A 66,226-nucleotide genomic window follows, 5' to 3' on the forward strand; every position below is an offset into this window, starting at 1 on the left:
ATGAAGGGTTGGGGTAATGATTTGGGAGGGCAAAGTACCCGAGAGAGGTGAAATGAAAGATGGCATGACAACAGGATAGAGCGCTCAAGGTTGGGTAGGAAAAAACAGTGGGAGAAAAAAGTGGAAATAGAAGTGATCGGCTCGGGTCCGGAGCAGCAGCCAAAGTGCGCACGTGAATGGACACAGGGAAAACTCAAGTTTCATAGGCTTGGTTATGTAGCAATTATTGGGATACATATTTCCTGGTAGTAACAGGGAAAAGATAGGAGACAATAGGAGGGTGTTCAGAGTCAAAGTCAGAGGTCCCGTGGAAGGATAAGGTTGACGTAGATAGGGTAGAGTCGGCATGGAGCTTCGACGAAATGTTGTCCAAGTTCGAGACAGGTTTAGCGGCCGAGTGAAATCCAGAAACTATTCGCAGGGTAGAGAATTGGAGGAGGAAGGTTATTTCCATGGGAATGAAGATCCAGGAGATGTGCAGAATTGGTTGCGGAGCCGAAAGTTGATGGCAAAGTTGGAGGTCACCATAGATGAGAGCAGAGGAGAAAAGTAACCCACTAGCCAGAAACCAACAAAGTTGAAAAACCAGTGCTCACCTTATACAATACTGCCCCCTTATACTTCGCCTGTAGATGAACATTCACTGCCCTCTCCACACCTCCCTCCAGAATGTCCACTCGCTCGTGAACAAGGCCCTTGCCATCCACAACCTTATTGCGGATGGTTGCATTGACTTCATGGCTTTGACTGAAACTCGGCTCACCGGTGGTGAGACTTTGCCCCTTACTGCAGAAGGCAGTAGAAGCCAATTCATTAAATATATTCAAGAAGGAGTTGGATATATTTCTTAAGGCTAAAGGGATCAAGGGGTATGGGGAGAAAGCAGGGACCGGGTACTGAAATTGGATGATCAGCCATGGTCGCATTGAATGGTGGAGCAGGCTCGAGGGGCCGAATGGCCTACTCCTGCTCCTATCTTCTATGTTACTGAAACCTCCCTGCCGAATTTTCCTTCCACCACGTGCCCCACCCAAACTGCCATGGTAGTGGTGTGGTTCTTACCACCAAATTACAACTTGGTCTCTCCCCCTATTTGACCGATACCTTCTTTTCCTTCAACTGCCTCACCTTGCTCCACGCCTCGTCTCTTTTAGAATCTGTCTTCTCTACCAACCCCACCCAAGCCCTATGCCGAGTTTCTCATTGAGATAGACTTCCTGCTTTCCTCCCTCAGCCTCTGCATGGAACACGTTCTCATCCTTGGTGATTTCAATCTCCATCTCAGCTATCCTCGCCCTCTTTCCTCTCAATTCACTGCCCGCCTGTCCTCCCCAAACCTCTCTCTCCATAGAAATTCTCTCCCCATAACCACGGCCAGATGCTTGATCTTTCCATCTCATGAAGCCTCCCACTTCCATGGTCTTGATCGCTGATTAGGTCATTTCCGACCCCTTCCTTGCACCTCCTAACTCCCTTCCAACCCCACTGCCTTCTGCATCCATTCCTGAAAAAAACTCTCCTCCAGGTTACTGACAACTGCACTTTGAAACTGCCAACTGTCTGGACATTAGTTCTGCACTCACCATGATACTTCTGCAGCTAACAATCTGCTCAAACAGAAACTCACCTCCACATTTGATGGTCTTGTCCCCAACAAAACTATTACTCGCTCCTGCCCTCATCATTCCCCCTGACATGACCCTCACCTTTGCTCCTTCAAGTGCAAGGGACCACAAATTGAGCATATCTGGCCCACAACTAGTTTAGCCTTCCATCACCAGATATGGCAGGAACAGATCGAGTGCTATCGGACCTCACTCTGCTCTGCCAAAGCCACCCACTACTCCAGGATCACCCTGGATGGCAAATATAACCCGGCTTCTTTTCTCCACTATCAACCATCTCCTGAAACCCCTCTCCCATGCCCGCTCCTTCCTCCCATGCAACAACGAGTACGAAGAGCTCATGGATTTCTTTGTCACTAAGATTGCAACCATCTGTTCAGCTGCCTCTGCTGATTCCGCACCTTCCCCTAGCACACCGGGCCAAACCTGCCCCCAGGCTCTTCCCTTACTGAGTCCTGATCCTGTGTCTTTGTCTAGTTTCTCTCCTATCTCCCTGCTGCACTCTCTGATCTCAGCTTGTCCATGAGACCCATCCCCTGCTCTCTTGACCTCCCTCCCACCAAACTGTGGACCACCCAACTTCCCTTCCTGCCGCCATGCTAATTGACATAAATTATTCCCTCTCTGCATGGACTGACCATCTATCAAAACTGCTCTTGAGAGACCTGTAGCTGGACAGCAGAGAGGGGGCAGCAGAGAGAGAGAGCAGCAAAGGGGTGGGCAGCTGAGAGGGCGCTGCACAGAGAGGGAGCAGCAAAGGGGGCGCTGCACAGAGAGGGGGCAGCAGAGGGGGCACTGCACAGAGAGGGGGCAGCATTGGAGGTGCTGCATAGAGAGGGGGCAGCAGAGGGGGCACTGCACAGAGAAGGGGCAGCAGAGGGGGCGCTGCACAGAGAGGGGGAAGCAGTGGAGGTGCTGCACAGAGAGGGGGCAGCAGAGGGGGCACTGCACAGAGAAGGGGCAGCAGAGAGGGCGCTGCACAGAGAGGGCAGCAGAGGGCGCTGCACAGAGAGGGGGCAGTAGAGAGGGCAGTGCACAGAGAGGGGGCAGTAGAGGGGGCGCTGAACAGAGCAAGGGCAGCAGAGCGGGTGCTGCACAGAGAGGGGGCAGCAGAGGGGGCGCTGCATAGAGAGGGGCCAGCAGAGGGGGCGCTGCACAGAGAGGGAGCAGCAGAGGGGGCGCTGCACAGAGAGGGGGCAGCAGAGGGGGCGCTGCACAGAGAGGGGGCAGCAGAGGGGGCGCTGCACAGAGAGGGGGCAGCAGAGGGGGCGCTGAACAGAGAGAGGGCAGCAGAGTGGGCGCTGCATAGAGAGGGGGCAGCAGAGGGGGCGCTGCACAGAGAGGGGGCAGCAGAGGGGCTGCTGCACAGAGAGAGGGCAGCAGAGGAGGTGCTGCACAGAGAGGGGGCAGCTCACAGGGGGGCTACGCTCGACACAGGGCGTACAGGCCGAGGCTGAGTTTCCTTGACATGTCCAAACAGCAGTGTTTCAGGAGGCTCAGGTTGTTGTGCCAGGTGGTGGCAGACATCTGCAGCCTCCTAGAAGAAGACCTGCTCCCTTCTGGACCTGGTTGGCCACCAGTGGCTGTAAAAGTGAACACAACCCTCAACCTTTTTGCCTCCGGATCCTTCCAGGACACGACCGGAGACATATCCAGGATCTCCCAGTCGGCGGCCCAACAATGTATAAGACAGGTGAGTGATGGCCTGTTTGCCAAGGCTGGCAATTGTGTCAACATCACCTGAGGTGAGGCTAGTCAGAATGAGCGGACACTCAGGCTTGCATCTCTGGCTGGCTTCCCACAGGTGCAGGGCATCATCGACTGCACGCACGTTGCAATCTGTGCACCCCAGATCAACCAGGAGTATTCGTCAACCACAAGGGCTTCCAATCCATCAATGTGCAGCTGCTGTGCAACCACAAGGTTCCCGGGGAGCTGCCATGGTGCTTTCATCCTGCAGTAGTCCAAGCTCTCTGATGTCTTTGGAGCTGCAAGCAGACTTAAGGTATGGCTGCTAGGAGACAAAGGTTACCCACTTCAAACTTGGCCGATGACACCCGTGAAAACCAACCAATGAAGCCCAAGAGCAGTACAACAAAAGCCATATGTCAACCAGATGTGTCACAATCGGCATGCTCAAGATGCGCTTCAGGTGCCTGAACAGACCTGGAGGCGCCCTTCATTACGCACCAGCCAGGGTGTCCAGAATGATCGTGGTGTCCTGCGCTCTGCACATCATTGCGCAGGATAGGCTCCACAGGAGGAACAAGGCGCTGAGCGCACACCATCTACAGGTGGATCCGAGGAGGAAGAGGAGCAGGAGCAAGAGGAATATGGCAACCCCAATGTAGCACCAGCCACTCACATTGCTGTCCGGGTGCCAGGGATTCCCTTATGGCTGTAAGGTTCAGTTAGATGCCAGCACTGGACCGATGTAGCAATCACACCCAACAGCCACTCTCCTCGCTCCTCTCCTCAGTCCCACTAAAACAAAGCAGTTCAAAAACAACCCATCACCTATTACACATCCATTGATCTGTCATCCTATTTAAGGTATCCAGAGACGTTGTGATCAAGGGCTGCATGATCTCATTTGATTGCCGTGATTGATGTGCCATGAGGAATTGTACTCACCCTTCCTGACCTGGTTAGGTCATTATAGCGCTTCCTGCACTGAATCCAGGAACGTGGCACAATGCTCCTGCTGCTCACTTCCTGGGTCACCTCCAGCCAGGCCTCCTTTGTGCCAGCAGCAGGTTTCTTCTTCCCATTGCTGGCGAAGAGGATCTCTCTCCGGCTCCTGACAGCATTCAGCAGTACATCGAGCGATGCATTATTAAAGTTGGACGCAGCCTTTGAGCGTCCTGAGTCCATTTGTACAATGGCTGTCTCTAGGCAAAAACTCCCAACTCCTCCAAATTCCATCTTTGAAATGGACCTTTAAATACTGGAGTTGAGATTATGTCAGGCAGGTCCGCACCACGCCCGGTGCCCCGCATTCGATGTCAAACCCGGAAGTAAAATGATAATGAGGTAGCCATGTTAAAATTCCACAGACAGAGATGCTGAAATTCCTTCCGGGTTTCCCACCCGACATTGCACATCCCGCTCCAAACACACCGCGGAGTTATTATTGGGGCCATTGTCTCAGGCTGATCCAAAACGTTCCAAACCTCAGCATTCTATTGGACCCCGACTTCAGCTTCCAACCCCATATCTTTTCCATCGCGAAGACTGCCTACTTCCACTTCCGTAACATCACCCACCATGTGCTGCTGAAACCCTCATCCATGCCTCTGTCCCCTCCAGACTCGGCTGTTCTCCTGCCTGGCCTCCAATGTTGCACTCTCCATAACCTTCAGCTCATCCAAATCTCTACTGCCCATATCGTGTCCCACATCCCAAGTCTCACTCACTCATCACCCCTGTCCTTACTGAACTACATTGGCTCCAGGTCCCCCAATCCATTCATGGCCCAGCCTTTCCCTATCTCTGTAACCTACTTCAGCCCTAAAACCTGAGCTTTCTCCTTGTCCTCCCTACAATTGTGTTGTGTGTTCAGAACTCTCAAAGGAATACACATCCTCACCTCGTGTGAGGAACATCAAAGTCAACAACAAGCAAGAATAATGATGGTGACAGGACCATTAGCCTATTTACGATATCATTAAACTCCAATCTGGTATCAGAACAGTCTCTTGGCTGCCATTTGTGTACAAACTATTCTAACCTGTGCCACAGTGTGTTTCTGGGTTGGGAGCTAAAGCTGTCTTTCTAATTCAGTTCCACAGGTGTTCAGTGAAATGAAAGCGTCATTGGCCGATTTCAAGATGGAACTTTCCCAGATAAAGAGTAACAGTAAGTGTTAAATGCCAGTCCGGATCTCCAGTTCAAAGGGCTCTCTAGTTTTTCAGATGGTCTGCTCATTCTTCGAGGATTGATCTCCAGTGCATTTCACACTGGAGTGTTTTGCTTGGTTCAAATTTTGAACCAATCAAGTATAAGTGGATTTGATTGGTTCACACTTCCCATGGCCCATTATAAAAGCACTACAGATTTTTATGCTGTGAACACATTGGGGGAATTCCCAGAGAAGAAAATTAAATAGATAATAAATGAGTGTCCATGTACTGTACAATTAAAATCAATAGAATCTTACAGCACGGAAGGAGGTCATTCAGCCCATCATGTGTGCTGGCTCTCCGGGATTACAACAGTGACTACACTTCAAAAGTACTTCATTGGCTGTAAAGCACTTTGAGACGTCTGGTGGTCGTGAAAGACGCTGTATAAATAATAGTCTTTCTTTCTTTTTTTCCGCCACTATTTCTGGTTGGCCATTCCAGGTCTTAAAAACCATTTGCATAAAACAATTCCTAACCTCTCCCTTCATTGTGTTGCTGATCACCTTCAAATCTTCAGTTAATGCCCTCCAGTTACCAACTCGCCAACCAGTGGAAACAGTTTTGTCTGTTTTCTCCTGTGAAAATCTCTCGTGTTCGAAAGCAAAATTGATCTTGTTCTACAAACAGTGCCACACGATCTCAAGTGTTGTTCCTCTTTCAGTTACAGGAACGTCTGAGGAGACAAGAAGCTCAGTCGCTGAACTTAGGACTGACATTTCACAGCTGAAGGAGAGTAAGTTTAATAACCATCAGTGAGACCTTTGATCTCCAATTATTCATACTGGAAACTATCAGAATGGTGACACTGGGATCGGGTGGATTGATAATACTGCACAGATACTGATCACTGGCTCTGGTTACTACAGACATTTATATTGGTGCACAGAGTGGGATTAAACGGAGTGGATTGAACAGAGTGCTTTATTTGGGAGTTTGGAAAGAGTGGAAATTTGGAGAAGAGGGGGAAGGAGTTGCTGCTTGTTGCCTACGCTACTTGTAGTGCTTTGTGTTACAGGCAGATATTTAATTTCAGTACCCTTAACCTAATCTAGATCAAGTAAGTAGTCAAGAAACTACACTGTAAACTAAGTTACCTAAATACAAATTTAATTAAATAAAACAAGGTCATATTGGGATTGCAGTGCAGGTGGTGTGCCGCAACTGCAGCATGTGGGAGTTAGTGGAGAGCTTTGTGATCCCGGACAACCACGTTTGCAGTAAGTGCCTGCATCTTGAGGAACTTCAGCTCAGAGTTTTTGAGCTGGAGTCTGAGGTACAGACATTGCGGGGCATCAGGGATGGGGAGAGTTACCTGGGCACTTTGATCCAAGAGGCAGTCACACCCCTTAGGTTAGATAGTGGTACAGGTCTGGTTAGTGGTCAGGGACAGGAGGGTGTGATTGCAACTCAGGCAGGTAAGGGAACTCCAGGTACAGTGCTGGAGGAGCCTCAGCCTTTGCCCTTGTCCAACAACTATGAGGTTCTTGCTCCCTGTGTGGATGAGGGAAAAGCCTGCAGGATGGATGAGCAAGCTGACCTGGGTGGGTAAGGCCTCCTGTGCCGACGCCTGTTGGACCTTCTCCGTCTGGCCATGACAGGCACTCTCTCACGGCGTCTCTGAGCCCTCTGAATGCAATGCAGTAAGCCAACTTTTGCACCCATTACAGTCCCCATTAGATGTATCGAATTAATGCTATGGCACTGAAGTTCCGGTTCGGGGCGCACAAAGGGCGTTGCACCATGAAATGACGTCAGGATCAGCGCGCGCAGCTAAGTGGGCACAACAGTTTTGCACCGCCGCTAATTCTTGACTGAAGTTCGCGAGAGGTGCAGATCGCGCCGCGCCCGGGCGCCAGCCGCCTCGCGCCCCGCTTCTCGGCCTCTTAAGGCGCTAGCGGCTGGCGCTAACCACTGAGTTTCTAGGCCCAAGACTTTTACAGATTTATGTAGGAAATCTAAACAATATGATATAAAAGTAACTAACAATAGATGTTTGGAACAATCTTCCACAAATGGCAGTTTATGCTGGGTCAACTGTTAATTTTAAATCTAACCAAAGGTATTAAGGGATTGGGGTAAAGGCAGGTACATGGAGTTAGGTCAGAGATCAGCCACAATCACATTGAGTGGCGGAAAAGGCTCGAGGGGTTAAAAGGCCTCCTCCATTCCTATGTTCCCTTCCCCATCACTAACTCCATCCGATCCATATCGCTAACTTCATCACTTCCCCATCACTAACACCATCCATTCCCCATTTCTAAAACCATCCCATTCCCTTCACTAACTCCACCCGTTCCCCATCACTAAATCCATTCCTTCCCCATCACTAACTCCATCCCTTCCCCATCACTAAATCCATCCCTTCCCCATCACTAAATTCATCACTTCCCCATCACTAACTCCATTGCTTCCACATCATTAAATCCATCCCTTCCCCATCCCGAACACAATCATTTCCCCATCATTAACTCCATCCCTTCCCCATAACTGACTGCATCCCTGCCCCATCACTAACTACATCACTTCCCGATCACTAACTTCATCATTCCCCATCATTAACTCCATTACAGTCCAATCACTAATTCCATCCCTTCCCCATCACTAAATCCATCACTTCCCCATCACTAACTCCATCCCTTCCCCATCATTAAGTCCATCCATGTCCCATCACTAACTCCATCCCTTCCCCATCACTAACTCCATCCCTTCCCCATCACTAATTCCATCCCTTCCCCATCACGAACTCCATCCCTTCCCCATCACTAACTCCATCCCTTCCCCATCACTAACTCCATCCCTTCCCCATCAAAAACTCCATTTCTTCCCATCACTATCTCCATTCCTTCCCCATCACTAACTCCATCCCTTCCCCATCACTAACTCCATCCCTTCCCCATCACTAACTCCATTCCTTCCCCATCACTAACTCCATCCCTTCCCCATCACTAACTCCATCCATTCCCCATCACTAAATCCATCCCTTCCCCATCACTAACTCCATCCCTTCCCCATCACAAACTCCATTTCTTCCCATCACTAACTCCATTCCTTCCCCATCACTAACTCCATCCCTTCCCCATCACTAACTCCATCCCATCCCCATCACTAACTGCATCCCTTCCCCATCACAATCTCCATCACTTCCCCATCACTAACTCCATCCCTTCCCCATCACTGACACCATCCCTTCCCCATCACTAAATCCATTCCTTCCCCATCACTAACTCCATCCCTTCCCCATCACTGACTCCATCCCTTCCCCATCACTAACTCCATCCCTTCCCCATCACTAAATCCATCACTTCCCCATCACTAACTCCATCCCTTCCCCATCACTTAGTCCATCCATGTCCCATCACTAACTCCATCACTTCCCCATCACTAACTTCATCCCTTCCCCATCACTAACTCCATTCCTTCCCCATCACAAACTCCATCCCTTCCCCATCACTAGCTCCATCCCTTCCCCATCACTAACTCCATCCCTTCCCCATCACTAACTCCATCCCTTCCCCATCACTAACTCCATCCCTTCCCCATCACTAAATCCATCACTTCCCCATCACTAACTCCATCCCTTCCCCATCACTTAGTCCATCCATGTCCCATCACTAACTCCATCCCTTCCCCATCACTAACTCTATCCCTTCCCCATCACTAACTCCATCCCTTCCCCATCACAAACTCCATCTCTTCCCCATCACTAGCTCCATCCCTTCCCCATCACTAACTCCATCCCTTCCCCATCACTAACTCCATCCCTTCCCCATCACTAACTCCATCCCTTCCCCATCACTAACACCATCCCTTCCCCATTACTAACTCCATCCCTTCCCCATCACTAACTCCATCCCTTCCGCATCACTAACTCCATCCCTTCCCCATCACTAAATCCATCCCTTCCCCATCACTAACTCCATCCCTTCCCCATCACAAACTCCATTTCTTCCCATCACTATCTCCATTCCTTCCCCATCACTAACTCCATCCCTTCCCCATCACTAACTCCATCCCATCCCCATCACTAACTGCATCCCTTCCCCATCACAATCTCCATCACTTGCCCATCACTACATCCATTCCTTCCCCATCACTAACTCCATCCCTTCCCCATCACTGACTCCATCCCTTCCCCATCACTAACTCCATCCCTTCCCCATCACAAAAACCAACCCTTCCCCATCACTAACTCCATCCCTTCCCCATCACAAACTCCATTTCTTCCCATCACTAACTGCATCCCTTCCCCATCACAATCTCCATCCCTTCCCCATCACTAACTCCATCCCTTCCACATCACTGACTCCATCCCTTCCCCATTACTAAATCCATTCCTTCCCCATCACTAACTCCATCCCTTCCCCATCACTGACTCCATCCCTTCCCCATCACTAACTCCATCCCTTCCCCATCACTGACTCCATTCCTTCCCCATGACTAACTCCATCCCTCCCCCATCACTGACTCCATCCCTTCCCCATCACTAAATTCATCCCTTCCCCATCACTAACTCCATCCCTCCCGTATCACTAACTCCATCACTTCCCCATCACTAACTCCATCGTTTGCCCATCACTAACTCCATCCTTTCCCCATCACTATCTCCATCATTTCCCCATCAGTAACTCTATCCCTTCACCATCACTTCCCCATCACTAATTCCATCCATTCCCCATCACTAACTCCATCCCTTCCCCATCACGAACTCCATCCCTTCCCCATCCCGAACACAATCATTTCCCCATCATTAACTCCATCCCTTCCCCATTACTGATTGCATCCCTGCCCCTTCACTAACTACATCACTTCCCGATCACTAACTCCATCACTTCCCCATCATTAACTCCATTACGGTCCAATCACTAATTCCATCCCTTCCCCATCACTAAATCCATCACTTCCCCATCACTAACTCCATCCCTTCCCCATCACTTAGTCCATCCATGTCCCATCACTAACTCCATCCCTTCCCCATCATTAACGCCATTCCTTCCCATCACTAACTCCATCACTTCCCCATCACTATCTCCATCCCTTACCCATCAGTAAATCCATCCCTTCCCCATCACTAACTCCATCCCTTCCCCATCACTAACTCCATCCCTTCCCCATCACTAACTCCATCCCTTCCCCATCACTAACTCCATCCCTTCCCCATCACTATCTCCATCCCTTCCCCATCACTAACTCCATCCCTTCCGCAACACTAACTCCATCCCTTCCCCATCACAAACTCCATTTCTTCCCATCACTAACTCCATTCCTTCCCCATCACGAACTCCATCCCTTCCCCATCACTAACTCCATCCCTTCCCCACCACTAACTCCATCCCTTCCCCATTACTAACTCCATCCCTTCCCCATCACTAACTCATCCCTTCCCCATCACGAACTTCATCCCTTCCCCATCACTAAATCCATCCCTTCCCCATCACTAACTCCATCCCTTCCGCAACACTAACTCCATCCCTTCCCCATCACAAACTCCATTTCTTCCCATCACTAACTCCATTCCTTCCCCATCACGAACTCCATCCCTTCCCCATCACTAACTCCATCCCTTCCCCACCACTAACTCCATCCCTTCCCCATTACTAACTCCATCCCTTCCCCATCACTAACTCATCCCTTCCCCATCACGAACTTCATCCCTTCCCCATCACTAAATCCATCCCTTCCCCATCACTAACTCCATTCCTTCCCCATCACTAACTCATCCCTTCCCCATCACAAACGCCATCCCTTCCCCATCATTAACTCCATCCTTTCCCCATAACTAACTCCATCCCTTCCCCATCACTGACCACATCCCTTCCCCATCACTAAATCCGTCCCTTCCCCAACACTGAGTCTATCACTTCCCCATCACTAACTCCAAACCATCCCATCACTAATTCCTGCTCTTCCCCATAACTAACTCTTTCACTTCCCCATCACTAACTCCATCCCTTCCCCATCACTAACTCCATTCCTTCCCATCACTAACTCCATCCCTTCCCCATCACGAAATCCATCCCTTCCCCATCATTAACTCCATCCCTTCCCCATCACTAACTCCTTCGCTTCCCCATCACTAACTCCATCCCATCCCCATCACTAATTCCATCCCTTTCCCATCACTAATTCCATCCCTTCCCCATCACTTACTCCATCCCTGTCCCATCACCAAATCCATCCTTTCCCATCACTTACTCCATCCCTGTCCCATCACTCACTCCATCCCTTCCCCATCACTAACTCCATCCCTTCCCCATCATTAACTCCATCCCTTCCCCATCATTAACTCCATCCTTCCCTGGTCATTAATTCCATCCCTTCCCCATCATTAACTCCATCCCTTCCCCATCACTATCTCCATCACTTCTCCATCAGTAACTCCATCCCTTCCCCATCACGAAATCCATCCCTTCCCGTGCACTAAATCCATCCCTTCCCCATCATTGCCAAAATCCTTGTGAGGCATCAAGCTTTGTAAAGTATCTGGCACCTGACATTTCACTGGTGATTCCTTCTCGCTTGGGAATCTGGTAGTGTTCACGTTTTATGTTTGCATTTAAGTCCTTTGGATCCATGCATATTCTTAAGATCATTGTTCTTTTTCTTTACACATACCATGGAGTTAACCCAGTCTGTTGGCTCTTCAACTTTCCTGATGACTCCTAGTGTGGTCATTCTGTCCAGTTCATTCTTGAGCCGGTCACGCAGGGGTGCTGGAACTCTACGTGGAGCATGTACCACTGGCTGAGCATCCTCCTTTAGCTGGATCTTGTAAGTGAATGGTAGAACTCCAAATTCTTTGAACACATCTTGGAAATTATTCACTACAGAATCCATCGAGTCATCTGGTCTGCTTATGGCACAGTTTATACGGTAGACTCTCTTGACCAGTTCTAAGTCCTCACAAGCTTTGTCACCCAGTAGTGAATCAAGTCTTTCAGCCACAACAGAAAACATGAGGTGATGCACTTTGTCTTTGACTGTCACTTTAAGTCTGCATACACCTAAGCTATCTATTTTCTGTCCATTATAGTCCTTCAGTAGTACTGACTTTTTCTGTATTTTGGGCTTTACTTTCATATTGTTAATGTCACTCATACTGATTAAGTTTGCTTTTGCCCCAGTGTCTAGTTTCAAGGTAACTAATGCTCCATTTACCTGCAGTGGGATCATCCATTTGTCCTCTTTTACTGCATTAACTTTATGTTCAGCATTGTCCATTTCTGAGGGCTGCACATTTTCTGTATCCTTTTTGATATTGTCACATGACACCATTCCTACAAAAAATGTCTCACTTAAATCAGTGTCCTCAATTACATTAACTCATTGCCCTTTCTTAGTTTGTACTTTTGAAAAGCATTGTTTGGCAAAGTGATTCTTTCCATTACACTTTGTGCACATTTTTCCAAACGCTGGGCATTGTCTTAACTGGTGTTTGTAACCACAGCATTAACAATTAAAAATTTCACCCTCCGATTGCTTTTCATTTCTGTTCTGCCCACGTTTCTTCCCCTTGTAGGACACAGCACTGACAGCAGCATTATCACTCATTACAATCGCATCATTATTGATTTCACTGAAAGTCTTCACGTGCTTTCGAGCTATCTCGCTGGCTTGGCATATTTTCACTGCATTTTCCAAATTTAGTTCAGTTTCTCTCAACAGACGTTCCCTGACTTTTTTATCATGAATACCAAACACAATCTGGTCACGAATCATGGATGATTTCAGCTCAGAGAAATTACATGTCTGTGCTTTCAGTTTCAGATCAGTTATAAAGCTATCAAAAGTCTAATTTTGCTGCTGTGTCCTTGAACAGAACATGTATCTTTCATAGGTCTCATTCTTTTTGGGAGAGCAATGTGCATCAAATTTTTTTAGCACATCTTCCAATTTTTCTCTGTTCTCCTCTGGATTAAATACAAATGTATTAAATACCTCTATCACCTGTGGGCCTGCAACCGTAAGCAGCAATGCTATCTTCCTTGCGTCTGGCTTCGTACCGAATCTGATGGCTGCAATGTAGAGTTCGAATTGTTGTTTAAGAGTCTGCCACTTCTAGTCGGTATTTCCTGTGAATTTCAAATGCTCTGGTGGCTTCAAATTCTCCATGTCGCTTTTCACAATTTTCAGCAGATCTTCACCATCCTGGTACCATCTTATGTTCATTAATAAATAGACATTCTTATTATGAACACAGCTAGCTTTTGCTAGACACTTTTATTGAGCACATGTGGACTAGGTACAGTATCTGTAGAGGCATCCATCTTGACTGCTGCCTTGTGGTTAGCCTAGTGCCTCATGGGTAATGTAGTCTTAATATATATACAACTATATACAGCTCTACACAGCTCTACGGCTCCACCTAGTGTCCACTATAGAATGACATGTTATTGATCATTTCAACATCCTCACCTCGTGTAAGAGGAAACATCAAAGTCAACAGCAAGAAAGAATAATGATGGTGATAGGACCATTAGCCTATTTACAGTGTCATTAAACTCCAATCTGGTATCAGAACAGCCTCTTAGCTGCCATTTGTGTACAAACTATTCTAACCTGTGCCACGGTGTGCTTCTGGGTTGAGAGCTAAAGCTGTCTTTCTATTTCAGTTCCACAGATGTTCAGTAAAATGGAAGCGTCATTGGCCGATATCAAGATGGAACTTTCCCAGATAAAGAGTAACAGTAAGTGTTAAATGCCAGTCAGGATCTCCAGTTCAAAGGGCTCTCTAGTTTTTCAGACGGTCTGCTCATTCTTCGAGGATTGATCTCCAGTGCATTTGACACTGGAGTGTGTTTTGATTGGTTGAGCCAATCAAGTATAAGTGGATTTGATTGGTTCACATTTCCCATGGACCCATTATAAAAGCACTACAGATCTTTATGCTGTGAACACATTGGGGCAATTCCCAGAGAAAATTAAATAGATAATTAATGAGTTTCCATGTACTGTATAATTAAAATCAATAGAATCTTACAGCACGGAAGGAGGTCATTCAGCCCATCACGTGTGCCCGCTCTCTGAGAGAGTTGTCCACTTTGTCTCTTTCACCTGCCCTTTCTCTGTACCCTTCTAAATTTTCGATTTGAAATATCTAACCAAGTCCCTTCTGATCTGGATTCAGCTTCCACCATTATTTCTGGTCGGCCATTCCAGGTCTTAACAACCGTTTGCATAAAACAATTCCTAACCTCTCCCTTCATTGTGTTGCTGATCATCTTCAAATCTTCAGTTGATGCCCTCCAGTTACCAACTCACCAACCAGTGGAAACAGTTTTGTCTGTTTTCTCCTGTGAAAATCTCTCGTGTTCGAAAGCAAAATTGATCTTCTTCTACAAACAGTGCCACACGATCTCAAGTGTTGTTCCTCTTTCAGTTACAGGAACGTCTGAGGAGACAAGAAGCTCAGTCGCTGAACTTAGGACTGACATTTCACAGCTGAAGGAGAGTAAGTTTAATAACCATCAGAGGGACCTTTGATCTCCAATTATTCATACTGGAAACTATCAGAATGGTGACACTGGGATCAGGTGGATTGATAATACTGCACAGATACTGATCACCGGCTCTGGTTACTAACTACATTTGTGTCTGGTGTGATCAACAAACAATTCTGAACAGTGATAAGGAGATGTGGCTTCTAATCTTTAAAAAACACCAGACTCTTACAGATTTACATATCGGTACAGTTGCTGTACTTTTTGTTTAGAAGGTACTGGAGGGGCTGACACTGGTGCAGGGAGTGTGTTGGTATGGCTGTACATTCTGCTATTGTAGCGCTACTGCTACACATTTCAGCACCAGGGGATTTGGATGACAGAGGACAGACAGGGTCTAGCTGTGTAAGGGGCCCTAGAGGCTACACTACTTTGTCGCAACTTAATCCTCTGACACTTGTGACTCATCTGACTGTGGGCCTTTACATTCTGTTAAGGAGGCCCTGGCTTCATTGGAGCCAGAACTACATGGAGAAGAGCATCACGATGACCTGCACTCAGAGGACTCCTCAGTGACTGCTGCAAGGAGCATCAGAGCGCATCTCGTCACTGAAGTCCTCTCTTCTGTAATACTCTGTCTACCTTTGAAACCAGAGCCTGACCTCCTTCTCCCCCACTTTCAGATTAAGGCAATTCCCTCAATACACAAACCATCCTACAGCATGACAACATGTTAGACCTCTTTGCCCCTAAAGCAGCAAGCCAATACTCATCACATGAGTGAATGTCTGCAACAAATGAGTGGAAGCTGAGGGCCAGTATTGGAAAAGGCCATTGGTTGCTCCTGCTCTATTGAAGGGTCATGGGACTGAGGTGGCCCTCCTGTCGTGGCGGCTTGTTCCTGGAATGGAGACGCTGCTGGCTGTATCTCTGGATCTCGGTCCTGGGGAGCCTTGTCTCACCTCCCATGTCTGGCCTGGTGCTCTGAGGGGGGAGGCCAAGGCCTGGCATGTGCTGCTGTCCTGAGAGACAATAGGATCAGACAGGGGGATTCCAGCTGTCCCATTCCACAGGGACCTGGATCTGTCACCCCATTGATCAGCGGAATGAATGGTGTAATGGTAGCTCTGAGTCCCTGAAAACCCTGAGAGACAGCAGCCTGTATCACAGCCCCCATGGTCTGGAAGCTGCTATGCAGAGTGATGTCTATTCTCTCTCCTACTGCCACCAGAGCTGTAGGCTGTGCCTCTGCAGAGGAGGAGGCACAGACTAGCCCCTGACTGCTTCTTAGCTGGGGATATACTGCAGGATCCAGTGATGCTGCCACTCGCTCCACTGGTGCCTGTAAGGAAGATAAAGCTTCCTTGATGTTGTCGTAAAGCAGAGACTAGGAACTGTGGAGGAGCGAAGGGCTTTGGGTGTCCATGTATGTAAATCACTGAAAGCTAGTGCACAGGTACAACAAGTAATCATCAAGGCTAATGGGACATTGGCCTTTGTCTCAAGGGGTTGGAATATAAAGAGGAAGAAGTTATGCATCAGTTGTGCAGAGCATTGGCCAGATCCCATCGGGAGGACTGCGTTCATCCTGGGCAGTGCACCTCAGTAAGGCTATATTGTCCTTGGAAGGGGTGCAGCACAGATTCACCAGGATGAGACTGGGGCTTAAAAGGTTAAATTATGTGGACAGGTTGCATAAACTTGGTTTGCACTCTCTTGAGTTTAGAAGGTTGAGGGGTGATCTAATTGAGGTGTTTAAGATGATAAAGGGATTCGATAAGGTAGATACAGATAAACTAGGGTCCACTGGGGAACACCACTTGTCACATCCTGCCAATCAGAGTATGTACCCATTATCCCCACACTCTGTCCCCTACCTCCGACCGATTTCCAACCAAGTCAAAAGGCTAACTCCAATTCCGTGCACTCTCATTTTTGCATCATCTCTTGTGATGAACCTTATCGAATTCCTTCTGGAACTCCATATAAATAACATCCATAGACACTCCTTTATCTACCTTATTAGTGACCTCATTAAAAAATGTAACTGGTCAGTCAGACATGACTTGCCCTTAACAAAACCATGCTGGCTCTCTCATATCAGCTCATAATTGGTCAAGTGCTCAGTCACTCTATTCTTAGTGACAGATTCTCATCGCTTCCCCACAATGGATGTTCTTCATTCTCTGACTTGTGAATCAGAAGCTGTGACTGATCAATGACAGGAGGCCATTCAAGTAACCAGTGGGTCTGCAGACAGGACAGTCTCACCAACCTGAAGCTGACAGCTCTCCTCCAACGGCTGCATCTCCCACTGCCTCCCTGCTGTGTCTGCCCAGGAGATACAGAGCTTCCTCCTCATGGCTGCTGAGGGCTCTGAGGAATGCTGGCCATTCCTCCCTCTGTGATGCTTCAATGCAAAGAATAAATATGAGCACAACCAGAGGCAAAGATTTCAACATGCTGCAGACTAATTCACAAGGGTCCCGACGTTAACGGGGAGGCGGGGAAAGTGTGGGGGAGCGTGGTGGCGCGGGGGGGATACTGAGTAGTGTAGAGGAACAGAGGGACCTTGGAGTGCATGTCCACAGATCCCTGAAGGTAGCAGGACAGATAGGTAAGGTGGTTAAGAAGGCATACGGGATACTTTCCTTTATTAGCCGAGGCATAGAATATAAGAGCAGGGAGGTTATGCTTGAACTGTATAAAATGCGAGTTAGGCTGCAGCTAGAATACTGCGTACAGTTCTGGTCACCACATTACAGGAAGGATATGATTGTGCTAGAGAGGGTACAGAGAAGATTTACAAGGCTGTTACCAGGAGTGGAGAATTTTAGCTAGGAGGAAAATTGGATAGGCTGGGGTTGTTTGCTTTGGAGCAGAGGAGGCTGAGGGGAGCCTTAATTGAGGTGTATAAAGTTATGAGTGGCCTAGATAGAGTTATTTTTTTATTCATTCATGGGATATGGGCATCGCTGGCAAGGCCAGCATTTATTGCCCATCACTAGTTGCCCCTGAGAAGGTGATGGTGAGCTGCCTTCTTGAACCACTGCAGTCCATATGGTGAAGGTACTCCCACAGTGCTGTTATGGAGGGAGTTCCAGGGTTTTAATCCAGTGATGATGAAGGAACGGCAATATAATTCCAAGTCAGGATGGTGTGTGACTTGGAGGGGAAATTGGAGTTGGTGGTGTTCCCATGCGCCTGCTGCCCTTGAAAACTTCTAGGTGGAAGAGGTCGCGGGTTTGCGAGGTGCTGCTGATGAAGCCTTGGCAAGTTGCTGCAGTGCCATCTTGTAGCAGCCACGGTATGCCGGTGGTGGAGGGAGTGAATGTTTAAGGTGGTGGATGGGGTGCCAATCATGCAGGCTGCTTTGTCTTGGATGGTGTTGAGCTTCTTGAGTGTTGTTGGAGCTGCACTCATCCAGGCAAGTGGAGAGTATTCCATCACACTCCTGACGTGACCCTTGTAGATGGTGGAAAGGCTTTGGGGAGTCAGGAAGTGAGATACTCACTGCAGCATACCCACCCTCTGACCTGCTCTTGATACTACAGTATTTATGTGGCTGGTCCAATTAATTTCTGGTCAATGGTGAACCACAGGATATTGATGGTGGGGAATTCGGCGCTGGTAATGCCGTTGAATATCAAGGGGCTGTGGTTAGACACTTGCTTGTTGGAGATAGTCATTGCCTGGCACTTGTGTGGCAAGAATGTTACCTGCCACTTATCAGCCCAAGCCTGAATGTTGTCCACAGGTCTTGCTGCATGTGGGCATGGACTGCCTCATTATCTGATGAGTTGCGAATGGCACTGAACACTGTGCAGTCATCAGCGAACATCCCCACTTCTGACCTTATGATGGAGGGAAGGCCATTGATGAAGCAGCTGAAGATGGTTAGGCCTAGGACATGCCCTAAGGAACTCCTGCAGCGATGTCCTGGGGCTGTGATGATTAACCTCCAACCACCACAATCATCATCTTTTGTGCTAGGTATGACTCCAGCCAGTGGAGTGTTTTCCCCCCATTCCCCATTGATTCAGTTTTACTAGGGCTCCTTGATGCCACACTCAGTGTCTTGATGTTGACATCAATGTTTGGACCAAGGTAGTAATGCGGTCTGGAGCGGAGTGGTCCTAGCAGAACCTAAACTGGGCATCAGTGAGCAGGTTATTGGTGATTAAATGCTGCTTGATAGCACTGTCGACGACACCTTCCATCACTTTGCTGATGATTGAGAGTAGACTGATGTGGGGTAATTGGCCGGATTGGATTTGTCCTGTTTGTGTGGACAGGACAAACCTGGGCAGTTTTCCACATTGTCAGATAGATGCCAGTGTTATAGAGTGGATAGGAAGGACCTATTTCCCTTAGCAGAGAGGTCAATAACCAGGGGTCATAGATTTAACGTAATTGGTAGAATGTTTGGAGGGGAATTGAGGTGAACTTTTTTCACCCAGAGGGTGGTGGGGTCTGGAACTCACTGCCTGAAAGGGTGGTAGAGGCAGAAACCCTCATCACATTTAAAAAGTACTTGCATAAGCACTTGAAGTGCTGTAACCTACAGGGCTATGGACCAAGAGCTGGAAAGTGCGATTACGCTGGATAGCTCTTTTTCGGCCAGCACATGGGCCGAATGGCCTCCTTCTGTGCCGTAAATTTTTATGATTCTATGAAAACCCAGCAAGGCCCCACTTAAATGAAAGTTTACAGACTCCCACCTGACAGCCGGCCAAATTGGCAGCTTGGCTGGCAGAGCAGGAGCGGGAATCTGCGGATGGCCTGAAGGGGTGTTCAGGAGCAGGAGCAAAGCTAGAGTCAGCACAGAAGAGGTTGCTGGCTATCCGGGCGATGGCACATGTGGCCCCTTTAAGCTCTGGAAATTCCCACAGGTCCCCAGTAGCTCATGAAGGTATTGCCGCGATCGGGAGGGGAGGAACTGGATGCGATTGAGAAGTGGGGGTCTGGCTGTGATCGGAGGGAGGTGGGACCACGGTGCAATGAAGGCCTAAATTTCCTAGTGAGGCCTGGAGGAGCAGTCCAGCCCCACAAGGAAACCTGAAAAATTAAATTAAAACTTCACTTCTGAGCCTCTTCTTGCCCAGGTATGTTTTGTTCAGGAACCGGCTCCAGGTTTTGCCCAGGATCCGGCTCCAGGCTTGGCTCAGGATCTGGCTCCAGGTTCTGCCCAGGTTCCGGCTCCAGCTTTTTTCCAGGATCCGGCTCCAGGTTTGGCCCAGGATCCGGCTCCAGGTTATGCTCAGGCTCCGGTCCAGGTTCTGGCCAAGGATCTGGCTCCAGGTTTGGCCAAGCATCCGGCTCCAGGTTTTGCTCAGGATATGGCTCCAGATTTTGACTGGGATCTGGCTCCAGGTTTTTACCCAGAATCCGGCTCCAGGTTTTGCCCTGATTTTTGTTCTTCAGTTCATAGAAACATAGAAGATAGGAGCAGGAGTAGGCCATTCGGCCCTTCGAGCCTGCTCCGCCATTCAATGAGATCATGGCTGATCATCCAAATTCATTACCCTGTCCCTGCCTTCTCCCCATATCCCTTGATCCCTTTAGCCTCAAGAAATATATCCAACTCTTTCTTGAATATATTTAATGAACTGGCCTCCACCGCCCTGTGTGGCAGAGAATTCCACAGTTTCACCACTCTCTGGGTGAAGAAATTCCTCCTCATTTCAGTCCTAAATGGCTTACCCCTTATCCTTAGACTATGACCCCTGGTCCTGGACTCCCCAGTCATCCGAAACATCCTTCCTGCATCTAGTCTGTCCAGACCTGATAGAATTTTATAGGTTTCGATGAGATCCCCTCTCAATCTTCTAAACTCCAGTGAGTATAAGCCCAATCGACACAATCTCTCCTCATACGTCATTCCTGCCATCCCAGGTATCAGCCTGGTGAATCTTCGCTGCACTCCCTCCATGGCAAGAACGTCCTTCCTCAGGTAAGGTGACCAAAACTGCACACAATACTCAAGGTGCGGTCTCACCAAGGCCCTGTACAACTGTAGCAAGACATCCTTGTTCCTGTACTCAAACCCTCTTGCTACGAAGGCCAACATACCATTTGCCTTCTTAACCGCCTGCTGCACCTGCATGCTTACCTTCAGCGACTGGTGCACCATAACACCCAGGTCTCTTTGCACTTCCCCTTCTCCCAATCTATTGCCATTGAAATAATAATCTGCCTTCCTGTTTTTGCCACCAAAGTGGATAACCTCACATTTATCCACATTATAGTGCATTTGCCATGTTTCTGCCCAATCACCCAACCTGTCCAAATCGTACTGGAGTTTCACGACATGCTCCTCACAGCTTACCCTCCCACCCAGCTTTGTGTCGTCTGCAAATTTGGAGATACAGGTAGACTATCCTTTATCCGAACTTCCGAAAACCGGAAACCTCTAAATACCGAAAGTTTTTTCGTTCAGCGTAAGTCGTGCGCACGACATGACCAGAGTGGCGCATGACTTACGCTGAGCAGGGCAGAGGGTCACAGAGTTCCCTCCTGGGCAGGAGATTGCAGGCCGAGCCAGGCAGTGTGAAGGAGGTACCGGGAGAGTGAACCCAACAATACAGCGGCCGGTCCGATAGCTGCAGTGGCCCTTCCGATATTCTTTTCTCCCCCGACCTGACCCACGGCCTGTCCGATATTCTTTTCTCCCCCCCCCACACCCGATTCGACCCGACCCCCGACCCGTCCAATATTCTTTTCTCCCGACCCGACCCGAACCGCGGCCCGTCCGATATTCTTTTCTCCCCCCTGACCCCACCCGGGCCCCCCCCGACCCCGACCCCCCCCGACCCAACCCCCCCCGACCCCGACCCCCCCGACCCCCCCCAACCCCCCCCCCCGGACACCCCCGACCCCGACCCCCCCGACCCCGACCCCCCCGGACCCCCCGACCCCGACCTGAACCGCGGCCCATCCGATATTCTTTTCTCCCCCCCCCACCCGACCTGATTTGCGTGCCAGCTTAGTAGGAGTCAGCCGATATCCGGCTTTCCAGAGAAGCAGGAAGGGGAATGAGACACAGAACAGTTGCAAGAGGTAGCCTTAACTTTTAAAATTTATATTAAATACAAATTTCCCAGTCTTATAATAATACCTTCTGAAATCCGAAAAATTCCGAAATCCGAAACTCAGCTGGTCCCAAGGCTTTCGGATAAGGGATAGTGTACCTGTATTACATCCAATTCCCTCGTCCAGATCATTAATATATATTGTGAACAGCTGGGGTCCTAGGACCGATCCTTGCGGTACCCCACACTGCCTGCCACTCGGAAAATGACCCGTTTATTCCAACTCTTGGCTTTCTGTCCGCCAACCAGTTCTCTATCCAAGTCAATACCTTGCCCCCAATCCCATGTGCCTTAATTTTGCATGCTAATCTCTTATGTGGGACCTTATCGAAAGCCTTCTGAAAGTCCAAATACACCACATCCACTGGTTCTCCCTTATCTATTTTACCAGTTACATCCTCAAAAACCCATACAGCATCATTTTTCAATTCAATTTTTATTTGCCATATGTAACCAGTACAAGTACAATTACAATGGAATGCTTACTCCCCGTAGGGACGCGTCAGCGATTCATACAGCACCACGTTCAGAAAGTCAATACAATGGCTTCCCGTGGCAGTGAGAGGACGATGTCCCTCAGCCGCTCCGTCCTCCTCGTCACTGCGGCCTCCTCCTCACTGTTGCCGGCTCCAAGTGGTGGCCTGCTATCCCACTCACAATCTGACCTCTGGCCGCCATGCCCGGCTCCCCTCCTCCCAGTCGGACTGCGAGCTTCCCGCCATGGAGCTGCCGGCCGACGTGCTGCAGCGGGTCATCGTGGCTGCTGCTGCTGCTCATTGCGCTGCGCTGCCTTCGCCCGACTCGACGAACACATCGTCGGGATGTGAATGCTCTGGTCGCCGCGGCCTCCTCCTCACCGTCGCCGGCTCCACGGTCCGATGGCCCGGGCCTGCTTCTCCCTCTCACGGTTCGGCCTCTGGCCGCCATGCTCGGCTCCCCTCCTCCCAGTCAGAATTCCTTCCCGCCGAGGAGCTGCCGGCCGACGTGCTCCAGCGGGTCGACGTGGCCGCTGCTGCTGCTCACCGCGCTGCGCTGCCTCTGCCCGACTACCTCGCTCCGGTTGCGGGAATGAGTGGCGAGAGCTGGCCGCCCGAAGCAGGGAGAGCGCGCTCAGCACCGGACTGTCTCGGCCACCATCTTGACTTTGATGATCCTTCTAACATATTATCCCCCTCACAGCTGTAATTGTTTCTTTAAACAATATTGTGACACCCCTACGATGATAGCAAAATACTGCAGATGCTGGAAATCCGAAATAACAACAGAAAATGCTGGAAACGCTCAGCAGGCCATGCAACATCCGTGGAGAGAAAATTGAGTCAACTTTTCGGGTGAACCCTTTGTCAAGACTAAAGAAGCACAGGAAATGAAATAGATTAAGAGGCCAGGCTGTGACACCCCTCCTTTTTTATCCCTCTATCTCATTTGAAAATCCTGTAACCAGGAATGTTGAGCTGCCATTCCTGCCCTTCTTTCAGTCATTTATCAGTAATAGCTATGATATCATACTTCCACATGTCTATCTGTCCCCTCAGCTCATCTGCCTTATTCACTAGACTCCTTGCATTGAAGTATATACCATTAAGCACTGACAAACTCTTTTGTTGTCTATTTACTACCATTTGTTTCCTCTGCCTTCCAAATTCACTTACTAATTCATAGAATGGTTACAGCACAGAAGGAGGCCACTTGGCCTGTTGAGCCCGTGCCAGCTCTCTGCAAGAGCACTTCAGCTCGTCCCACTCCCCCGCCCTTTACCCGTAACCCTGCAAAAATTTTTCCTTCAGGTACTTATCCAACTCACTTTTAAAAGCCACGATTGAGCCTGCCTCCACCACCCTTTCAGGCAGTGCATTCCAGATCCTAACCACTCACTGTGTAAAAATGTTTTTCCTCATGTTGCCTTTGGTTCTTCTGCCAATCACCATAAATCTGTGTCCTCTGGTTCTTGACCCTTCTGCCAATGGGAACAGTTTCTCTCTCTCTACTCTGTTCAGACCCCTCATGATTTTGAACACCTCTATCAAATCTCCTCTCAACCTTCTCTGCTCTAAGGAGAACAACCCCAGCTTCTGTAGTCTATCCATGTAACTGAAGTTCCTCATCCCTGGAATCATTCTCATAAATCTTTTCTGCACCCTCTCACATCCTTCCCAAAGTGCGGTGTCCAGAATTGGACACAATACTCCAGTTGAGGTCGAACCAGTGTTTTATAAAGGTTCATCATAACTTCCTTGCTTTTGTATTCTATGCCTCTATTTATGAAGCCCAGAATCCCGTATGCTTTTTTAACTGCTTTCTCAACCTGCCCTGCCACCTTCAATGAGTTGTGCACACATACCCCCAGGTCTCTCTGTTCGTGCACCCCCTTTAGGATTGTACCCTTTAGTTTATATTGCCTCTCCTCGTTCTTCCTACCAAAATGTATCACTTTGCACTTTCTGCATTATATTTCATCTGCCACATGTCCGCCCATTCCACCAGCCTGTCTATGTCCTCTTGAAGTCTATCACTATCCTCCTCACTGATCACTGTACTTCCAAGTTATGTGTCATCTGCAAATTTTGAAATTGTTCACTTTAACCCGTCATTAACATATAATAGGAGAAGCAGTGGTCCTAATACCGACCCTTGGGGAACACCACTGTATAACTTCCTCCAGTCCGAAAAGCAACCGTTCACAACTACTCTCTGTTTCCTGTCATTTAGCCAATTTTGTATCCGTGCTGCCACTGTCCCTTTTATTCCAGGGGCTTGAACATTGCTGGCAAGCCTATTATGAGGCACTTTATCAAATGCCTTTTGGAAGTCCATGTACACCACGTCAACTGCATTGCCCTCATCAACCCTCTCTGTTACCTCACCAAATAAATTAACCCAGAAAAGTCAATCAAGTTAGTGCCTTCCATTTTTAGTTTGCATTCTCTCCCTTCTGAATCTATGCTCAGGTACCCATCCCCCTGCCAAGCTAGTTTAAACCCTCTCCAAAAGCAATAGCAAACCCCCCACGAAGATATTGCTTCTGGTCCTGTTGAGGTGCAACCCAGCCAGCTTGTACAGGTCCCACCTCCCGCAGAACCAGTCCCAATGACCCAGGAATCTAAAGCCCTCCCTTGTGCACCATCTCTCCAGACATGCATTGATCTGTTCTATCCTCCTATTTCTTTACTTCACAGATCTGCCTTGTTTGCTGAATCCTGACCATTGGCGCCCATTCAAGCAAAAACTTTATTATTTTTCATCAAGTAAAACAACTTGGGATGAAGCCCAGGAATCCTGTAAATCAAGGAATGCCAATCTTGTTGTCATTAACAGTGATGAGGAGCAGGTAGGAGCTATCTGTTTATTATATTCACTGGCTGTCATATTTCAGTCTCATTTACGGCAGATCGTTTGTTACAGTTGTTAATCCTACATTGTAAATAATGGGCTGAAATTGCTGGGGGTTCGCACTAGTAATGATGCATTCATGGCGTACACCATTATTTCAATGTAAAGAATCCAGCAAATAATAGCACAACTGAGATTGACCATCAGGTGCAACCTTCATAATTTGCTGGATCATTTGTGAAACTTTGTTAAAGGTTTGTTCACGCCACTCAGGCCACGGCGATCGCCAATTTGTTGGATTCACGCCTGGATCTCTCTTCTGGTCCAATACATCAAATACATTCCCATTTATCCCATAATCTAAATCAACCAATGCCACTGGGATAAATCTCATAACCTTACATTTCTCTGTATTAAACTGCATCTGCCATTTGTCTGCCCACTGATCGAGCTTGTCAAGATATTTTTGAATTTGTGCGCATTGATTATCATCATTTTCCTCCTCTTAATTTGGTACTGTCTGCAAAGTTGGACACTTTGGACACAATTCCTCCCTCAAAATCATTTAGAAAAATTCCAAACAACAGTGGCCCCAACACTGAACCTGCTGGCATCCACCGGTAACTGGCTGCCAACCAGATACCTGTCCATCCACTACTACTCATTGTTGTCTACCCACCATTTGCCATTCCATTTTAGTACATTCCCATCCATCCCATGGCCTTGGACCTAATGTAGTAGCCTATTCCGTGTCAAAGGCCTTTGTCATATCCAAGTAGATAACATCCATGGCCTCTCCTATCTACTAGGTCTGCCATCTGCTAAAAGAATGTCAATAAATTAGTCAAGCATAACATCCCACTCCTAAAACCATGCTGACTATCTTGGATTGTGTCTTGCCCCTCAAGATACTCCCTTATGTTATCACTCATAATACATTCAGACACTTTCCCAACAATGGAAGTAGGACTTACATGTCTATAATAGAGGTGGTGCTTCACCCCATTGCTTGGAGATTTTAGCCACGTTTGCTATTTACCAGTCCTCTGGGATTTAGCCTGAATCCAGCAAACTCTGAAAAATATTTATAGTAGACTCAGAAATGTGTGAGCCAATTCCAGTGTGCTAGACATATAGGCTTGATATTAGCTCGGAGGTTGGGAGGAACCGGGGTGGGGGGGTGCTGTTTTGCTTTCGGGAAACCAGGAAGAACGGGTTTCCCCCAGACTTTGCCGAATTTAACGGCAGAGCCTTATTAACATTTTTTGTCTCAGTTTCCTGGCCGCAGCCCGCTAGGTTGAGAGGCTGCATGTCGGGCGGGATGGCCTGCGGCACCAGGCCACAGCCGGGGAGTGGAGAGGAGGGAGGGAGGGATCGTGGGTCGGTGGCCGTGGATCGATCGGGAAGTCGGAGACATTGGGGGGGCTGGAGACACATTGTGGGGGTGGGGGTGGGACGCGGAATCATAGTTGGGGGTGGGCATCAGTGGGGGCGCAGACACATTGGGCAGTATTATGTCCGTGTGTAATTGAGACACGGACTGCAGGAGTTGGTTATAACGGGTCTTTACTGAGTGGAGACAAACAGGAACTAACTATGCAAAGTTACTACACAGGCTTATATACAGGGGTGGTCACTACTGGTACTGCAGTATACAGGGGCTGCAGAATATAGTTCCTTCTGCAAAGTACATACACTACAATTCCTCCCCTTTTAGCTAAACAGTACATAACATTCGATTAATAATTAAACAACATATTTACAATTACAGTTGTCATATACATTAGCTGAAGTTAAGCAATTATAAGTTCAGTCTTTGAGGAGGCTTCCTGATTCTGTCTGGATAACGCCTCTTTGGGGTATCAGGTTCTCCTGGCAGAGTTGATTCGGAATCAACGTCGTTGTTGGGTTCGTCTGCTTCCAATATTCCCGATTCTGAGGTCGATGCAATTGGTACTTCGGTTTCATCACCAGGTGTATCGGATCGTGGTGTGGAATTGACGTTTTCCAGTGACTCTAGAATCTGGTCAGCATGGCATCTTACAATGCTCTCTCCAACGTCCACGGTATACATTAGAGGTCCTTGCTGTGTGCAGATCGTTCCTGGCTGCCATTTCTCTGTGCGGTAGTCCCGGGCCAAAACTGGTTGACCTATCTTAAAACTCCTGGTCGGCCTTTCATTCATATTCTGAAACTGCCTGTTCTCCACATCTCTTCTGATGTTTGGCTTAACCAAATCCAAGCGGCATCGTAGTCTTCGATTGAAGAACATCATGGCTGGAGTTTGGTTGGTAACCGCATGTGTCGCATTCTGGTAGGCAAACAAGAAGTTATCCACCTTGTGTTGTAGGGGTATGTCTTCATTACACATTGCCTTGATAGCCTTCTTGAATGTTTGAACGAACCTCTCAGCCAATCCATTGGTGGCTGGATGATATGGGACGGATGTGTAATGCTTAACACCATTGTTCTTTAAGAACCTCCGGAATTCTTCAGACACAAACTGTGGTCCGTTGTCGGAGCAAATCTGTTCAGGCAGCCCATTTCTGGCAAATATGGTTTGTAAGACTGTGATAGTTTTTTCTGTGGTGGTTGAGGACATTTTTATTACCTCTGGCCACTTTGAATGTGCATCCACCACAATTAAAAACATCGAGTCCATAAATGGATCAGCAAAATCAATGTGCACCCTTTGCCATGGAGATGAGGGCCACTCCCATGGATGTAGAGGGGCTTGTGGTGGGGCGTTTTGGACCTTCTGACATCCTGTACAGCTCTTGATCATCTCTTCGATTTCTCTATCGATTCCCGGCCACCACACAAACGCTCTGGCTAAGTTCGTCATTTTTACCCCTCCCAGATGACCCTCATGAAGCTCATTGAGCACTCTATCCTTCAATTTGGGTGGAATTACTACTCTGGATCCACACATCAAGGTTCCTCTACACACTGACAGCTGTTCTCTTCTCGGCGAGAATGCTGGCAACAGTGGTTCGCCATGTGCTGGCCATCCCTTCACCATTAAATCATAGACCCAGGAGAGTGTTGGGTCATTTCGTGTTTCCTTTTCTATGTTTGCATTCGTCACAGGTAGACATTCGACTATGGTCGAGTGGAATATCTCCACTGGATCCACTGCAGGTGCTTCTTCCACCGTCGGCAACGGTAGGCGCGACAATCCATCAGCATTCCCATGCTGTTTAGTTCCTTTGTACTCGATGTCATATTGGTGTGCCCCTAGGAAAAGGGACCACCTCTGTAGCCGTTGTGCTGTCATTATCGGGACGCCCTTCTGAGAGTTGAAAATGTAGAGAAGAGGTTGATGATCAGTTAGTAGAGTAAATTTCTGACCGTGCAGGTAGTGATTGAACTTCTTCACCCTCCCACACCAGGCTGAGGGCCTCTTTGTCAATCTGGGCGTAGTTACGCTCGGCTGAAATTAACGAGCGTGACGCAAAAGCTATCGGCCTCTCTGAACCATCAAGGAATTTATGTGTCAGTACCGCTCCAATGCCGTAGGGAGACGCATCACACGCCAGTCTTATCGGTAGTGATGGGTTGTAGTGAGCCAATACTTCTCTTGAAGTGATTAGGTCTTTACTCTTCTGAAAGGCCCACCTACATTCATCGCTCCATTTCCATGCTACTCCAGTTTGTAGTAGGGCGTTCAGTGGGTGCAGAATTGTGGACAAATTCGGCAAAAACTTATGGTAGTAATTCACCAATCCGAGGAATGACCTCAGTTGCGACACATTTTCAGGTGCTGGAGCCTTAACTACCGCTTCAATTTTGTCAGGGGACTTATGTAACCCCCCTTCATCAATCACGTGGCCACAATATGATATTTGTTTCTTAAAAAACTCGAACTTGGGCGATTGGCTCGTAGCCCATGTTCTCTTAGTCTAGTGAGCACCTGCTCTAGGTTGGCAAGGTGTTCACTGTCATCTTCACCTGTCACTAGGATGTCGTCCAAGTAACACTGAGTCCTCGGAATCCCTTGCAGGACTTGTTCCATCGCTCTTTGCCATATCGCCGGAGCTGATGCTACTCCGAATACCAGTCGATTATACTGGTAAAGACCTTTGTGAGTGTTTATCGTGAGATACTTCCTAGAGGATTCTTGAACCTCCATCTGCAAATATGCTTGTGCTAGGTCAATTTTTGTAAAACGCTTCCCTCCAGATAGTGAGGCGAAAATATCTTCTATCCTCGGGAGAGGATATTGTACTGTGTGACGGATTGGGTTCACCGTCACCTTGAAGTCCCTACAGATGCGAACCTTCCTTGGCTCCTCAGACTTATTGTTTAACGTTTTCTTCATGACAGGAATGATGGGTGTCGCCCACTCGCTCCAGTCTACCTTAGATAACACGCCTGCATTCTCCAGATTCTCCAGCTCTGCCTCGACGGCTGGGCGAATTGCATATGGTACCGGTCTTGCTTTGAAAATCTTGGGAATTGCATTCTCTTCTATTTTTATCGAGGCGGTTACGCGTTTAAGAGTTCCCAGTTCCTGTTGAAATACCTCTTTGGCGTTAGCAAAGATTTTTGACAATCGGCCAGGTGTGCCGTCGTCATCCTTTTTACCAGCCACCGTCAGTGCCTGAATGGAATGCCAGTCTAAAGTTATCTTTCTGATCCATTCACTTCCCAATAACGGTGGTCCACCATCTTGCAGTATGTACAGATACAATTTCTGTATTTCCTTGCCGTTGTATTCGACAGGCACCCTTATTTTCCCTCTGGGGTATACTTTTTGCCCCGTATACGTCTTCAAGACAATGGATGTCTCTTTCAAGGGTATGTGTGAGAATAGCCGCTCGTAGTCTCGTCGATTCATGACGGTCAGGGCTGATCCTGTATCCAATTCCATTTTGACTTGGGACCCTGCTATCGTGAGGGTGACCCAAATGGTTCGGTGATCCTCTTTTGCGATTACGTTGTGAAGTTTGAGACAGCTTAGTCTCTTGTTCCCGGATTCACTATCGCTCATCTGGTCTTCGCAATTACTGTCCATCATCTTTTGTACATTCCTGTACTGTTCCTTAGTAGCCTTTTTGTTGTCGTTAGTCTTCTTCCCAGACCTGCAAACTCGTGCAATGTGTCCCATCTTTCCGCATTGCCTGCATATTTTGTCCTTGGACCAGCAGTCCTTCTGGTCATGGGTTGTTCTGCCGCAGCGATAACATTTTTCAAATCCCCGTGTCATTTCGTGGGTGCCGTATTCCTGTGGCTTTTGCTGTATTTCTGCAGCTCCCCTTGCTGCTGCTTCGTATGATACTGCCATGCTGAAAGCCTTATCTAGCATCAGCTCTTTCTCTGAGAGTAACCTCTTCTGGGTTCCTTCACTCAGGAGTCCACAGACAAATTTGTCCCGTAGAGTATCTGTCAGTCCTGCTCCAAACTGGCAGTGCTTTGATAGCTTGTGTAGTTCCGTAAGGTAATCAGCATTGCTCTCATCTTTATGCTGATTTCTCCTGTGGAATTTAAATATTTCTGCTATCAGCAGCAGTGTAGGATTCAGGTGTTCCTGTAGGATATCAACAATTTCGTTAAAACTCTTCGCTATCGGTTTGGCTGGAGTAATCAGGTTCCGCAATAGGCCGTACGTTCTTCCGCCCATTAAGTTTAGTAGTACCGATTCCTTTTTCTCATCGGCTACTTCGTTTGCCTCGCAATATACTTCGACTCTTTCCACATACGTGGTCCAGTCTTCTATTGCATTATCGAAGGCAGTGATATTGCCAGTCTTCGGCATCTTGGAAATCTAAGATGGCGCCTCCCGCGCTTTGCCTTCTTCACCAATTTAACAAAATGGCGCCTCCCGCACTTTCCGTCTTCTCCGCCGCTGCTAGTGCTGTTGCTGGCGTTTTATGCCTTGATGGCGACGCCCTATGGTCTTCGCGCACTTCCCCCCGCGCTGCTGCTAACGCCGCTCTCCGCGGTTCCCGTGGCAAACTGCAGCTCCTCGCGGCTTTCTGCGCTTCTCATTTCTTTTTCCCCGTCGTCGGAGCAACCCTACGGGACACTTTCCTCCCTCTTCTCGGGTCTGTACGCTGCCCGGCTTCGTAGTACCGGCCGCGCCCTGTGTGCTCCACCCTCTCTCTCTCTCTCCTCTTCCCGACAACGCTGCTCGGCCCCGTTGAAAAGCCACCCGATCGAGCTCTAGCCCGCCGCAGCCCAGGAAGGATCAGTGTACTACCTGCCACCAGCCCGATTAGCTGGAACACCATCGACAGGATAACCAAGCCCCGCTCTCAACAGCCTCTCCTGCAAATCTTCAACTCCGATGAATCAGAGGCGGTTGCCCACAGTCGACGCCCGTTTCTTCTGTTTGTTTTGTTTTTCTTTCTTCCTTCTGGCCTCGACCTCTGGCAACTTCGCTTCAGGGATGGATCCCCATGAGATGGTGCAGACTGTAGGTAAGTTCGGATCTGCTCGTCGCCAGTATTATGTCCGTGTGTAATTGAGACACGGACTGCAGGAGTTGGTTATAACAGGTCTTTACTGAGTGGAGACAAACTGGAACTAACTATGCAAAGTTACTACACAGGCTTATATACAGGGGTGGTCACTACTGGTACTGCATTATACAGGGGCTGCAGAATATAGTTCCTTCTGCAAAGTACATACACTACAGGCAGGTTGTCCAGAGGTACATCGTGGGGCCAGAGGGAGGGATCACAAAGTCCGGGGGGTGGTGATCCGAGGCCGGCGGGGAGATCGCAGGCACTGGGGAGTGTGGGGAGATCGGAAGGGTCAACTTGGTGGGAGCTTGTGGCTGAAGGGGGGTGTTCAATCGTGGGGGGGTAGGAGGTATGGGGAAGTAAGTGAGCTGGATCCAGCAGGTAATTAGAAAGGCACTTGTAAGGCATTTACCTGCTGGATCCAACAGTCCTCGCCTCCCTTTAGCTACCACGTTAAATTTAAAATGGAGATTAAATCTAAGGCATGCAGCCTCATTATAATATTTAAATGATCAACCCACCTCCTGGGAGCCTCTGTTAAACCCAGAAGTGGGCGGGTTTGAGGCGTGTTTGGTTCAGGTTTGTGATTTGAACATTTTAACATCCCACCTGACCCAAATCCACCTGTTTTTGGGGGTTAAAATTCCAAGAGATGCACAGGACACTCGTAGAAATGGCTATAATGATAATAAAGGATGGGATATAGACAGTAGAGAGAAGGATCGTAGCTCGTAAAATCAAGATGTAGAATCACTTTGAATGGAGCTAAGGAACAACAAGGGTCAGAAAACACTGGTGGGAATAGATTATGGGCCCCTGAACAGTAGGTTTAGCGTTGGACAGAGTATAAATTGGGAAATTAGAGGTTCATGCATCAAGGGTAATATAGTAATCATGGGGGACTTTAATTTTCATATAGACTGGGCAAACCGAATTTACAGTAATACTGCAGAGCATGAGTTCATGGGATGCATTTAAGATAGTTTTCTATACCAGTATGTCGAGGAACCAACAAGGGAACAAGCTATTTCAGATCTAGTATTGTGCAACGAGACAGGGTTAATTAATAACCTTGTAGTAAAGGAGCCTCTGGGGAGAGTGATTATAATATGACAGAATTTTATATTGAGTTTGAGAGAGGTTTAGTTAAGTCCCAGACTAGGATCTTAAATCTGAACAAAGCAAACCATGTAGGTATGGGGACAAGTCGACGAAGATAGATTAGGAAACTAGGTTCAAATATTTGACGGTAGATAAGCAATGGCAAACAATTCAAAGAAACCATTCATAATTTGCAACAAATATACATTACCTGAAGGAATAAAAACCCCACAGGCAAATTGGTTCAATCGTGGCTAACAAGAGAAGTTAAAGATAGTATTAGATGAAAGGAAGAGGCTTATAATATTGCCAAAAAGTAGTAAGCCTGTGGATTGGGAGGATTTTAGAGTTCAGCAAAGGATGACCAAGAAATTGATAGAGAGACAAAAGAGAACATGAGAGTAAACTAGCAAGGGTCATATAATCAGGTTGTAAAAGCTTCCATAGGTATGTCAAAAGGAAGTGATCAGTGAAAGTAAATGTGGGTCCCTTGCAGGCAGAGAAAGGAGAAATTATAATGGGGAATAAGGAATTGGCAGAGACTTTAAACAAATACATTGTATCTGTCTTCATGGAAGGCACAAAAAACATTCCATAAATAATGGGAAACCAAGGGTCTAGTGAGAATGAGGAACTTAAAGAAAGGAGTATTAGCAAAGAAATAGTACTAGAGAAATTAATGGGACTAAAAGCCATCAAATCCCCTAGACCTGATGGCCTACACCGTCGGGTTTTAAGAGAGGTGGCTATAGAGATAATGGATGCATTGGTTTTGATCTTCCAGAATTCCCTTGATTCTAGAACAGTCCCCACGGATTGGAAGGTAGTAAATGTAACCCCGCTGTTCAAGAAAGGAGGGAGAGAGAAAACGGAGAACTACAAACCAGTTAGTCTGACATCAGTAGTAGGGAAAATGCTAGAATCTATTATTCGGGACGTGGTAACAGGGTACTTAGAAAATCATAATATGAGTGGGTGGAGTCAGCACGGATTTATGAAAGGGAAATCGTGTTTGGCAAATCTGAGTGTTTTGAGGTTGTAACTAGCAAGGTAGTAGATAAGGTGGAACCAATGGATATAGTGTATTTGGATTTTCAAAAAGCCACACATGAAAATTAGGGCTCATGGGACTGGGGGTAATATATTAGCATGGATTGAAGAATAGTTATCGGACAGAAAACAGAAAGTAGGAATAAACAGTTCATTTTCGGGATGACAGACTGTAACTAGTGGGATACCGCAAGGATCAGTGCTTGGGCCTCAGCTATTTACAATCTACATTAATGACTTAGATGAGAGGACCGAGTGTACTGTATCCAAGTTTTCTGATGAAACAAGGCTAAGTGGGGAAGTAAGTTGTGAGGAGGACACAAAGAGGCTGCAAAGGGATATAGACAGGTTAAATGAATGTATTCCATCTGCCATGTTCTGGCCCAATGTGGAGAAATGTGAAGTTATTCACTTTGGTAGGAAAATTTGAAAAGCAGAATATTTTTTAAATGTTGAGAGATTGGGAAATGTTGCTATTCAGAGGGACTTTGGTGTCCTTGTACACGGATCACAGAAAGTTAACATGCAAGTACAGCAAGCAATTAGGAAAGGAAATGGTATGTTAGCATTTATTACAAAAAGGATTGGAGTATAAGAATAAAGAAGTCTTACTGCAATTATATAAAGCCTTGGTAACACCACACATGGAGTACCATGTACAGTTTTGGTCTCCTTACTTAGGAAAAGATATACTTGCCTTACAGGGAGTGCAATGAAAGTTTACCAGACTGATTCCTGCGATGGGAGGATTGTTCTATGAGTAGAGATTGAGGAGACTAGGCCTATATTCCCTAGAAGAATGAGAAATGCATAAAATTCTTAAGGGTTTTGACAGGGTACATGCTGAGAGGATGTTACCCCTGGCTGGGCACTCTTGAACTATGGGTCACAGTCTCAGAATAAGGGGTCAGCTATTTAGGACTGAGATGAGGAGAAATTTCTTCATTCAGAGGATTATGAATCTTTGGAATGCTCTACCCCAGAGAGCTATGGATGCTCAGTCGTTGAGTGTATTCAAAACAGAGATCGATAAATTTTTGGATATTAAGGTAATCAAGGGATAAAAACAGAAAATGCTGGAAATACTCAGCAGGTCAGGCAGCATCTGTGGAGAGAGAAACAAAGTTAACGTTTCAGGTCAATGACCCTTCGTCAGGACTGGAAAAAGCTGGAGATGGAACAGGTTTTTAAGCAAGTGTAGGGGCAGGGAAAGGGGGAAGGGGAGGAAAGAACAAAAGGGAAGGTCTGTGATAGGATGGAAGGCAGGAGAGATTAAGAGACAAAAGGGATGATGGTGCAAGGCAAAAGGAGATGGTAATGGGACAAGTTAAGAAACAAAAGATGGCTCTAGATGAAGTGTAAATGGCGATGGCAGAATGAAAGACAGCTGCTGCGTGAGAGAGAGAAAAAATGGGAAAAAAAGGAAGATGGGGCAGAGGTTATGGTCTGAACCCGCATGTGTCCTAGCTATGCCTGCCTTTTCGTGGTTTATGTGGAACATTCTTTGTTCCAGTCCTACTCAGGTCCCCTCCCTCACCTCTTTTTCCGGTACATTGATGACAGTATCGGTGCCGTTTTCTGCTCTCACCCTGAACTAGAAAATTTCATTCACTTTGCTTCCAATTTCCACCCTTCCCTCACCTTCACATGGTCCATCTCCGACTCTTCCCTTCCCTTCTTCAACTTCTCTATCACCATCTCGGATGATAAGCTAATGACAAACATTCACTACAAGCCCACTGACTCTCACAGCTACCTGGACTACACTTCCTCCCACCCCACTTCCTGTAAGGACTCTATTCCATTCTCCCAGTTTCTTCATCTCTGCAGCATCTGCTCAGACGATGCCACCTTCCATGCTAGTGTTTCCGACATGTCTTCCTTTTTCCTCAACCAAGGATTCCCCTCTACTGTGGTTGACACGGCCCTTGACCGTGTTCATTCTATTTCCCGCACTTCTGCTCTCACCCCTTCCCCTCCCTCCCGGAACCACGCTAGGGTTCCCCTTGTCCTCGCCTTTCACCCCACCAGTCTTCACATCCAACGGATCATCCTCCGCCATTTCTGCCACCTCCAGTGTGATCCCGCCACCAAACATATCTTCCCCTCACCTCCCCTTTCAGCGTTCCGAAGGGACCGCTCCCTCCGTGGCACCCTGGTCCACTCCTCTATCACCCCCAACACCCCTTCCCCTTCGTCCAGCATATTCCCGTGCAAGCACATGCCCTTTTACCTCCTCCCTTCCCACTGTCCAGGGCCCCAAACACTCCTTCCAGGAGAAACAGCGATTTAGTTGTACTTCTTGCAATCTAGTATACTGTATTTGCTGCTCACAATGCGGTCTCCTCTACATTGGGGAGACCAAACGCAGATTGGGTGACCGCTTTGCAGAACACCTCCGTTCAGTCCGTATGGGTGACCCTGAGCTTCCGGTCGCTTGTCACTTTAATTCTCCGCTCCACTCCCACTCAGACCTCACCGTCCTCTGCCTCTTGCACTGTTCCAATGAAGCTCAACGTGAGCTCGAGGAACAGCACCTCATCTTTCGATTAGGCACTTTACAGCCTTCTGGACTCAACATCGAGTTCAACAATTTCAGATCATAACCTCTGCCCCCATTTTTTTTTTCCCCATTTGTTTTCTCTCTCTCACATGGCATCTGTCTTTCATTCCGGCATTGCCATTTACACTTCATCTCGAGCCATCTTTTGTTTCTTAACTTGTCCCATTACCATCTCCTTTTGCCTTGCACCATCATCCCTTTTGTCTCTTAATCTCTCCTGCCTTCCCTCCTATCACAGACCTTCCCTTTTGTTCTTTCATCCCCTCCCCCCTTTCCCTGCCCCTACATTTGCTTAAAAACCTGTTCCATCTCCAGCTTTTTCCAGTTCTGATGAAGGGTCATCGACCTGAAACGTTAACTCCGTTTCTCTCTCCACAGATGCTGCCTGACCTACTGAATATTTCCAGCATTTTCTGTTTTTATTTCAGATTTCCAGCATTCGGAGTATTTTGCTTCTGTATTAAGGTAATCAAGGGATATGGGGATAGGGCGGGAAGGTGGAGTTGAGGTAGAAGATCAGACATGATTTTATTGAATGACAGAGCAGGCTCGAGGGGATGAATGGCCGACTCCTGCTCCTATTTCTTATGTTCTTAAATGGCTGTTTACACCATTTCTTCAAGATTTTCACCAAACTTCCACCACAGTTACAGCAGGAGACCTGAGAAATTATCCCTTACTTTTAATTAACTCTTGTCAAAACATGCAGTGGGATAAATGTGCTTTAACTATCTCCTGTCATACACTACAATGTGATATGGATATGCTTCGAATTAAGTTCTGTGATAATTTTTTGATATAGATCATTAGAATGTTTCAAGATAATTTAAAAGTCAATCTATCCCAGCATTCCTTTCTTTTAGCATTTTTAGCGGTAGAGCAAATGTGAGAGAAAGGGGAAATCTTAATCTTGACTATACATGAACAACAGACAGTTTGGAAACACAAAGGCAGAGAAGGAATACACCCAGGTCTAGGGAACAGGATAAACATTTGTCCTAAACACTTAGTGTACTATAAACAAAACTTGTAGCACAAAGGCAAAGGCTGAAAGAGATAAGCTGAATAAATGCCTAAAAATGCAAGCTCAGCTAAACGTGCAAACTATATATTGGTACCTACGTATTATGTAGGCACAGGCCAAGGTGGCATTATAGTATAAGAATAGAACCAGGTTCCCTTTAACTTCTTCGTGTTCTCGAGGGTCAGGAGCCAGGACCTGGTGGGCAGGATCTGGTCGCTCCAGGACTTGTGTTGGTCAGAGCGTGCTCTCGAGGTGGTCGGAGCCTGGGAAACAGGTTGAATTATTTGCATGTTATATAATATAAATGGAAGACCAAATCAGTCAGTGTAACAAAGCTTGTTATTATAAAAAAATAATCATGTGTGAATCATAAGCGAAGTTATTGTTGCTGGAATGACAACCCTTTCTTCCGACAGTAACCACTAAGAAATCCGCTAACATAGCTACATTGGTATTTACCTGACAGGTATATTTACAAAGGAATATACAAATTGATCATTGGATTGGACTCCATGACAGTGTTGAAGAAGGGAAGTGGCGCTGGGTGGATGGTACAGATTATGCTTCAACTACCAAGTGAGTAGTGTTTTGCATCACACAGTAAGGTAATTTTCACTCTCACTGCCTGGACAGAAATCTAACAAAGTGCATCGACCACCATATTGAACCTGTCCAAATGTTATCCCATTGCTTTCTTATAATCAGAGCTTTCAGAATTTCTGTCCCAGATCCCCCAGGATCCTTGTCGGTCAGTAAGGTCCTTGGGTTTCAGTAAGTTCTTTAGTACCATCTCTTTTTGAATAGTAATCTCCATTATCTGTCTTACACCCTGTTGTACAGTCCCAAAATTCATCCACCTTGAAAAATCATGCAAAGTCCTAATTTAGTAACTCTGCCCCTCTCTCACTCACACCACCTCCATCTCTTAGTGACCCAACCCCATACTGTCTATCCTCTCCCTCCCAATGTGTCTATAAAAAGCCTTTTACTGCCCTTTATGTTTTAGTTATTTTTCTCTCATACTCCCTCAGTCTTTCTAATCTCTTTTGCCACAGCTTTCCTATATGCTCTATACTTGGCCCAACGGACTTCATTATCTGCCCTGAGAATGCTAAATGCACCTTTTGTAGTTATATAGATTCATAGAATCATATAGCACAGAAGGAGGCCAATCTGCTCTGCATCCTCTCCAAGGCCTTGATATGCTTCCTAAAGTGTGGTGCGCAGAATTAGCCACAATACTCCAGCTGAGACCTAACCAGTGATTATAAAGGTTCAGCATAGCATCATAGAATCAAAGAATGGTTACAGCATGGAAGGCGGCCATTCGGCCCGTTGAGCCCATGCCGACTCTCAGCTATTCCCACTCCCCTGACCTTTCCCCGTAGCCCTGCAAATTTCTTTCCTTCAGATACTTATCCAACTCCCTTTTGAAAGTTGCGATTGAATTTGCCTCCACCATCTGTTCAGGCCGTGCATTCCAGATCTTAACCTCTCGCTGCGTAAAATTTTTTATTCTTACATCACCTTTGGTCCTTTTGCCTATCACCTTGAATCTGTGTCCTCTGGTTCTCGACCCTTCTGCCAATGGGAACATTTTCTCTCTATCTATTCTGTCCAGACCCCTCATGATTTTGAACACCTCTATAAAATTTCCTCTCCGTCTTCTCTGCTCCAAGGAGAACTCCAGCTTCTCCAGTCTATCAATGTAACTGAAGTCCCTCATTCCTGAATCATTCTCGTAAATCTTTTCTGAACCCTTTCTAAGGCCTTAACATCCTTCTTAAAGTGCGGTGCACAGAATTGGACACAGTACTCCAGGGGCCGAACCAGTGTTTAATACAGGTTCATCACAATTTCCACACTTTTGTACTCTATGGGGTCCATTTTCATTGACCCGTGGAGTCGGGACTGGAGGCGTGCGGGGGGTTAAAGTCCCGAATTCGGGGGTCCCGACACCATCCCGCCCCCAACCCGCCTCCATGTAAGTTTCAAAGGAGGCGGGTACCCGCCCCGCACTGGGACCCGCCTACCCGATGCGGGAAGGGATTAGTGCCAATTAACTGCCTGTTAACAGGTAGTTAACAGGCAGTTTTTAGCCTAATCCCTATTTTAAAGCTTGAAGTGTGGGATTCCCGATGGCTCCAAACCATGCCAAGTTAGAGGAGTTGGGCCGTCGGGTTGAAGGACTTGGAGGGGTCGAGATGTCGGTGTTCAGGTGAGTGATGGGTGCATGAGTGCAAAGGTAAGTGTGTTTGGTGTGTCTAAAGTGTGTAAAGAAGTTTAAATTACCTGTACTTACCTTTTCAGCCTTCCTTCCTCTAGGTTTCGGGAGTCCATCATCTAACCGGCACAGAAAGCAGAATGGCTGTGAACTGTCAAAAGTGACAGCCTGCAGCTTTCTGTGCCGGTGAGATTTCTAACTGAGTCTGTGTAGAAGGACTCAGGTTAGAAGTAAGACTGTCAGTGTTTGACAGCTTCAAGCAGCTGTGAAACACTGATAATTCATCTGTCAAAATGTCTTGACAGATGAAATTTCAGTCTGACGTCACCTGTTGCCGGGTGGCCCTTAATTGGCCTGCTGAGCCCGCTGGGTGGGCTCAACAAGGTCAATCAAGTTAAAATCGCGTGGATTGGCCGCATCTCGATGGAGGCAGGACTACAACCCTTGAAAGTTGTAGTTCCGCCTCCTTCCTGACATCTGAATGAAAATCACCCCCTATACCTCTATTCATTAAGCCCAGGATCCCGTAAGCCTTTTTAAATGCTTCCTCAACCTGCCCTGCCACCTACAACGATTTGTGCACACATACCCCCAGGTCTCTCTGTTTGTACACCCGTTTCAGGATTGTACCCTTTAGTTTATATGCGCTCTCCTCATTCTTTCTACCAAAATGTATCACTTCACATTTTTCTGCGTTAAATTTCATCTGCCATGTGTCCGCCCATTTCACCAGCCTGCCTATGTCTTCCTGAAATCTAACACTATCCTCCTCACTGTTCACTATACTTCCAAGTTTTGTGTCATAAGCAAATTTTTAAATTGTGCCCTGTAAACCCACGTCCAAGTCATTAATGTATATCAAGAAAAGCAGTGGTCCTAGAAACGACCCCTGCGGAACACCACTGTATACCTTCCTCCAGTCCGAAAAACAACTGTTCACCAATACTCTCTGTTTCCTGTCACCTAGCAAATTCTGTAACCATGCTGCCACTGTTTCTTTTATTCCAGCTGTGGCCTAACTAGCGTTTTATACAGCTCCATCATAACCTCCCTGCACTTATACTCTCTGCCTCGGCTAATGAAGGCAATTATCCCATATGCCTTTTTAACCACCTTATCTACCTGTCCTGCTGCCTTCAGGGATCTATGCACACCAAGGTCCCTCTGATCCTCTGTCCTTCCTAGGGTCGTACCATTCATTGTGTATTCCCATGCCTTGTTAGTCCTCCCAAAATGCATCACCTCACACTTTTCAGGGTTAAATTCCATTTGCCACTGTTCTGCCCACCAACCAACCCGTCTACATCGTCCTGTAGCCTGAGGCTTCCCTCCTCACTATTTACCACTCCACCAATTTTTGTGTCATCTGCGAACTTACTGATCATACCTCCTACATTCATATCTAAATCATTAATGTACACTACAAACAGCAAACGACCCAGCACCGATCCCTGCGGTACACCACTGGACACAGGCGTCCGGTCACAAAAACAACCTTCGACCATCAACCTCTGCCTCCTGCCACTAAGCCAATTTTGGATCCAATGTGCCAAATTGCCCTGGATCCCATGGGCTCTTACCTTCTTGACCAGTCTCCCATGCGGGACTTTGCCAAAAGCCTTACTGAAATCCATGTAGACTACATCACCTCCACTACCCTCATCCACACACCTAGTCACCCCCTCAAAAAATTCAATTAAATTGGTTAGACATGATCTCCGCCTGACAAAGCCATGCTGACTATCCTTGATTAATCCTTGCTTCTCCAAGTGGAGACTAATTCTGTCCCTCAGAATTTTTTCCAATAATTTCCCTATCACTAATGTTAGACTCACTGGCCTGTAATTCCCTGGTTTATCCCTACTACCCTTCTTGAATAATGGTACTACGTTAGCTGTTCTCCAGTCCTCTGGCACCTTCCCTGTGGCCAGAGAGGTTCTGGAAATTTGTGTCAGAGCCCCTGCAATCTCCTCCCTTGCCTCACACAGCAGCCTGGGATACATCTCATTAGGGCCTGGGGATTTATCCACTTTTAAGCCCGCTAAAACCGCTAGCACCTCCTCCATCTCAATACTAATTTGTTCAAGTATATCACAATCCCCCTACCTGATTGCTACGCCTACATTGTCCTTCTCTAGTGAACATAGAGGCAAAATATTCATTTAAAACATCACCCGCATCTTCCGGCTCTACACACAGATTGCCACTTTGGTCCCTAATGGGCCCTACTCTTTCCCTGGTTATTCTCTTGCCCTTAATATACTTATAAAACACCTTGTGCCTTGTAGATGGCAGAAAGGCTTTGGGGAGTCAGGAAGTGAGACACTCGCCACAGAATACCTAGCCTCTGACCTGCTCTTGTTGCCACAGTATTTATGTGGCTGGTCCAGTTAAGTTTCTGGACAATAGTGACCCCAAGGATGTTGATGGTGGGGGATTCGGCGATGGTAATGCCACTGAATGTCAAGGGGCAGTGGTTAGCCTCTTACTTGTTGGAGATAGTCATTGCCTGGCACTTCTATGGTGCGAATGTTACCCACCACTTATCAGCCCAAGCCTAAACGTCGTCCAGGTCTTGTTGCATGTGGGCATGGACTGCTTCATTATCTGAGGAGTTGTGAATGCCACTGAACACTGTGCAGTCATCAGCGAACATCCCCATTTCTGAACTTATGTTGGAGGGAAGGTCATTGATGACCATCTGCAAACTTTGAAATTGTGCCCTATATAGTTTGGACCCCAGTTTTCGATACACTTACGAACATATGAGCAATGATGGAGAGGTAAAGGCCTGCTGGTCCATCCAGCCTGGCTCACACAATTGCGATACCTTGTGTGTCACAATATATACACTCCCCACCTCACCCGAACCCATGTGATCTCCTGGGAGAGGCGATAAACTCCAGGCCAATTTGGAGGGAAAAAATCTGGGAATTTCCTCTCCTACCCATGTAGGTGATCGAAACTAATCCTGGAGATCACTGGCCTTGAATTCCCAGCAGCACCTACCTTTTGTAAGAGGTGATCTCCGCTCCACCCAGGAACAGGTCCAGCTCTCGCTTGAAGGAATTCAGTGAATCAACGTCAAACAACGCACGAGCTGGCAGCCTGTCCCAGAGGTCCCCTATTCTCTGGGAAATGAACCACCTCCTGACATCTAACCTAGATCTGGCCTTGTACAACTTAAAATTGTGACTCCTGGTCTTGCCAAACCTGTTTAATTGGCACAAATGTCAGCTGGAACACAATCTATTCCCTTCATCATCTTATAAACCTCAATCAGTCCACCTCTAAGTCTCGCTCCTCTAAAGTGTAGAGTCCCAAATCTTTTAGCCTATCTTGATCACTAAGATGCTTTATACAGGGAATTAGTCTAGAGGCCCTCCTCTGCACCCTCTCCAAAGCCTCAATATCACCCACAATGTGAGGAGACCAAAACTGGATTCCTTGTGAGGCCTGGTCAAGGTCTTGCACAAGGACAAAATAGTAGGCCTCATCTTATACGCAGTTGTTGTATGAATGCACCCCAACACTCTATTCACTCTAGCTAGCGCTTCACGGCATTGCTCATATACATTTAGAGCTGTATGCACGAGAATGCCCAGATCTTTTTCTTTCTCCGCCTTCTTTAATGCATTTCCCTGAAGGGTATATGTATGTTGAGCATTCGCCCCATCCACACGCATAACAATGCACTTTTCCAAATTAAACATAATTTGCCAGTCATGAGCCCAATCTCCCAACACATTAAGAACCGTCTGAAGCAGACGAACATAATCTACAGTCTGAACACTTGCACAGATCTTGGTATCATCTGCAAATTTGCAGATCGTGCCCCACCACCTACATCCAGATCATTAATAAAAAGTGAAGAGCAATGGTTCCAATACTGATCCCAGTGGGACACCACTGGTGAACAAACAGATCCAGATCCATCTATAACTACTTTCTGCCTACGTCCTTCCATCCCGTTCTCAATCCAGCTCAATATATTACCACTAATACCAGAGGCTTCAATCTTGTAGAGAAGCCTCTTGGATGGTACCTTATCAAACCCTTTTTGGAAGTCTAAGTAGGTAATGTCTACTGGGCTTCCCTCGTCCACCATCTTCATGACTTCTTCAAAAAATACAATCAGATTTGTAAAACAGGACCTCCTTTTTATGAAACCATGTTGGGTGACCCTAAAATGACCCTCTCTATCCAAGCAATCATATATTGCATCCCTAATCATTCCCTCAAGCATCTTTCCTATTGCTGATGTTAAACTAACAGGCCGATAGTTACCTGTGTCCGTCTTGTCAACTTTTTTAAAGATGGGGACTATATTAGCCTCCTTCCAGTCTACAGGAACCATCCAGAGTGCAGTGAGCTATTAAAAATACAGGCTACGGGCTCACACAGCACGTGTCCCATCTCCCTGAAGACCCTTGGCTGAATATTATCTTGCTTGGCTGCTCGATCTATGTTCAAGTTCTTAATTCTACCTAAAACACTATGGCCTAGAAATTCAGTTGGGCGTGCCAGCCGTTAGCGCCTTAGGAGGAGTAGATCTCGAGCGCTAGGCGCTTATCGCCCGGGCACAGCGCGATCTGCGCCTCTCCCCAACTTCAGGACACATTTAGCGCCGGCGCAAAGTCTTAGCGCGCGCGCCCTGCTGCGCGCGCAGATCATGACGTCATTTAATAGTGCAACGCCCTTTGTGCGCCCCAAACCGGAACTTCACTCGCGCCGGCCCATTGTGCGCCGGGCGGCCCGAGCGACTGTGACGTGGAACGGTACACAGGCCAGCCGGGCCGCGGGGAGCGCAAATTAAAGGGCACTTACCCAGCAGTATAAAGGCCAGCCATTTTGCAGCATTCACTCTTGTGCAACGGTTTTTTGGACAGAGACCAAGGAGGAGAGTTTACTGGTTTGGACCAACACTTGGACAGGTATTTTTGGCTCAGGCCAGAGCTTACCAATTATCTTTGCCTTCATTCAGAGCTCAGTGTTTGCCAGCATATAATGGGGGCTGCATTGGGTGGCAACGCTGAATTTCAGCCTTATGCCAGAAGGGCTTACAGACGCCGTGAGAGAGTGACAGCCCTGGCTAGACGCAGAGGGGGCAACAGGCGTCGCCAACTGAGGCCTTACCCACGCAGGGTATACCGCCAGCAGACCTCCTATCTGACCATGTCTGCCGCGATGTGTGTTAGGAGGCTGCGATTCCGAAGGGAGGTGGTTGCAGACATCTGCCAGCTGCTTCAGAGAGATCTGCAGCCACAGCTGATGCGCAGGACGTCTCTGTCGGTGGCAGTGAAGGTGACGGTGGCTCTCAACTTCTATGCCTCCGGCTCCTTCCAATCCGCTACTGGGGACATCGCTAACATCTCCCAGTTCGCCGTGCATTGCTGCATCCGCCAGGTGACCGAAGCCCTTTTCAGAAGGAGACATCAATTCATCTCCTTCCCCATGACCCTGGACAAGCAGCAGCAGCGTGCAGTGGGGTTTGCAAGAATAGCGGGCTTCCCCATGGTGCAGGGCGCCATTGACTGCACGCATGTGGCTTTGCGGACACCTCTTGAGCATGCCGAGGATTACCGCAACCGGAAGGGCTACCATTCCTTCAATGTACAGCTGGTGTGTGACCACAGGCAGCGCATCCTAGCTGTCAATGCCCGCTTTCCAGGCAGCAGCCACGATGCCTTTATCCTGCGACAGACAACTGTGGCTGACATGTTCCAGGCACAGCCTCCCCCAAGAGGATGGCTTATCGGGGACAAAGGCTATCCTTTGTGTACCTGGCTCATGACCCCGCTCCGCACGCCCACGACCCCTGCTGAAGAGGCATACAACGAGAGCCATCAAGCGACGAGGAACCTCATAGAACAAACAATCGGCGTGCTCAAGCAACGGTTCCGCTGTCTCGATCGCTCCGGGGGAGCCCTCCAGTATTCGCAGGATCGAGTCTCCCAATTCGTCGTTGTTTGCTGCATGCTGCACAACCTGACTATCCGCAGGACTCAGGCACTGCCACCTCACGTTGGACCACCAACTCAGGAGGAGGAGCAGGAGGAGCATGAGGACGACGAGGACGAGGAGTACCAGCCCAGGAGGGACGCACAAGGTCCAAGGGCCGCCCGTCGGCGGCTTATTGAACGTCACTTCTAGACCCCCTGTCAGGGAATGGCTTGTGCCAATGATAGAACATGATTGCAGCCGCTCCGCAAGCCCTCAGCCGGTTAAGGCAACAAACACTTCAAAGATCAAACATGGACAATGTGAATAAATGAAATGCTTTATTGTACAAACTCTGGGCCCTTCCCACATGAAAACCAAAAACAGACGAAACCCCCAAAAAACACTCAAACACATTACTCGCTCCCACAACCTGGAGAGGATTAACAAAATAGGGCAACTAAAATGGCCGTCATTCTCGGCCTTTGTCAAAAACAAACATCACATCATCGGCCTTCAAAAAACAAACATCCAATTCTCGGCCTCAAGAAACAAACACAAATGGCCACACATTCGACTATTTGGCCCGCTAGGGCGATGCCTTGGCCATCTTTGGGTGGCCCCTGCCCGCCCTGCTGCTCCACCTCAAAGTAAGGCCATTGGCTGCTGCAAGGCTGGGGGCAGGCTCCTGAGGGGCACATGTCGTGACGGCAGAAGCCCTTGGGGGTCGGCCTAGTCGAGGTCTGGCCGTCGAGCGGGCGGCTGTTGATTGCTGCAGCTGTGGCTGGCCAGCATCAGTCGCTGCAGCAGCTCCTGGCAGCTCCACTGGGGGAGTGGCAGTGGCGGCTGGAGGAATGGCGGCAAGCTGGCGGATGGCAGGTGCTCGCTGGTCGCCTGAGACACTGGCACTCGCCCGGGCCAGCACTGCAGCATGCGCACCAATCTGCCGAGGGACAGACCGCTGTGCTGCTGCAGTGCGCCGGGTGCCCTGGCGATGCCTGGCTGACACAGCGAGTGTGGCAGCAGTGAGTGCCCATGTTGACCTGTTCACTGACCGCAGCAGAGCAGCCAGTGACTGGATGGCACCACTGATCACCTGGCCAGTCGCTGACAGATCTGCCCGGTATTCCGCCCGACTGGTGGCCTCTAAGGGCCCGAACTCAGCCACACTCCGAGAGAGGGAATCGATGGACTCAGGCAACCGTGCCACTGCCGCCATGAGCTCCGTGTGCCGGCGCTCCGAGTCCGCGGACAAGTCTTCGAGGCATTCCATCTCCTCGGCGAAGAGCATCTCCTGACTGGAGGCCGGACTCTCCCTCTGGGGAGAAGGCCGCCGAGCTGGCCGACCCATCCTGCGTTGCTGGAGGCCGCTGGGCCCAGCAATTGGACTCCTCTCCGACGCATCCCCCCTCTGGGGAGAAGACCGCCGAGCTTCCACCCACCTCCCGCCTTTCTGCAGCACGCAGGTCCCAGGAGCTCCCCTCCCCTTCGACACTTCCGCCACGCTGCCCTCCAGGGAAGACGTGTCCCCTACATTGGCCTGGGTGGCCGTGGCTGAGGGTTCCCCTGATGGGCCGCCTTCCTCTTGCTCCTCCTCCTGCTCCTCCTCGGAGGGTCTGTCACTGGCAAGTTGAGGGACCTCCTCTTAACCATCTGAAAGCAGGAAGGCACAAGAGTAGCTTTAGAGTGAGGAGAGGGCGTCAGTGCGGGATGCATGAGTGGTGGCATTCAGCGCATTGGTCGGACAGTGGCAAAGGATGTAGATCTGATGCACAAGTGGGACGAGAGAGGTGCAAAAGGTGATGTCCTTACCATTGGTGCCCAGAACAGGGTCGGCATCTCCACATGCAACGGGCCCAATCACCCGGCCACCCATGAGGCGCTCCACGCGATGTTGCAGGTCGGTGAGTGGCTGGATATGGGGTCGGCCTCCCCCGGTCGCAGTCCGGCTCTTGCGATTATTCGCCAGCTTGGCCTGCAAGAGAAAGGACGGCCTCTAAGTACAGTGTGTCGCCGTGATCTTGTGTGCACTGCCTCCCATGGTGGAATAGCTTGGCCAGTGTGTCGCCATGATCTGGTGTGCACTGCCTCCCATGGTGGAATAGCCTGGCCAGTGTGTCGCCATGATCTGGTGTGCACTGCCTCCCATGGTGGAATAGCCTGGCCAGTGTGTCGCCGTGATCTGGTGTGCACTGCCTCCCATGGTGGAATAGCTTGGCCAGTGTGTTAAGTGCAGAATGTGCAATTGATGCTCATGCCTGTCCCATAGCTGCTGGATGAAGGCTGGCCATTAGAGCTTTCAGGTCCCTTTGCCCATAATGTGAGGTGCACATGCAAGGATGAGGAGGTCATTGGAAAGGGTACTCACCCTGACAATGCGTGTGAGGTCATTTAACTTTTTGCGGCATTGGGCACCGGTCCTGGGGACGTCGCTGTTGGCTGACAGCTTGCTGGCGACATGCCTCCAGGCTCTCCTGTAGACGCGGACCATCGCCTTCTTGCCATTGTCCGGGTACAAAACATGGCGCCTCTTCTCCACAGCAGCAAGCAGCACACTCAGATCACGCTCTGAGAAGCGCTGCGCACGTTCACGGGCCTTCTCCATGTCTTCAGGCGCTATTTGGGTCCAGCAGCAGTGTTCAGGCCTAGCTGGAGGGCTCCACTATCCAGGGCGTGGCAGCAGACACAGTCGACCCATCCCCCTTAAGAGCTGGCCGGCGCCAGGGTGTCTGCTGTCAATCACGAGATGGCCGCACCTGCGCTGCGCCCGGCCTCGGCGCTATCAATCACCACCTCCGGCTTAGCGACCAAAGAGAGGCGTCCAGCAGCAGTTTTAGCGCTCGCCCGAACTAGTAGGGCGAAGCTAATGAATATCGGAGAAGTGGCATAGATTTGGCGGCGGCCGCAAACTTTAGCGGACGCCCCACTTTAGCGCCCCAAAAGTGGCGTCAATGAATTTCTAGGCCTATGTTCATCTATTTTAATATGACTAGTTTTATTATTAAAATCATTCAATTCGAGTAGTTCAGCATCGTCTTCAAGAGAGAAGGCCGATGCAAAGTTCTCATTTAATATTTACGCCATGCCCAGTGAGTCCTTCGTAACCTGTCCTTGAACATCCTTCAATGGCCCAATACAGTCTTTGACAGATCTGCGAGTCTTCACATAACTGAAAAAGCTTTTCCCATTACATCCACAAATGTCGGCGATCCTTTTCCCATTAGCCTTTCAGCTGATCTAATAGCAGCCTTTGTATCTCTGGCTCTTCCTTATACTCAACTCTGTTTAGTTGAGTATTAGATGCCTTTAATTTATAGAAATATTTTTGTACATCTTATTTGTCTTTGTACATGACCAGTCAGCCACCTTGGCTTTTCCTTACCACATTCCCTTCTTTTGACCTTGGGTACATTTTTGTCTTCCATAGTTTTTAATCTTGTTCTTAAAAACTTTCTATTTGTATTCTACATCGGTCTCATCACCGCCCAGTAGGGTTAGCCAATTAACACGTTCCAAATCATCTGCCATTTAGTGAAAGTTGCTCTTCTGAAATCGCTTACGAGTTGTTGATTCTCAGTACCTTTAGTTCTACCAGCCAATTGAAACTGTATAATGTTGTGGTCACTTTTGCCCAGCTGTTCCCCCACATGGAGATCCAATACGAGATCAAGCTCACTACTGAACATAAGGTCTAATACATGATTGTTCCTGGTTACTTCATTAACATGTTGAGTCAGCAAATAGTCTTGTCTATTTTCAATAACATTTCAGCTTCCCTCTTCTCTTCCTGGAATGTACTTGCTTTGTATCATTTCCATCTCCTGTTTAAATATTTATCATTGTTGATCTAAGGAGGATCTTAACTCGCTCCGCCCAGCGGATACTGGACGGTGCGGGAGTTAAAATCAAAGCGGGAGATTTGCCTCTGGTTTTCTGCCCCACCACCATCTTCCCATCGCTGGTTTAATAAGCGACTGAGGTGCCTACGTGACCCGGGCAGAGCCTCATGAATACGTTGGTATCGGGCCGAGTTACGGCAATAAGACCCAAAGCCATGTTTACATTTTAACTTGGGTACAGGGAGAACAATCTTAAAAGTTTCTGACCACACTAAAGTAGCAGGTTTTGCAAACAGCGAGGAGGACAGAGAAAGACTTAGAGAGACAGGTTAGTGAAATAGGCTGGCCCTCATGCTGTGCCTGGCTATTTGAGGTCACTTTCTGCCATTTCCCATTGCTTCCACACTTGAACAAACATCATTCCTGCAGTGTGGGAATGAAGCCTAGCCTGAGTAATTCAGAATGAACCCAGTTAATTGTTGATTAAGAAGCCTGGCTCTGTGTGTTAATCTGTCCACCATTTGGCCGTCAGTAGAACTTCATGTGTGAGTGGAAAGAAGAAGTCACCTTACATTAGTGCAGTGCACAAAATGGCAGCAACTTAATAAATGGATGTTTGTACCAGCTGATAGACACAGCAAATTCCCTGGCCATGTGTTGAATCATGATCGTACTGTTATAGAGGTTACAATGACTCTGTTAAATGTTGAACCATCGGTTTATTGTGGAAACTCTTGTGGCAGTGTGTACATTAGAAAGGGTGACCATATTTTCTAAATTGAATCTGGGGCACACAGGGTGGGAGAACAGCAAAGTAGCCAGGATGGAAAATGTAGGTTGAGCAGCTTAGCGAGGCAAAACTTTTTGGTTATTCTGAATCGGCAAAATGCAGCGCTAGATCTTTCCGCCTGAATAATGTGGCTGCTGTTCACAGCATCTGCCGGCTGCAATCACGGGCTCCTCCCCCCCCTCACGGTCTGACACTCGCCCACACCATCCGGGCACCCGGGACATCTACATGGCCCGGCTCCAGCCGACGCTCATTAGTCTGGTTACCAGCGGCCCCCCACTACTCGGACATTTTGCCTCCAGGACCAATTTCTCTTCAACCGAATTCCGCAGGACGATCCGGGGATCTGGTGGGGGTGGGGGGGTCGGGGGTCAGGAGTTGAAGGGGTGGGGGGGCGGAGCATGCGTAATACGGGGCCACAGAGCGCAATCTCTGCATAAAGTAAAGTCCCTCAGTAAGTCCACCCGTTCTACTGGTTGAAAACAGGAGATTGACACCCATCTCACCAATCAGAATCTGCCCTGCCACACAGCCCCGCCCACTTTATTGACCAACCGCATTGCAGCTCGTGGTCACGTGGCTCCTGATTTGAACCCGTGCGTATTTGGGGATGAGTTTCCTGAACCAGGGACTCTTCCAGGGAGGTTGTCTGCCTGAGGACACAGTCCCTCATCCAGGAAAATGGGGACGTAGGGCCACCCTCACATTAGAAAGGGTCCTTGCACGAAACTTAGTGTCCAACAGTCCATTCATTCTGTTCTATTCATCTCTTTTCTCATTCAGGTTTTGGGAGAGTGGACAGCCAAATAATAATGCAGATGAAGACTGTGTCGTGGCCTCTGTAACTGGAGCATGGCATGATTGGCCGTGCAGTTCCAAACATTCCTCCATCTGTGAAAAATCACCATAATGCTATTTTGCTTATCGTTACAGTCAGTGCTAAGTGGAAAGTGAATCTATATTTAAATGTTCAGTACATGTACAATCGGCAAGCAGCCCTGAGCTGGTGTCGGTATGGTGGGTGTGTGGCCAGGGCTATCCCTCCCTCCTCTCCTGATTGGAACTGTCCCAAAGCCCACTGGACACACTCAGTTTTACCCCTTTATCTTAGTCCAGCAATGCGAAGACCCACGTGGTAGAATGTCCCTATTGTCCTGTACTGTGGTGAACCAGATCCAGTTTTGCGGAATGTTGAAAAGTGCCAGTGCAGTGTTTGTACACCAGCGGGTTCTGCTTCCTCACATCCCTCCAGCTCAGGCCCATTGGAGCAAAGCTGCTCCGGGAATCTCAAACTCACAGTGCCATTTGGAAACCGTGCAATGCCTCCTCCTCCTGTGAGGGACGTCGTGGGTTTACAACAGTTCCTGCTCTCTGCAGCACTCAGAGTGTAGATAGAAAAGCCAATGGCCCTGACTTCACTCAAATTAAATCACTCAATCACACCACGCCGCCTCCCTGGCAAAAGAACCAGAGGCGACATGAGGAGACATTTTTTTACGCAGTGAGTTGTTGTGATCTGGACAGCACTGCCTGAAAGGGTTGCGGAAGCAGATTCAATAGTAACGTTCTAAAGCGAATTGGATAAATACTTCAAGGGAAAAAATTTACAGGGCTATGGGGAAAGAGCGGGGGAATGGGATTAATTGGACAGCTCTACCAAAGAGCCAGCACAGACACGATAGGCCAAACAGCCTCCTGTGCTGTATCATTCTATGATTGTATGATTCCATGAAATCTGATCCTAGGCAGGCGAGCTGCCAGCCCAGTTCCATCCCCCTCCGAGTCTGCCCCCACACCTCCCCTTCGTCCCTCTGTCCCTCCCTGCTCCCCCTCTGCCCCACAACTTTCACTCCCTTCCACTCTACGTCCGTTCCTACCTCATCCTCCACCTCCCCCTCCACCCCGACCCCACTTCTGTCCCACCTCCCCCTCATAGCTCCCCCTCTGCCCCAGCTCCCCCTCCACCTCCTCCCCACTTCCGCCCCATCTCCCCCTCCCAGCTCCCCCTCCACCCTCCACGCCCCACCTCCACCTGCCCTTCCTCCTCCCCCTCCACCACACCCCCCTACCCAGGGCTGGCTGCGTGTCGAAGGCTCTCGGGATTGGTCAGGCTGTGACTGGCGAGATGTATCGGGATACCCGACTAATGTCCCCAGCTCACCGTTTTAGAGTGAGTGAGGCCAGAGTTCCAATTCTGATCGAGCCACAGGGCGCCGAGACCAGCACACAAACCAACCGCTTCCCCATTTTTGGCCAATTTCTCAGTCCTCTCTTTGCAGCTAATGGGCTCCGACCATATTAAAGGATCTGGCTGGTCCAATTTGAACCCTTAACCCTCAGACACACAGCAATGCTGTAAACATAAGGACATAAGAAATAGGAGCAGGAGTCGGCCATACGGCCCATCGAGCTTCTCCGCCATTCAAAAAGATCATGGCTGAACTTCTACCTCAACTCCATCTCCCCACACTACCCCCACACCCCTTGATTCCCTTAGTGCCCAAACATCTATCGATCTCAGTCTTGAATCTACTCATCGACTGGACATCCACAGCCCTCTGGGGTGGAGAATTCCAAAGATTCACAACCCTCTGAGTGAAGAAATTTCTCCTCATCTCAGTCCTAAATGGCCGACTCCTTATCCTGAGTCTATGCTCCCTTTTCTAGACTCCCCAGCCAGGGGAAACAGCCTCTCAGTATCTACCCTATCAACCCCCTCAGAATCTTATACGTTTCCATGAGATCACCCCTCATTCTTCTAAACACCAGAGAATATAGACCCAATCTATTCAACCTCTCCTCATTGGACAAGCCTCTCATCCCAGGAATCAGAGTAGTGAACCTTCGTTGCACCACCTCTAAGGTGAGTATATCCTTGCTTAGGTAATGAGACCAAACCTGTACACAGTACTCCAGGGGTGGTCTCACCAAAGCCCTATATAATTGCAGCAAGACTTCCTTACTCTTATCATGCAACCCCCTTGCAATAAAGGCTAACATATCATTCAACTTCCCAATTGCTTGCTGTACCTACATGTTAACTTTCTGTGATTTGTGTACAAGGACCCCCAAATCCCTCTGAATGCCAACATTTACTAGTCTCTTACCTTATAAAAAGTATTCTGCTTTTCCATTCTTCCTACCAAAGTGGATACTTTCACACTTCCCCAAAACAAAACAAAATGAAATCTGATCCCTTGTGACAGGTTAACGATCTGTCCAATTCCAGAACTTGCGAATCTACAATGATTCTCAGCAGTGGCTGGTGAGACACACCTGCACAGTGAGGGAGTGGGGTAGAGATTTGAGCAGATCCATGTCTCTATGTATGTAAATGCTAAGTCCAAGGGAGCTGTCAGACCTCTGTTTATGTGGGTTGAAGACACAAAGTCCAACCTCATTATAGAAATATTCAATATTGAGCACTGGGCAACGCATCACTCGTCCTGCCTGTGGCATTTACAATCATCTCATCAGGAATCCTGCAGCAAGACTATCGCAGTTTGTCTTTGCCTTGAAGGTGTGTGAGCTGCTCGCCTGGTTTCTGGGAGACTACCTGGTACCAGGGCCACCTCATTAGATTGATAGGTCTGTAACTGCAAGATTGTTTTCCAGTACATTAGGTATTATAATCTAGTGAAATCTGCTGCTTGCTCTAATCTTGTTTCTGGCAACCTTAATTCTTAATAAATGTGATTTTTATTTCTGAGTCTCATAGTCAATCAGTGTGTTGTTTATCAGCAGTCAGAGAGATCAGGAAGGGACAGTGAGATTCTTATTATTCCTAATGTCTATCTTAATGGTACAAGGGGTTTGTTGTTCACCCTGAGGCCTGCAGCACCAGAATAATTTGTGCAGTAGGTCATGTTTCAGTCCAGAAGGAGTAAGCGCTCACTGGGGAAATAGATTTTGAATTGGGTATGAGAAAAATTATCTCAAGTGAGATTGAATCAGAACAGAAATCACTTGCTGGCCGCTTTTGTGATTATGTTTCTTTTAAGGTGCATCATAGGAATTCTTTAAATCTGGTAACACTACAAGCGCACAAGCCTATTTTATGGTTGCAAGAATCCCCACAGTTCACTGACTTTCTGATTTAGTGGTTATTTTAAACGTTTATTTGTAGGTTGAGTTAGGAATGGATAGTATGGGATATTTCAGCACAGATTAGGTCATGCGCAGCAAAGGAATTTGATGTAATTGTAAAATACTTTTGAAGGACAATAATTAATTTAAACAAAAAAGAAAGGATATAAGGTGAATGGTAACGCAATATAGATATAATTGTAAATTCAGTGATCCCGCAATCGTAGTGAAGCAAGGTGAAAGGGGTACAACACTGTAGCACTGTCTCCTCACTGGCAGTGTAGAATCCTTCAATTTACTGTACGCTAACCACAGTCTGATTCAGACGTTCAACATTTCCAAGTCTCTGGGGGAAAAATTCGGCACCTCAGCACCTCCCATTAGCGCCAGCAGATGGCACTAATGGGGCGCTGGCTCATTATCGCTGGGGCGAGGCGAATCCAACGCCGCATGTCAAATCCTGCCCCCTCCCCCCCCGTTAACAGTTATCGCCGGGAGCCTCAACGTCAGGTGGATTGTGACGTCAGTGAATGTGCAATACTCACTGACCACCCGATCTGCAAAATTGATTGTCGCCACCTACTTTAGAGCCTGCAGTAAACAGTGGCAGGGAGAGCTGGCATGAAGCACGAGGAAACCGGATCCAGGGAAGTTATTTAAAGGGATCATCAACAGGTGGCCATACCCTTTCAGGGAGGTTGTCCCAAAGAGTATATCATTGTCACAGTACTCCCACTGATGGATTGAGCTGTGATTTACTGAAACATTGCAAAATAGTAAAACAAAAACTACAATCTCTTCACATGTTTAGCAATCAAAATCAGACCAGAATATTTTGCATAATACAGTTTTTAAGGAGATTTTTTCAGTGTGCATTCTCTAAAGCACCTTGAATCACCCTGTATAAAGGAACCTCTGTGCACTTTCTCCACAGCCTCTTGTGCATCGACTTCAGTCTGTGGCAGTGAGCATGCTGTCTTACAGGGAGACGTGTGCCCGGGAGCATAGAGGCATAGCGTACAAAAGCAAGGATGTTATGGTGAACCTTTATAAATCACTGGTTAGACCCCAACTGGAGTATCGTGTTCAATTCGGGGCCTCACACTTTAGGGGGGAAATGAGGAAGGCACCAGGTGTATATGATGCCTCGTGGGATAGAAAGGGTTAATCTGGAGCCTTATTTCACATTAACCCAAGAGAGCAGGACAAGGAGACACGGGTACAAACTGGGAAATGGCAGGTTCAGGACTGACAACAGAAAGCCCTTCACACACAGAGTGAACAACACACAGTGGCCTCTGGGTAGGGAAGAGGAGGCAGGAACTCTGCAGTTAAATAGTGCGATAGGGGCGAGGTCATAGGTTTCAATGGAAGAGGTAGATGGGCTGAATGGCCTCCCTTGGCCATCATGATTTTTGTGATATCATAAAATGGACATGTCTAACACACCCATTTCAACGATCATCCTCGGTTCACACATGCCACCCATTACCTCAAATCACAGTCTCTTTGACCCATCCAGCCAGTTCCACTGCTTCGCCCCTTCCACCCCAAGCTCACACAGCTCTTCCTCATCTGTTAACATCCCGTTGCCACCTGCCGTCAATGCTTTATTGGGAATTCTAAAACCATCCAGTGGGAATGACGTGTTAATCGAATCGCAGAAACTTACGACACAGAAGGAAGCCATTCGGCCCATCGTTTCTGTCCCAGCTGAAAACGAGCTATCCAGCCTAATCCCACTTTCCAGCTCTTGGTCCGTAGCCCTGTAGAATATAGAGTCATAGAGTTTAACAGCACAGAAAGAGGCCCTTCGGTCCATTGGGTCCGTGCCAGCCATCAAGCCCTCTCTATTCTAATCTCATTTTCCAGCACTTGGTCCATAGCCTTGTATGCTATGGTGTTTCAAGTGCTCATCTAAATGCTTCTTGAATGTTGTGAGGGTTCCTGCCTCTACCACCCTTTCAGGCAGTGAGTTCCAGATTCCAACCACCCACTGGGTGAAAAAAGCCCTCCTCAACCCGCCTCTAATTCTTCTACCAATTACTTTAAATCTATGCCGCCTGGTTACTGACCTCTCTGCTAAGGGAAATAGATCCTTCCTATCCACTCTATCTAGGCCCCTCATAATTTTATACACCTCAGTCAAGTCTCCCCTCAGTCTCCTCTGTTCCAAAGAAAACAACCCCAACCTATCCAATCTTTCCTCATAGCTAAAATTCTCCAGTCCTGGCAACATCCTCGTAAATCTCCTCTGTACTCTCTCTAGTGCAATCACATCCTTCATATAATGTGCTGGCCAGAACTGTACACAGCACTCTAGCTGTGGCCTAACTAGTGTTTTATACAGTTCGAGCATAACCTCCCTGCTCTTATATTCTATGCTCGGATATTAAAGGAAAGTATCCTGTATGCCTTCTGAACCACCTTACCTACCTGTCTGGCTACCTTCAGGGTCCTGTGGACGTGCATAAAGTCATAGAGGTATACAGCACAGATAGAGGCCCTTCGGCCCATCGTGTCTGCGCTGACCATCAATCCCTGTCCAGTCTAATCCCATTTTCCAGCATTTGGTCCATAGCCAAGGCCCCTCTGTTCCTCTAAATTTCTCAGTATCCTACCATTTATTGTGCATTCCCTTGCCTTGTTAGCCCTCCCCAAATGCATTACCTCACACTTCTCCGGATTGATCTCCATTTGCCACTTTTCTGCCCACCTGACCAGTCCATTGATATCTTCCTGCCGCCTGCAGCTTTCTTCCTCACTATCAAACACACAGCCAATTTTTGTATCATCTGCAAACTTTTAATCATGCCCCTTACATTGAAGTCTAAAATCATTGATATGTACCACGAAAAGCAATGGATCTAGTACTGAGCCGTGCAGAACTCCACTGGAAACAGCCTTCCAGTCACAAAAACACCCGCTGTCCATTACCCTTTGCTTCCTGCCACTGAACCAGGGAGGGAGGAGGTTTTAGCGGGCTTAAAAGTAGACAAATCCCCAGGCCCAGACGAGATGTATCCCAGGCTGCTGTGTGAGGCAAGGGAGGAGATTGCAGGGGCTCTGACACAAATTTTCAGAACCTCTCTGGCCACAGGGAAGGTGCCAGAGGACTGGAGGACAGCTAACCTCAAGAAGGGTAGTAGGGATAAACCAGGGAATTACAGGCCAGTGAGCCTAACATCAGTGGTAGGGAAATTATTGGAAAAAATTCTGAGGGACAGAATTAATCTCCACTTGGAGAAGCAAGGATTAATCAAGGATAGTCAGCATGGCTTTGTCAGGGGGAGATCATGTCTAATAATTTGATTGCATTTTTCGAGGGGGTGACTAGGTGTGTGGATGAGGGTAGTGCAGTTGATGTAGTCTACATGGACTTCAGTAAGGCTTTTGACAAAGTCCCGCATGGGAGACTGGTCAAGAAGGTAAGTGCCCATGGGATCCAGGGTAATTTGGCACATTGGATCCAAAATTGGCTTAGTGGCAGGAGGCAGAGGGTGATGGTCGAAAGTTGTTTTTGTGACTGGATGCCTGTGTCCAGTGGTGTACCACAGGGATCGGTGCTGGGTCCTTTGCTGTTTGTAGCGTACATTACTGATTTAGATATGAATGTAGGAGGTATGATCAGTAAGTTCCCAGATGACACGAAAATTGGTGGTGTGGTAAATAGCGAGCAGGGAAGCCTTAGGCTACAGGACGATATAGACGGGTTGGTCAGATAGGCAGAACAGTGGCAAATGGAATTTAACCCTGAAAAGTGTGAGGTGATGCATTTTGGGAGTACAGGTAGACTATCCTTTATCCGAAAACCTCAGGACCAGCCGAGTTTCGGATAAAGGAGAATTTCGGATTTTGGAAGGTGGGTCGGCGGGGGGTCGTGCGCACGACTTACGCTGACGCTCAGCGTAAGTCAGTCGGGGTCGGCGGGGGTCGGGGCCGGCGGGGTACGCGGGGGGGTCGGCGGTTGTCGGGGCCGGCCTGGTCCGCGGGGGGGTAGGCAGTTGTCGGGGCTGGCGGGGTCGGCGGTTGTCGGGGCCGGTGGGGTCCGCGGGGGGGTCAGCGGTTGTCGGGGCTGGCGGGGTCGGCGGTTGTTGGGGCCGGCGGGGTCCGCGGGGGGTGTCGGCGGGGGGTCGTGCACACGACTTACCCTTTATCCGAACTTCCGCAACCGGAACCCTCTAAAAACCGAAGGTTTTTTCGTTCAGCGTAAGTCGTACGCACGACTTACGCTGAACGAAAAATCCTTCGGTTTTTAGAGGGTTTCGGTTTTCGGAAGTCCGGATAAAGGGTAGTCTACCTGTACTAACAAGGCAAGGGAATACACAATGATTGGTAGGATCCTAGGGAGGACAGAGGATCAGAGGGACCTTGGTGTGCATGTATATAGATCCCTGAAGGCAGCAGGACAGGTAGATAAGGTGGTTAAAAAGGCATATGGGATACTTGCCTTCATTAGCCGAGGCATAGAATATAAGAGCAGAGAGGTTATGATGGAGCTGTACAAAACGCTAGTTAGGCTACAGCTGGAATACTGTGTGCAGTTCTGGTCGCCACACTGTAGGAAGGATGTGATTGCATTGGAGAGGGTGCAGAGGAGATTCATCAGGATGTTACCTGGGCTGGAGCGCTTCAGCTATGAAGAGAGACTGGTCAGGCTGGGGTTGTTTTCCTTAGAGCAGAGAAGGCTGAGGGGGGACCGGATTGAGGTGTACAAAATTATGAGGGGCATAGATAGGGTAGATAGAAAGGAACTTTTCCCCTTGGTAGAGGGGTCAATAACCAGGGGGCATAGTTTCAAGGTAAGGGGCAGGAGGTTTAGAGGGGATTTGAGGAAAATCTAGAACTCACTGCCTGAAAGGGTGGCAAAGGTAGGAACCCTCACAACATTCAAGAAGCATTTAGATGAGCACTTGAAACACCATAGCATACAAGGCTATGGACCAAGTGCTGGAAAATGGGATTAGAATAGAGAGGGCTTGATGGCCGGTGCGGACACGATTGGCCGAAGAGCCTCTTTCTGTGCTGTATAAGTGTATGACTCTATGGCCTAGAAATTCGGTATAGCCGCGTTTGGGGCGCTACAGCTGGGCGGTCGCAAAACTTTGCGCCCGGCGCAACTTAGCGCCACCTTCGCCGATATTCAGTTGCATCACCCCAAGAGGTTGCTGCAGCGCTAAAGCAGGCGATGCACGAGTATTATAAGGCGCTAAGCCAGCGATCCGGGGCGCTACCACCGAGGGCGGGCGCAGCGCAAGTGCGGCGAGTTATTGATTGAAGGTTGACAGTCAGGTGCCGGTCAGCACTTAAAGGGGGAGGGTGGAATTGTTTGGCTGCCACGCCCTGCACACTGCAGCCCTGAGGGAAGGCCGGAACAGTACTAATTCATTTGCTCCACACCCAGGAGAATGGAGAAGCCAAGGGAGAGAGCGCAGCGCTTTGGCGAGGGTGACCGGAGGCTGCTGGTTGGCGCAGTTGAGCGCAGGCGCCATGTTCTGTTCCCTGAAGGTGGCAGGAGGCCGCTGCCCTCCGAATATCGGAAAGCCTGGAGGGAGGTGGCAAGCAGGGTCGCCTCCAACAGCGTGGTTCCCAGGACTCCCCTCCAATGCCGTAAAAAATTCAACGACCTCACTCGGCTTGTCAAGGTGAGAACCCTTTCCAGTATCTTCCTCATCCCTGCATGTGTTCCTCAGTTGATGGCCAAAGGGACATGAAAGCCCTACTGCCCAGCCCTCATCCAGCAGCTATGGGACTGTCATGAAAAGCACTTCCATATTCAGGAGTTTATACACTGTCAGGGCTCTTCCACCATGGGAGGCTGTGCAGGCAAGATCAGGGCTTCACACTGTCAGGGCTATTCCACCATGGGAGGCTGTGCAGGCAAGATCAGGGCTTCACACTGTCAGGGCTATTCTACCATGGGAGGCTGTGCAGGCAAGATCAGGGCTTCACACTGTCAGGGCTATTCCACCATGGGAGGCTGTGCAGGCAAGATCAGGGCTTCACACTGTACTTAGAGGCCGTCCTCTCTATTGCAGGGCAAGCTGGCGCACAACCGGAGACAGCAGCGCCAGACCGGGGGAGGCCGTCCAGACATTAAGCAGCTCAACGACCTAGAGCTGCGAGTGGAGCAGATCATGGCAGGCTGGCTGATTGGCCCCGTCGCGACTGGAGATGCCGACCCGGTTCTGGGCACCAATGGCAAGGTCCTCACCTTTTTTACCTCTCTCTTTCCACCTGTGCCTCACGCCAGCATCCTTTGCCACTATCGAACCAATGCAGTGCATAGCAGCACTCATGCCTCCCTCGCTGCCGTCATGTCCTCACTCTAAAGCAACTCTTGTGCCTTCCTGCTTTCAGATGGTGACACGCCAGGTGAGGAGGCGGCCCCTCAAGCTGGCACAGTGTTGGAGTCAGACCTAGTGGAGGAGGAAGAGGAAGCCGCCCCATCAGGGACACCCTCGGCCGAAGCAGCCCATGGCCATGCTGGGGACATGTCTTCCCTGGAGGGGAGCAGGGGGGAAGTGTCAGAGGAGAGTGATGCTCCGGGGACCAGCGGGCTGCAGCAATGCGGGAGGGGTGGGGAAGCTCGGCGGCCTTCTCCCCGGAGGGAGAGTGTGGCCTCCAGTCCTGCTACAGTGAGCGCAGAGGAGGTGCGGCTCCTTGCGGAAATGGGCGCACAGGCTGAGCACAGGCACACTGAGCTCATGGCTGCAGTGGCAATGATGCCTGACTCCATAGAGTCACTGGCAAGGAGTGTGCAGGAATTCAGGGCAGCACAGGCCAGGAGTCTGCAGGACTTCGCGGCAGCACAGGTGGCCTCCAGCTAAGTGCTCAGTCGTGCCGTGCATTCACTGGCTGGTGTCATCCAGACACAGACTAGGACCACATGGGAACTAACTGCTGCCACACTCGCTGGCTTGGCCAGGCATCGCCGGGGCACTCGCCGCGCCGCAGCAGCCCAGCAGTCTGTGCTTCAGCAGATTTCTGCGCATGCTGCAGTGCTGGCCCGTGCGAGTGCCAGTGAATCAGCTGACCAGGGAGTGCCTGTGCTCTGTCAGGTTGGCAGCATTCCTGCAGCCAACACTGTCACTCCTCCACTGCAGCTGCCACCACCTGTAGGACAGACTGCTGCCGCCCAAGCTGAGTTGGAGCAGTCCGCAGCCGGGCCCTCCAGGCCCAGAGCTGGTCCAGGCCAACCCCCAAGGGCATCTGCTGTCTCACCAACTAACCCTCAGCAGCCTTCCCCCAGCCTTGCTACAGCTGCTGGGGTCCCATTGAGGAGGAGCTGCAGGGCGGGTAGGGACCATGCCCTGAAGCAAGACGGATCACCCTCGCAGGTTAAAAAGTAGAAGGTCTGGCCAATTTTGTTGTTTTTCATAAACAGGCCAAGACTGGTGTATTTCTTTTTTATAAACAGGCCAAGACTGGTGTATTTACTTTTTAGAAACAGGCCGAGACTGGCGTTTTTGTTTTTTATATAAAGGCCGAGACTGGTGTGTTTTTGTTTGAGGGGTTTCTCTGAATTAGTTTGTCATGCGGGAAGGGCACAGAGTTATAAGAGTAAAAAATGTTCTTTAATCACACTGTCCATGTTTGCTTTTGGAAGTATTGGTTGCCTTGATCAGCTGAGGGCTTGCGGAGCGGCTACATTCTTCTTCCTTCATTGACACAAGCCATTCCCTGAGAGGGAGCCTAGAACCGAGTTGCAATAAGCCGCAGACGGACGGCCCTTGCACTTTCTGCCTCCCTCCCATCCTGGTCCTCCTCCTTCTCCTCCTCCTCTGGTGGTCCTCCAATGTCTGCTGGCAGTGGCTGAGTCCTGCAGATAGCCAGGTTGTGCAGCATGCAGCACACGACAACGAAATGGGAGACTCGCTCAGGCGAGTACTGTCGGGCTCCCCCGGAACGATCCAGACAGCGGAACCGTTGCTTGAGCACGCCGATTGTGTGCTCAATGATGTTCCTGGTTGCTTGATGGCTGTCATTGTATCGCTGTTCTGCAGGAGTGCTGGGCGCACGGAGCGGGGTCATCAGCCAGGTGCACAAAGGATAGCCTTTGTCCCCGAGAAGCCATCCTCATGGGTGAGGCTGGGCCTGGAAAAGGTCTGCCACAGAAGTCTGGCACAGGATGAAGGCATCGTGGCTGCTGCCTGGAAAGCAGGCATTGACAGCTAGTATGAGCTGCCTGTGGTCACACACCAACTGCACGTTGAGCGAATGGTAGCCCTTCCGGTTGCGGTAATCCTCGGCATTCTCCAGAGGTGCCCGCAAAGCCATATGCATGCAGTCAATGGAGCCCTGCACCATGTGGAAGTTCGCTAATGCTGCAAATCCCATTGCATGCTCTTGCTGCTTGTCGAGGGTCATGGGGAAGGAGATGAACTGACGTCTCCTTCTGAAAAGGGCATTGGTCACCTGGCGGATGCAGCAATGTACCGCGAACTGGGAGATGTTGGAAATGTCCCCAGTAGCAGATTGGAAGGAGCTGGTGGCATAGAAGTTGAGAGCCACTGTCATCTTCACTGCCACCAACAGAGACGTCCTGCTCCTCAGCTGTGGCTGCAGATCTCTCTGAAGCAGGTGGCACATCTCTGTGACCACCTCCCTTCTGAATTGCAGCCTCTGAACACACTGCTTCTCAGACATGTTCAGATATGAGAACTGCTGGCGGTGTACCCTGGGTGGGTAAGGCCTCCTGTGCCGATGCCTGTTGGCCCTTCTCCGTCTGGCCATGACTGGCAGTCTCTCACGGCGTCTCTGAGCCCTCTGAATGCAATGCAGTAAGCCAACTTTTGCACCCATTACAGTCCCCATTAGATGTATCGAATTAATGCTATGGCACTGAAAGTTAATTACAAGTGCAAAGCTCTGGCCTGAAGCCAGAAGTACCTGAGCGAGTGTTGATTCAAACCAGAAAGCTCTCTCCCTTTGTCTCTCTCCAAATATCAGTGTCTCACAAAGAAGGAGTGGAGCAAACTGGCTGACATTTATACTGCAGGAGGAGTCCCCTTTAATTAGCGCCCCCCGTGCCCCGCAGTGACTGGGAACCGTTCCCCTTTACCAGTCGCTGGGGGCACCAGACGCACAATAGGGCGGCGCCACTGAATTTCCGGTTCGGGTTGCACAAAGGGCGTTGCACCATGAAATGACGTCAGGATCTGCGCTCGCAGCTGAGCGCGCGCAAAGATTTTGCACCGCCGCTAAATCGTTACTGAATTTCGCGAGAGGCGCAGATCGCACCGCGCCCGGTCGCTAGTCACTTAGCGCCCCACTTCTCGCCCTCTTATGGCGCTAGCGGTTGGCGCAACCAACTGAATTTCTAGGCCTATGACTCTAACCAATTTTGGATCCAACTTGCCACTTCCCATTGGATCCCATGGGCTTTTACTTTTCTGACCAGTCTGCCATGTGGAACCTTGTCAAAAGCCTCACTAAAATCCATGTAGATTACGTCTAATGCGATACCCCCATCGACCCTACTTGTTACCTCCTGAAAAAATTCATTCAAGTTAGTCAGGCACGACCTTTCCCTAACAAATCCACGCTGACTGTCCTTGATTAATCCGTGCCTTTCTAAAAGATGATTAATACTGTCCCTCAGAATTCTTCCCAATAATTTGTCCACCACCGAGGTTAGGCTGACTGGCCTGTAATTACTCGATCCATTCCTTTCTCCCTTTTTAAACAATGGTACAATTTTAGCAGTCCTCCGGCACCTCACATGTAGCCAGAGAGGATTGGAAAATGATGGTCAGCCCCTTTGCTGTTTCCTCTCTTGTTTCTCTTAACAGCCTGGGATACATTTCAACTGGGCCTGGTGATTTATCTACTTTCAAAGATGCTAAACCCCTTAATATTTCCTCTCTCACTATGTTATCTCATCTAATATTTCATACTCCTGCTCCTTAACTATAATGTTTGCATCCTCCTTCTCTTTATTGAAGACAGATGCAAAGGGCTGGATTTTATCAATGGAGGCGAGTAGGAGGTGGGACTCCCACTTTTGGGATTGTAGTCCCGCCTCCATCGAGTTGTGGCCAACCCACTCGATTTTCCCTTGATTGATCTTGTTGAGCCCGCTCAGCAGGCTCAGCAGGCCAATTAAGGGCCACCCGGTGATGTCACAGATTGACATTTCATCCGTCAAGAGCTTTTGACAGATGAAATATCAGCGTTTGACAGCTCTTTGAAGCTGTCAAACACTGACAATCTGTACTCTAAGTTAATTCCTTCCTCTCAGGCTGGTTTAGAGATCTCCCCGGAACAGAAAGCAGAATGCTGCAACTTTTGACAGCTCGCGGCCATTCTGCTTTCTGTGCTGGTGAGATGAGGGACTCCCGAGACCTGAAGGAAGGAAGCTTGCATTAGTAAGTAAAGGTAAGTAAAACTTATTTAAACACTTTACGCACACCAAACACACTTATCTCTGCACTCATGCACCCATCACTCACCTGAACACCAGACATCTCGAACCCTCCAAGTCCTTCAGCCCGACGGTCCGCCTCGCTAACTTGGCGTGGTTTGGAGCCGTCGGGCAGCCCACACTTCAGGGATAAAAATAGGGATTAGGCTAAAAACTGCCCGTTAACAGGCAATTAATTGGCACTAATCCCCTTCCCACCTCGGGGAGGCGGCTCCCAGCACATGTCAGGTACCCACCTCCTGGGAAACAGGCATGGAGGCGGGTTGGGGGTGGGATAGGTTCGTGCCCCCCGATTTCATGATTTTAACACCCCACACGCCTCCATTCCTGCCTCCATGGCCCTGGGAAATTCTAGCCCAAAGTATTCATTAAGAACCAAACCCACGTCTTCCGCATCAGCACACAGGTTACCTTTTTTGGTCTCTAATAGGCCCGACTCTTTCTTTAGTTATCCTCTTGCTCGATGTATTTATAAAACATCTTTGGGCTTTCCTTGATTTTACTTGCCAATATTATTTACGCCCTCTCTTTGCTTTCCTAATTAGCTTTTTAATTCCACCCCTGCACTTCCTATACTCCTCTAGGCTTTCTGCAGTATTTAGCTCTCGGTATCTGACATAAGCTTTCCTTTTTTTGCCATATCCTACCCTGTATACCCCTTGACATCCAGAGGGCTCTAGATTTGGGAGTCCCAACCTTTTTCTTTGAGGGAAGGTATTTGCTTTGAACCCTCACTATCTCCTCCTTGAATGCCTCCCACTGCTCTGACACTATTTTACCTTCAAGTAGCTGTTTCCAGTCCACTTTTGCTAAATCACATCTCAGTTTAGTAAAATTGGCCTTTTCCCAATTGAGAACTTTTACTCCTAGTCTATCTTAGCCCTTTTCCATAAATACGCTAAATCTAACTGAATTTTGATCACTACCACCAAAATGGTCTCGCACTGATACCCCTTCCAGCTGCCCTGCTTCATTCCATAAAACCAAGTCGAGAACCATGCCCTCCTTGTTGGGCTCACTACGTACTGGTTAAAAAAGGTCTCCTGACTGTATTTTAAGAATTCTGCGTCCTCGATACCTTTTACACTAATTCTATCCCAGTTAATATTGGGGTAGTTGAAATCCCTGACTATTACTGCACTATTGTTCTTGCAGTTCTCAGAAATGTATCTACATATTTACTCTTCTATCTCCCTCTGACTATTTGGGGTCTATAGTACACTCCCAGCAGTGTGTTCTTCAGTTCAACCCATACGGCCTCTTGTGATGATCCTTCTAACATATCATCCCTCCTCACAGCTGTAATTGTTTCTTTAAACAATATTATG

The 66,226-nt window shown here is 48.6% G+C and overlaps 1 protein-coding gene across 1 annotated transcript; it reads left to right on the forward strand.

Moving 5' to 3' along the window:
- The first annotated feature begins 346 nt into the window (after positions 1 to 346).
- On the forward strand, positions 347 to 54,095 carry LOC147097575 (uncharacterized). Its single transcript, XM_085971412.1, has 9 exons — positions 347 to 549; positions 5,188 to 5,260; positions 5,417 to 5,483; positions 6,192 to 6,263; positions 14,140 to 14,214; positions 14,907 to 14,978; positions 25,235 to 25,386; positions 38,060 to 38,169; positions 51,170 to 54,095. Exons 1-9 carry the CDS (start codon positions 347 to 349, stop codon positions 51,294 to 51,296), a joined length of 951 nt encoding a protein of 316 aa, XP_085827538.1. The 3' UTR covers positions 51,297 to 54,095.
- The last annotated feature ends 12,131 nt before the right edge of the window (positions 54,096 to 66,226 follow it).

The sequence above is a fragment of the Somniosus microcephalus genome, chromosome 31 (genome assembly GCF_052327205.1).
Source record: "Somniosus microcephalus isolate GS21.2 chromosome 31, FLI_Smic_1.0, whole genome shotgun sequence".
Classification (NCBI taxonomy): Eukaryota; Metazoa; Chordata; class Chondrichthyes; order Squaliformes; family Somniosidae; genus Somniosus; species Somniosus microcephalus.

Coding starts and splice junctions, on each gene's coding strand:
- LOC147097575 (XM_085971412.1), top strand. CDS start 347: ATGGAGCTTCGACGAAATGTTGTCCAAGTTCGAGACAGGTTTAGCGGC. Junction 5,484..6,191: donor TTCCCAGATAAAGAGTAACA/GTAAGTGTTAAA, acceptor TTCCTCTTTCAG/TTACAGGAACGTCTGAGGAG. Junction 14,215..14,906: donor TTCCCAGATAAAGAGTAACA/GTAAGTGTTAAA, acceptor TTCCTCTTTCAG/TTACAGGAACGTCTGAGGAG.